This window comes from Bacillus rossius, chromosome 16, assembly GCF_032445375.1.
Source record: "Bacillus rossius redtenbacheri isolate Brsri chromosome 16, Brsri_v3, whole genome shotgun sequence".
NCBI lineage: Eukaryota > Metazoa > Arthropoda > Insecta > Phasmatodea > Bacillidae > Bacillus > Bacillus rossius.
The window spans coordinates 16,549,216-16,621,304 of NC_086343.1; positions in this window are offsets into that span (position 1 = coordinate 16,549,216).

Below are 72,089 nucleotides of genomic sequence, written 5' to 3' on the forward strand. Positions count from 1 at the left end.
TGCAGGTTCATCACGACAAAATAATTTGGAAACTTTTATACGACGTAAGGTCTAAAGTGCTTCTGTGAAGTTGGAGCTTAACAACAATTTTCTGAAAAAATAAAAGATAAATTATTTGAGATAGGGGGTATGTACGACCTTAATTTACAAACACATTTTTTTTTGACATGTTACCAGTTTTGTACGGTGTAGTTTGTGTTCAGTTTTACCTGCCCTCCTTTGTGAACGGGTACGAGACCAAAAACTAAAAGAGCGTTTTATTTCCTGGCAACAACAAAGTGACCCACATATTCCCGATTCCCTTAAAAAGAAAGAAAGAAAGAGAAAAAAACATTAGCCACGAGGCTGTCACTGAAGGAGGACTGTCATTTTCGTCGTAAAGTTTCCAGGTACGGGCATATAAAACCATTATGGGCAGTATAATTGAAATTGCTGTTCTAACCCAGAAGTGGTTTTTTTTGTGTCAAACAAGACAGTTGGTATTGTAATGTCATTCAAATATAATTACGTGAGCAATAAACAAGGAGACGAAATTACTCTTATTTTAACTTTATAGGTATTGGTTATGGCAGCCTTATATTTTATTGTCTGGAGTTTTTATTAATGTAGCTGTACCAAGATTTCAAAGGAATAATAAAACATAATTTGCATTGGCTGCGTTTAATTTGCAATAAAAAATGAGAGGCTGTTAAATTGCACGGATTTAGCGACCTCTAGGATAGGCACCAGAATCATCTGGAAACTACGGCAAACGTAACATTTTCATTGGCTGCTGATGCGTGTGACGTCTCACATGGGCTATCTGTGATTCGTCACTACCTTGGTCATCCAGGCCAAATCTCAGTCAGAATAGTGGAAGCAGCGCAAATGTATGAATATTTTAAAATTTTAATATCGTTGCGAAATGAAATAACGAATTTTTTTTCCAGTCTCTTCGCTGTTAGAAATTTCAGTGCATTTTCGGACATTTTGACTAATGATGCGCGTCATATAAACATAGGGTTAATAGTCGTTCCTCTCCCATAGAACAGGATCTTCGTACCAAACCGAAACTACCCCCTATTCCAACTTCCGAGTTCTGTGATTCAACGTAAACAGGGTAAACAGTCACGTGGAGGGGAGAAAGTGTGCTTGCTGTGGAATTTAAAAATCTTTTTGAAGGTTTGTTGATATACCTACTATACCTAGATTATCCTTGAGGGTTAAAAGTGGTTAAATAAACTTAGTAATAGCACATTTATGAAATTACTTGCACGTTTACGAAGATCTTTGGAAAATTTGTAATGAGTGCTTTTGTTTCAATTTAAAATAACGAATTTTAACAGCGCAGCCACTACATCTTTTTCGCCTATAGTAAAAAGCCAGAAATTAGAAAAAATAAAACAAATATATTAAAAACAAGAAAAGAAATAGGCCCTGTAAACACATACGTAGAGACCGAAAAAAATTCGTGGATTCATTTTGCGATAGGCAAAAATCCAATACTTTTCACCGCTTCTACGATTGGCCTACATTTTTTTCTGGATAACTGTGATCCAATGAGAAATCCTAAAGATCCGAATTACGGATAACCTTCAGTTGAGAAGTCACATAAGTCAGCAGCCAATGAACAGGATAGTACACTGTAAAAAAAAAGGTTTGTACTTTTTATAAGAAAATTCCTTGGAAACTAAGTTTCCAGCGATATCACACGCAAAACTGGAAGGCATAGCTTTGTAAAATTGAAAATAAAACAAAGCTCTGCCTTGCAATTTTACAAGCGATTTCGTTGGAAACTGAGTTTCCAAAGACTATCGTTTACAAGTACGAAAAAAGTTTACAGGAAACTGTGAAGTCTACCCTAGATAACAATGGACCCGCGATACTTTATGGAATAAAGAGAGAATTTGGGCAATACAAAGTAACAAGAGGAAAAACATTTTGAACGATTAATACATTTGGAGATACAACAAAGACAAAATAATTTTCTAGAGGCAAACAGCTTCAGACGACATAACGACCACTCAGGCTCACGTTCGAATTCCGTCCAATCCATAATGAGTAGAGACCTGCAAAATTCGCGGATTCATTTTGTGATATGCTACAATTCAAATAATTATACCTTAGCGCTGCTTCTGCAATTGGTTCACTGTTAATCTGGAGTAATGAGGGCCAATTAGATACCCTCGCTCAAAGAAGTGTCGAATCACAGACACTCGGTCGAGACGACTCACAAGTCAGCAGCCAATGAACAGGTGGTATTTGCCCGAGTGTGTAGAGTGTAGTAGAGTATATCCTGGAGGTAATTGAATCCGCGAATTTCGCAGGTCTCTAATAATGAGTTCGTTTTTCTCATGGTTTCCAGAAATATCTCTATATTATCGTCTCTAATGGCATTGCTTTCAACAAGACATTAAACCTAAATTTAAAAAAAAAGGTGAGCCCGTAACAGAAAAACTGTCGAAGGCTCTGCAAAGGTGCATGTTATAATTTCTCGCCTCAATAATTAACCCAATTGCAACAATACACATATCATAATATCACGACTCTGTTGAGCTCTATGGATTTCTGTGGAGTTCTTTGGAGCTCTGTGGAGCACTGTGAAGGACTTTTGAGCACTGTAGAACTCTGTGGAGCACTGTGGACCTCTGCGGAGCTCTGTGGAGCCCTGTGGAGTTCTATGAAGCTCTGTTGAGCTCTGTAAAGCTCTTTTTGTGCTTTGTTGAGGTAATTTTTGTATCTCACCTATAGCCTGACGAATAAACGTGAGCCATCTTAGATTGTTCCATCTTTTTGCTATAATTACCTATAATTTTTAACCATTTATCGCGATTTTTGGCATGTCAAGGCATAAATCACATCTCCCGAGGAAATAACTTATTATTTCACACGGGCGACTGCAACTGTCATGATCACGTCAGTTCACAAGTGTTGACTTCAACAAGTAGTAAAACCTACGTTCTATACCATTAAAACTATATATATAGGCATATATATATATATATATATATATATATATATATATATATATATATATATATATATATATACGGCACGGGAGCTTTATTGCAAGCGGTATCAAATTGTTTGAAATTGCAAGATGACGAGACCTAATACGCCTTAAAAACATTAAAAATTAAAACTTAGGAATTCGTTTTCAAGAGATAACTTGTCTTTCTTCATTGCATTTCTTCATTCTATAATGCCATAAAATTATATGCGCACATAACTTACAAATAAAATATTTAATTTATTTAAATATTAGTATTTTTCCTTGACGTTTTCCAGTAGTAAGTAGGTATCCTTGAAATGCTACCGTGAATATTTCAAGCAAGTTTATTTACGTATGACTGCATGCAAGCAATATAAATCTCTACCTTTACTCAAATCAAGATAAGTGGGTGACTATGCACATACAGGCTCCTGAGTTTCAAAACATACTCGAGGTCTTTTTTTTATTTAAAGCGAAATCGATCATCGCGACCTTCAACTGTCGAGTTAGCATTTAATTGCTTCTCCTGTTACGTGAAGAAACGAAGGATGTGCATTAAAAGCGAGCTCCTTTACATACATCCTGCAAGTGTGAAAAATGTCAAGGTTCGGAATGTCCGTGAAGTAGGTAATTATCTCACACGCCGCGTTCAACTAGCGGAAGCAGTAACTTCGGAAAATTTACTTATTCATATTTAAGTAAATATTTAAAGCCAGTAGCCAGCATGTCACGTAGTGCGACGCAAAGCTTTGAAGAACTTTGATGAGCTGTGGACTGAGAAAGACCCGAAAAAAAATTCGATTTGATTCAATTCGTGATGGGTTAGAATCCAAACTAGTTTGCCTCTTTGCTGCTTCTGTGATTGTAGAGACCTGCAAAATTCGCAGATTCATTCGGTGATAGGCTAGAATTCAAACACATATACCTCTTAGATAATTTTGCTTTTGGCTTACTGTTCATCTGGACGAATCTCAACCAGTTATAAACCCTCAACCAAAGAAGGATCGAATCACAGACAAACCAGCTGAGACGACTTACAAGTCGCCAGCCAATGAACTTGCGTTATTTGCCCGAGATTACAGGGGAATGTGCAGTCTATCCTGAAGGCCATCGAAACCGCGAATTTTGCAGGTCTCTACTGATTTTAACTACCACAGTTTACCTCAGAGGCTTCGAGCTAATGAAAATCCTTCAACAAAAGAAGTATCGAATCGCATAGCAATCCGAATGACATGTCTTTATAAGTTAGTAGCCAATGAGCACGTGGCGTTTGCCCGAGTAGTTATAGGATTTTGGAGTTCATACTAGAGGTCATTGAAACCAGTCCCTGACTACAGTGCACCGGACCTGGGGAGCCAGCTGGGAGCACCAGGCGACAGAATATCTCCCACAACCTCCAGTTTCTAAGTTAGCTACTTGCCGACTTAGTAGTTTTATTGAAGTTAAATAAGTTGTTGGCCGAACAAGTCTGCTGCCAAACGAACAGATGGCATTTTCCCGAGTATACATATGACTAGGGCCATGCATATTTCGCGGAAAGATTCCGAGATTAGTTATAAGTTAAAGCACTGTAGCATCGTCTGTGTTTCGTGATTGGGTGAATTTCTTTCAGGCGCATGTAGACTGCTACAACACCAATCACAGTAGTTCAGTGGGGAAGCAAACGTATTGAGTGGCTCGGTCAAACAAGGCAACGACTTGTCTCGCAGACGGCCGCCAATCACAAGGGAGAAACCTCTGGTGCGGGTATACATTTTTGCAGTCTAATACGCGTTCAGATTTATAGGCGAAAAATGCCTGCCCCTACTACAGTTGGCTGTGGAGTCTAATGCTAAATGTCAACCACGAATCTTTCTGGTCTCTAGCTATCGTGAGTAGGATGAATAAAGCTAGGAATTTGCGCACGCCTATTAGTTAAAATAGTCCATTTAAATGGAACTTTAGCGTTTGATTTTCGTTTTGAAAAGATACATTAATTTTTTACTATGAGTAAACTTGTCAGTTATTACATTAAATTATTTTTAATCCTCTAGAATAAAATAATACATTGGCAGGACTTAATATCACACTAGAGGCGCGAGGATTTTACGAATTAATTTGTTAGCAAAGTTGAATTGAAACGCTTATACATCTGCTTCACTTGTATTGAACATGTCCTGGACGAACCTGAGAAAACAATCATCTGAACTGTTGACCCAATCTTTGTGCAACCCAAACCAAAGAATGGATAGGCTCCGCCTTTGATATATGCTAATGATGATAATAAAATGTGCAATTTATGTAGGTATAGCATGATCAAGTCTAGCTTGACGGGAAAATAATTAGCGAAATAATCGTGCCTCTAGAGATGAGCGAAAGAAAGCATCGAAATACCACAAGAGAAATAAAATTAATGAAAAGAAAGTACTAGCTATACCTATACGTAGTACTTTCTATTTATAAAGTAATGCAAGAGAAAGTAGTGCATATGTAGTAATTTCTCTTCAAATTTGTTGTTTTCTCTTGTGGGGTTTCGATACTTTCTTTTGCTCATTCCTAGAGGTACTATATATATATATATATATATATATATATATATATATATATATATATATACATATATATACACACACAAGTAATAGAAAAATACGGTGAATAGATTTTTATAGCCGCCACTACTGACGCTAAATATATTTTAAGTAATAAACCCAATAACCTGATCCGTTGGAATAGTCAGTGTCAAGTTTGAACAAGTTGTGACTTGTCAGTCGGGTTCCAGAGCCGTAAGAGTGAGGTCGTGTTTACCGTGTCGGTCGCGCATCATGGATAGAGAAGAGGAAATTTCGCGGATTCTTCTGGCCTCAGGGTAGAATTCAAAGTCATAGGTAAGCTCAATACCATGTTTGTTTTCTCATTGCTTTATTTCTTAGCGAGAACATTTTCATAATTGTTAATCTGCACTACCTGGTTCACTTACATCTCCACCTAGCTGGGCATCTTTGGCTCGCGGTAGTAGAGGGGGCGTGTCCAAATAACTGAGGTCCAATCACGAACACAGCGCGAGAGTATGAAAGTTTGCAACCTAGCTTGCGACTAAATGAATGCGTGAAATATCCGTATACCTAGGGCCATGCATATTTCGCGAAACGATTCCGAGATTAGTTGTAAGTTAAAACACTGTAGCACCGTCTGTGTTTCATGATTGGGTGAGTCTTTCAGGCGCATGTCGATTGTTACAACACTAATCACAGTAATTCAGTGCGGAAGCAAACGCTTCCTGAGTGGCTCGGTCAAAAAAGGCAATGACTTATCTTGCAGACGACAGCCAATCACAAGGAAGAAACCCCTGTGGCGGGTATACCTTGTTGTAGTCTAATAGGTAGAGACCTGCAAAATTCGCGGGTTCAATGACCTCCAGGATAGACTCTACTACACTCTACATACTCGGGCAAATGCCACCTGTACATTGGCTGCTGACTTGTGAGTCGTCTCGACTGAGTGTCTGTGATTCGACACTTCTTTGAGCGAGGGTCTCTAATTGGCCCTAATTAATCCAGATTAACAGTGAACCAGTGCCACATAGGGGCATTTCAACGATCCAAGCGGCCAAAAGTCCAGTTATCAAAACAATACACATTTCTACGATAATGACTACCTGAGGTGCATGACACTTCCGAGAACTAAACCCAGCCCCTCCCGCTTCCCGCTCACGCTTTACGCACCGTACCGTCAGTCGGAATCTGATCGTATTGCTTCGTGTATGTTTTCTGTTCTCAGAGCTCTTATAAAAGCTACACTTCAAAAGTGAAATTTAATGTTTTTAAGTTGTTCAGTGGTGGGAAAAATCATGGATTCTCAAACAACAGGTTAGTAACTTATAATATATATATTTTAATTTCTATAATTTATTTGCTAAGGAGTTCATTTTTAATCTCTAAAAGTAGACCCTTCCCTAGACTATTTTTTTTTTCTTAAAAATATATTGTATAGGTACTTTTTCATACTATCGGGATAGATCGGGCTAAGATTTTGTTTGCAATTCATTGTTCAATGTATTTATTTTTAATAAACCCAGGATTTGGCCCCGGATAAGCCCGGATAAACAGAAATTTAGTGTTTTGAAAATTGTTCAGTAAATTGTATGAAAATAGTCTCCTTCATTTTTTGGCTTTAAATGAGGTGTTTATTTGTTTTAGGTTTTATGGGTACATCGACAATGAGGATCGTAGCTAGGAAATACTTGTTTCTCCGCATGAACAGTGAAAATTTACCTAATTTAGATGCAAAACTTAATTTTTTTGAAAAATCAACTCTTATTTTATGAAGGCTATAGCAATGACCAAATTGAAATTTTAAAAAGCAATTTTGCACATTTAAAATCATAAATAAAGAAAAGATTGACTAAAGCTCATAACAAAGAATATATTTTTCTTAAATACAATCACTCTTGGCTAGAAGGGACCTTTGCGATTCCCGTTGCCGACAGTCCGGGAAGTCGGCCAGGTCGACCGAGTAAATCTTTTGGGGAGCTGAGCGAGAGAAGCAAAAGAAGAAAAACTGAATATCTTCGCTCTAACTTTGACGAGGACATCATAGTGCATGCTGCTCAAGTAGAGTTAAGAAAAACTGGAAAGCGAGACGCTTCGAATGTACTCAAGGAAGTCATCCGTTTGCCAACTCGCGCAACAAAGTACAAAAAGGCATACCATCGCACAGTCATCAAAAGATAAAATTAGCCCTTTGACCGTCCAGGAAGCGAATCAAATGTTCATTGATGTAATATGATATTATAAGAAGCACAAATAAGAAAGGAATAAGAGGAAGCTAAATTCTTACCTACCTGAAACCCTAGAAATGCTGTTGCCTGCCGATTCAAAACCAAAGTGTTCTTCAGGAAGTGACTAAGAAAACTTGTTTTTGGATAATAGTGTTCGATTATTATTATTATTTGTATTAAGTATTACCTAGGGCTTATATTAACTGTATCTTTTTTATAATTTGTTTCTCATCCACCTACTTTGTGACTGCAGAACATGTTCATCTATCTATCTATTATTCATAGGGCCAAAACCACATTATATAGTGATTAAAAAAAGGAATATATGAATATAATTATTTATTTATTTTTTCTAAAAAATGTATGGTTTTATTTATAATAAAAATAATAAAAATATAAATAAAAATTATAATAAATATTATATATATATATAATAAAAATAATATATATAATATAAAAATTGAGGCAACACTTTCTTACTATGTTGAAGATCAAAATAATCCTGGAAATTGTATTTACTATCTCTCTTCAGAAAACTATTAAATCCAGGTTTCCGTTGTAAACAACAGTAAAAGAAGTCATGATTGCAACGGAACTTCACCCACGCTTCAAAAATATTTTGTTGCAAGATAATGAAAAACCAATTTTCATTTATTATTTATTTATTATTTAATATCTTTATATATTTTTCATTTATTATTTATTTATTTTATCTAACTATTACTTTAATCTTTTTATACGTGCATAAATTTAAGTGATCATTTGGCTTATATACCCTATATTGTTTTAATGATTTGTTATGTTTTTTTTCTATTAAAACTTTGGTTTTGTATAAAAAACATTTTTTAGTCATAAATACAATTGGTTTGACTTAGTAACATTTTTTAGAGTACATTAAAACAAAAAAATAATTTTGGCCGCGTAGATCGTTGAAATACCCGTATGTGAGTGGTAGAAGCAGTGCTAAGGTATAATTATTTGAATTGTAGCATATCACGAAATGAACACGCGAATTTTTCCGGTCCCTAAGTATTTGGAATGAGATTAGTTCAATTTGTATGTGAGCTAATTAATTTGTTCGTAATAAAAAAATTCACAGAATTTTTTTATCACACCTTTGTACACACACACACACACACACACACCTACACACACACATGCCTACGTGCGTGATAAACATTTGAGGAGTAAAGACAAATAAATCTACGGGAGAAGCCGCGAGTTAACATCTAGTCTCGAATTAAAATAACTTGCCAACTCTTCGAAGGAAAACTATTTTTTTTCACTAATCTGCTAATGCAGTCACTTAAATCCATAGAGGTTATAGGAATGGACAAAAACACTTAGTAAATTATATGTCTGTTTGATGGTTGCAGCGCGGTAAAAAAAAATCTCCGGCCTTTGACATGGATGCAGTTTAACAGTTTTAATTAAAAGCTTTTCCGAGAGTGGGGCTCTTAGGTTCCGTGAATTACGGCACTGAATACGCTAACGTTCACGCGTGCTAATAGGCCAACAATATACTGCGTATGGAGTCACGTATATTCCCTCAGAGTTTTTTTTGCACTTGAATTATAACTCCTTAGTTTACTACCGCTCCAAAGTGCATTTGCGTACATCCGAACTTTTTTCCCCCGCTCTTCAAACCCACTAACCATAAATTAATACTTGCAAAATTAGCACACTGGAATGAACTTCATATGCTGTGTACAAATAGGTTCGTGTCTATTGTACATTGGCTGCTCGTGTATTTGAATTACCTATGTAACTTTGTTGATATACCTGTTGTTTTCTTGTCATTCTGGGCGTTTTGAAACCGCCTATCGTCCAATGAGAACGCAGTTAAAGTATGTGATGATTAAAGACATGAAACATTCGCTGATCCATTTCGTGATAGGTTAGAATCCGAATTCGTTTACCTCTTTGCTGCTTCGGTGATTGGGCCACAGTTTTCCTTGAGAGCTCTGAGCTAATGAAAAACGTCCAACAAAAGAAGTATCCCATTACAAGCAACCCGGATAACAGTTTCTCACAATTTAGTGGTCAATGAGCACTTGGTATTTGTCCGAGTTTTTATGGGATTTTGGACTTCATCCTAGAGGTCACTGAAACCGCGAATTTTACCAGTCCCTAGTGATGATATACATTTCAGCTTCTCTCCAAGTAATAACTAGGGATTGGAAATATTAGCAGTTTCAATTACCTAGGTTGGAATCCACTATCCTATACAGTTACACCTGCTCATTGGCACCTGTTATTTGGGTGTTTTTGATTTGATACTTATTTTATTGAGGGTGTGACAAAGCGTAGGCCTACTGGGTAAATAAAATAGATCGGGTCGAGTAGACAATAGAGTAAATTTATAATGGCATAATGTAATGAACATAGGAAACATTAAAAATAAATTAAAGACTCTGCTACAAGCTTGTTCGTCGGCTAGGGGCAGGCATTTTTCGCGAATAAATCTGAACCCGTATTAGACTGCAAAAATGTATACCTGTACCAGAGGTTTCTTTCTTGTGATTGGCGGCCGTCTACGAGAGAAGTCGTTGTCTTTTTTGACCGAGCCACTCAGGACGCGTTTGCTTCCCCACTGAATTACTGTGATTGGTGTTGTAGCAGTCTACATGCGCCTGAAAGAAATTCACCCACTCACGAAACACAGACGATGCTACAGTGTTATAACTTATAACTAATCTCGGATTCTTTCCGCGAAATATGCATGAAATTAGGCATAAATATTGGGTATTGCAAAGATAATGTATCACAAATGATTCTACCTCTATAAAATTAAAGCCCATACTAAAACATTGAATGCCAAACTACTAATAACTTTAGTTAACATTGATAAGATTACTTGTATGCATTTGTACTCATTATTTGTACTAAAAAAGCAAAAAGCAGCTAGAAAAATGACAATAACATTTATTAAAAGGGCTGTTTAGAGATGATATGTATCAAGGCAATGTCTCTAGAACCAATTACAATATGAAGTGTCAAAAACAAATCAAAACATCATAATAAAACCTCATCTTCAAAATATACTGTGGTTAACAATTTCAATTAATACACAAGCAAAAGAGAGCTGGGAAAGTTAACGTGTATCTCTGCACCCGAAGTGCTGGTGCAATCGTCAAAATCAACCAACTCGCCTCAGAATTCGACTCCGTAGCAGATTCGAGGAGTTACCACACGACGACGCGAGCAGGTGACCCCAGGAATCGCAGCTCACAGCATTTTCGGCGAAGAGTGTTGCCTTCCTCAGAGAATCGCCCCAAGGCAAAATTCTGGTTCGGCGGCTCAGCATGAGTCCGCCTCCAGTAGCCTACAGCTCGTAGCAATTGGGAAACCAACCCCAGGTTTTTTCAACCCCTTGCAATAATAGTTTGTATTATCAAGAACTGTTAAGAGACAATATTTTTAGATAAAAATTGTAAGATTTAAAAACAATTTGAATGGATTTGATAGTGTGCCTACTGAGGAGCTATGATTTTTTTTTTGTCATTCAACCCCTGTTGTAGTCATTGTAGGTCATATAAAAATTATTTACCTATTTCAAACAAAATAACGAATTTGATAGTGTGCATTGTACGGAAATCATGCATTTTTTTAAAAAAAATCTACCCTTGTTTTTTTTTTTTCAACCACCTGCAGCAACCAATACGTTTGGTATGTACCCTAATGTTTAGAAAAGTGACAATACACGGTTTTATGTTGCTACACGACGTGGGGCCGCCCGATTTATGTCACATTTCCATTAATCAACTTCCTTTCCATTTTCCCGAAATTACTCCCACCGACGGCTAAGATGTTTACTCATCAAAAACCACGCGATTTAAAAAATTGCTCTTTAAATTCGAGTGGTGACTGTTTGCGAAAAGCATTTAAGAGTACTCTACGAGCGAATGAGTAGGGCCATGTTATTTCTAGCGAGAAAATCTGAGCACTAACTAGATTGCAATAAAGTATGCCCGCGCCAGCGGTTTCTTCCTTGTAATCGGCGACCACCTGCAAGAGAAGCCATTTCCTTATTCGACCGCGCCATTCAAGACGCTTTTGCATCCACGCAACATGGATTTGATTCGTGTGACAACAGTTAGCTAACATATGCAGGAGAGAAACGCAACCAATCCAAAACACAGATGATATTACAGTGTTCTAACTTTCAGCTAGTCTCGAAATATTTTCGCGTTTAATACATGCCCCAACGGATGAGTAATTCAGTTCCCGTATTTCGTTTCTATTTTTATTTTTATTTTTAGAACAGTGAAAAATGGCTAAAACGCCTGTTTTCTGAATACGTTTTAGGCATGAAAAACCTAGTAGAGAATCTATAAAGCACGCAAAGGACTTGCATTTCACCTTTCATCTCCATTTCATTGCCATATAATTAGGGACTGGAAAAATTCGCGTATTCAACGACCTCCAGGATAGACTCCACGATCCTGTGCAAACTCGGGCAAACGTCACCTGTTCATTGGTTACTGACTTGTGAGGCGTCTCAATTGGGAGACTCGTGATTCGATACTGCTTTGACTGAGGGTCTATAATTGGCCCATAGTCCTCCATGTTAACAGTGAACCAATATCAGAAGTTGCATAAAGGTACAATTATTTGCATTCCAGCATATCGCGAAATGAATCCGCGAATTTTTCCGGTCTCTACATATAATGTTATGGTTACAGCTAAAATCACGTAGTCTGTCTAGACACGACGAGAAGACTGAACGCCAGTCCACAGCCCTGCGTTTAGAGGCGACTCCGTGCTAGAAGCACTAGCGAGCATCGCACTTATCACCCCGCCTCAAAATGGAAAAAAAAAAAAAAAAAAAAAAAAAAATTGTACTCGTATAAAAGGATTCTTTTGGAAATTAGTCGCCAGGAAATAGTTTGTAATACTACAAGAAAACTATTTTAATTTGTACAACATATAGCTTTGGTTCTTTTTGCACATATGAAATATCGTTTCTGTAAACTTTACTGAATATTTCTTGGCGCATAATGGTAAATTTTGAAGACTGATATTTTGTGCAAACATAAATGTTTCATACCATGGGTAATAAAACCGAACATTCGACTAATAATGGACTTTTATATTTTAATTATGATTATAAATGTGCGCAGTTAATACCGGAAAAAAAAATGGGAACGGTTTACAAATAAATTTACCTAATGTAACTGGGACAACACAAATGCCTAGACATAAATTCCCAGGCAAGAATCCGAATCCAGTATTACCGCGAACATATTTTTATAGCGATACTAATTATTTAATGTAAGTGAACAAATTAAAAAAAATATCTGTAGTGTTACACGTGATTATTTTAGTTTCAGTTTAGTTGTCTGCGGTTCACCAACACAAATACACCCCTGAAAAGGCAGGTGCCTTAACCCCTGAGGCTCTGGCTGTTTATCAGCCGTCTGGACGTAAGCACTTATCGACACTGGCAATTTCACTTTGCCCATACGGTGAAAATTATCGTCCTGGCAAGGACTTTTGTGTACACCAGAGGCAACAGACAGAATAAAAAAGATCGCCTAATTTGCAATTTCGTTGGGATCGGGCCTTGCAACATTATGGAAGATAATTTCCCTGCGGTCCTCAGCTGCTGTCATGCAAACAATCTGTTAGTTTTTTTTTTCATAACATCATTCTTTTCTTTTTTTAAGATTGCTGCTGCACGAAGTTAACACAACGGAAAAAGTTTATTCAAGAAGACATAACACTGTTTCGTGGATTTGTAAAGCAGATAAATGTTCATTTATTGCTCTCTAAACGAAATACGTGTAAAAATAAATAAGCTGAAGGTAAAACACACCATGTCACAAAATTTCCATTTTAGAGCTTTTTTTTTTAAATTTTAGTCCACGTAGAGTTCTTTGCGTTAGAACGAAACTGCAAATGTTTTTTTTTCTATTAAAATATATTTTTTTTCTGAACGCCGTGCTGTATACAATTTTAAAAAAGAAGCGATACCTAAATGGTAATAATGTATGTGTTGCAACTCTTTTTCATAAAACATTGGACATGGTACAAATGGTTAGGTTACTGTAGAACGGTACGTACCTAAATACCATTTAGGAAATTGTGAGAAACAGCGTGAAGTTATTATTTCCAAGAAAACCGTTCCTTGATCTGGCTTATGTAGTCGTTAGCATAGTTGCAAAACTAAACTTTATTTATTGAATTTTAATTCATTTTTTATAATAGATTCGATTTGCAATGTAATTTACGATTGCTATTTGATTAAAAGTGTATATTTTGTTCTTTTATACCATTAACATACAAGTTAACAATTTAAGAAAAAACCTAAAGAATTTATTTGAAACTATACTACATTTTTTTTCTGTATAGAAATTTAGACGTTGCTCAGTTAGTTACGTTAAGAGGCCACTCCAGTGTTTCAGGGGCACTACGCAACCCGCGTTAACCTCATAAGATTCAATGTTATTTTCATTTTGCTTATAACTAATTAACTAACATAGATTTCGAAATGATGCTTGCTTGATATGTAAGACAACGATGCTCTTATCAAAGCCCCTTTCTTCAAAAAACGTGCATAAATTATGGTTTTATACTAATCTTTACTAATATGTATAAGTGTATTGTCTAGGTTTGAACCATAATTTATGCACGTTTTTGAAGAAAGGGGCTTTGGTGAGAGCATCGTTGTCGTACATATCAAGCAAGCATCATTTCGAAATCTATATTAGTTAATTGGTTATAAGCAAAATGAAAATAGCATTGAATCTTATGAGGTTAACGCGGGTTGCGTAGTGCCCCTGAAACACTGGAGTGGCCTCTTTAAATGTTGGTCATCCGTACAAAAAAAATTTAATTCATCATCTCTGTGACTTGTAAGTTAATTGTTCGCCACAAAATTAACTCATTACAGAAATCAATAAGTTCTTCACCCTGTAACAGCACAATCTCTCACAAACTTCAGTTTTCTGGTGAAGTAACAGCACAATCTCTCACAAACTTCAGTTTTCTAGTGAAAACAGCACAATCTCTCACAAACTTCAGTTTTCTGGTGAAGTAACCGCACAATCTCTCACAAACTTCATTTTTCTGGTGAAGACTGCCTGCTGGACATGCCTGAATGTTCGTTAGCATGACGTCGGATATTTTTTTTTTATAAAATGTATCTGAAGCCAGACAACTTGTTAATTATATGTCTTTTACAATTTCCTTCTTCTCCGAAGACCATAGATTCTTAGGCAGTACTGAAGAGGTATTTTGTCTCACGATTGTTTTTGTCTTCGTCTCTGGTGAATTTACAAGCCGTTTAACTATATGATACTGTATTACGAAAAGTACTACCAGCCATTTAGTATTAAAAAGTACCAAGTTCCAGGACTTGAGTTCCTTATTACACCAAATGAAGACTCTTGCTGTTTGTTCACACCGTGTTTTAATAGTTGAATAAGCTTCACTGTAGCATATAAATGTAGCTCAGCAATGTTAAAAATGTTATACTTAAATTTCCGAAGAATGCTGGTTAAAAATTATCCAGGGATGTTCGTAAATTTGAAGCTATATTTGTAAATTTACGGGTTCTGTGTTAATTTACTTTGAGCATGAATCATCATGAGCAATCTTGGCATACTCCCGAAACATTTAACAACTAATAAAAATACAACTCCTGTTTTTGCTAAGTGTGTGTTTATCTTGTTTGCTACGAAACACGAAACTCAGAATTCGGAATATGAAGATTCATATACCTACTTGAAATTATTACGAAGTAAGCTAATCTTCGTTTATTCGAGGTACTTCCTTCGTTGAAAAGCCCGTAAATTAAATGTAATTTGTAGCAATGCACCAATAAATTAAAAAAAAAAAAAAAAAGACAACTCAAAATGGTAATTTGTGGCTCTCCGGTTCCTTAGTACAATAAGTCATTTAAATATTTATGTTTATTTATTTTAATCATCAAAACATAATTTGATGTCTGGAATCACTCGTGACGTCACACTTAAATCCAGGTCAATTTCCGAGTCCTGGATAGCTGAGAAGCGTGTGTGCTCCAGTCATCTAAATGCAAAGCATGAATCGACCACAAATCTGGGCAAGATTTTACAGAATTGGCAATTAATGCGGAAGCTCTTTATTAGATCCATTAGGAGGACGGAGCAACATGAAAACCTATTTGGTCATGAAAAGAGCCCAGTAACCATTAGTCTACCCGTAATGGGTGCTGAAATGTACATTCAACAGTTGTTGATAAATTAAGGATCTCGAAATGACCTTTAATCGGAGCGAGGTGGCGTATTGGTGAAGACTCTGGGCTCGTACTCCAGAGGAAGGTACCCAGTGCGGCCATCATGATTCGGGTTTTCTCCGTGGCTTCCCGAAATAACCCCAGGCCAATACTAGAATGATACCTTACTATAGACCAATGGAAGATTATATTTCAAATATTTTTATCCCGTAGCGTTTTGTTTTGCAGTCTCTAATGACATCAGTTTCAACCAAAAATAAAGTACATAAATCCCAGAACAAAATATTTAAAAAAATACAGAAATGATATGTTGTATCGTAAACAAGACTCCATAAACTGCTTGCTGTGTAGACGATAAGATGAACCCTGTGGCTTCCAAACCCTCCTCCCCCTCCACTAAAACACACACTCACACACACACACACACACATACACAAGCACAATGACGAACAACCAATGAATGGTCCATGAACCATTTACGATCAGACACACGGTGTTGCAGAGTGTCAGACACAACCACGCTATTTCCAAAACTGCAAGATATATCCGAAGTCGGACGAGTGGTTGTATCTCCAGATTCAGTTTTTTAACTGTATTTGTTTGAATAGCGGGAAGGGGAAAAAAAATTAAAACGCGTGTTTTCAGAATAATAATATTTTAGGCATGAAAAATCCCGGTGCATGTTCTTCAAAGCACTCGAGGGACTTTTATTACACCTTTATCTTCATTTCTCCGGCATACAATGTGGCTACCATACAATTCTCATGCACGACGAGAAGACCCGCGTTCCGGTCCAGAGGCGACACCGCGCTGGAAGCACCAGCGAACTTCGCAACTCATCGTTAGGGACCGGAAAATTTCGTGGGTTCAATGACCTCTAGGATGAACCTTATAGTTCTACGTACACTCGGTCAAATGTCACCCTCTCATTGGCTGCTGTCGTGCGGAGGTGTCCCAACGTAGCGGCCTGTGATTCGATACAAGGTTCGGTTTGAGTGTTTCTCACCGGCCCAAGAGTCGTCCAGGTGAGTTGCGAGCCAAATAGCAAGAGGCAGCACTGAGGTATAATAACTATTTGAATATCAGGCTGTCGTGAAAATGAATCCCGCGAATTTTCCAGGTCTCTACTTATCGTCCCGCCTCAGCGACACAGATACACGCCAGTGAGTTGTTTTAAAAAAAAAAAAAAAAGATTACGTACCTATACCCACCGACCTTGAGCGAGCGACCCATGGTACACGAGGCCCGGATAATTGACTCTTCCCGGCGCGTTACGACGGCCGGACTCGAAGATGGCTTATGGAATGGTCTTCGCCGTCGTGGAACCGGGTAGGGGAGAGATGATAGTTTCCCATTTGGTAACCGCGATAAACATCGTCAACCGGGGCGGTGACGGGAGTGTGGATACCCACGGCGGAAAAAGGGGGAGGGGTGTGTGTTGGAGGAAGGGGAAGGCGGGGGCAGCCATCGGGATACGGCTGTGCCGCTCGCCAAGTACGAGCGCCTCTGGCGGGCATCTCGTTAACTATCGTGGGGCCGGGCGACGGCCGGCGGGCCCGAAGCGCCAGTAAACATCGGATGTAACGCGGCGAGACGTGATGCGAGCGGTTGCGAGATCGTGGTGTGATTGGTTGAGAAAAGGTAGAAAAAACGTTTGGAAAGGGGGAACGATATAAGGCAAGAGTCGTAGAAAAACCTTCCCGAAGAAGATAAAAAGAACGATCTTCGGAGAAGTACACACTTCGGCCGACGCGCGTTTTGAAATAAGGCTGCGTTGTTTTTTTTTTTTTTTTTACGAGGGACAGTCTTATTAAACAGCCAATCACACGGGGAATACCTACTTGGAAAGCCTGAACGACCAAGATGGGATGGGAGCCGACACAGAGGTATAGAAGCTGAGCAGAAGAAATCTTTTGTGGAGATTCCACAACCTTGAACGCGCTTCTTGAAGACTTCCTTCGTATGCCGTAAAAAGTACTCGGCCACGGGATATAAAGTTAGATTTTGAAGACGGCCAATTACTTTCGTCACGAAGAGGATTGTTAAAATTTCCAGGAGATAATATTCCCACTCAATGAAATCCATACACGTTACATAGCACGAAACCAAAATAGCACTGAAATAGAAGCCATTACACGGCTTAACACCGAAAAGGAAAGAAAAATCTGAAGTGCAACGCAAATAGCCTGAACCTTTAAATTTTGTGTGTTAAAACGTAAATTCAATTCCTAAATCTCTAGTTAAAAGTAAATAAATGCAGTCAATATCTGATTCAATATATGTCTAAAGACCTACAGAGAACCGTCATGAGTAAATCTATAAGGAAATCAGGCTTTCAGCAATGCATAGGGCCTATTATATAATATAGTACCATTACTCTAGAAATCTTTAAACGTTCTGTCCAATAGCGGAAGTACCTCAGTCGTTTACTGAGGTATTAATTTTACTAGTAGTTAAAGTAATATGAAGATGATGACAGAAGGTAAGATCTAAATTTTAAACTATGTAAGCAACAGAAATAAATTATTAAAACAAAGCAATCAATAAAATATGATTATTTTCTTTCTGCTTGTAGACCTGTATTCTGTATTATTAGTAGTTTCAATAACAATTATTTCTTGTTTTAATGCTTAAACTGTAATTAATGCCACAATTTGAGTAATTTTACTACTTTACGCATTATATTCGTGACAAACATAGCACACTCAAAAAATAATATAACGCAATAAAAATTACATAATAAGTTTCTGACAATGCAATTGATTAAAATATAAAATCAAAAACTTGGCATCGCTTATAATTTCTACTTCAAGAATAGTTTTCGTACAAGTACATACATACTTACCTATGATATGTTATTGTTCCAGCTTGGTTCGAGAAAATTTGGCAATGTCATATTTTTTAAATAAAATAAACAGTTAAAGACATTGGTGATATTTAAAACTTAAGTATGCTTCTGCATTTTAAACTCTGCTGGTGACTTTCTATGGTAAAAAATAATAGTTTTTGTCCTCTGGGATTTCTTTTTTACGAGAGAGACACTAAGGCGCATTAGTATTATCCTTTACGTTCCCCTAGTTTTATAGCTAACATGTATACCTTAATGCGGTCTGATACATTATATCCAAATATTAATGCAGACGTAATGCAAAGGAAGCGATGCGACAGCAAAATATCACATATTTGGGAACACCGCGCAACAAACGAAAAAATACAACTGAATCAAAAAATTTTCCTGCCATTATATTCGTACTCCATATACATACAGCAGCCATCAATATTTACAGGTTGGTTTTAATTTACCTGTTAGAGAAAAATTTGATTGATCCCAATTTAAAAGGTTGTTATTTTAAGTGAGCTTTTACTTTTTTTTTGTAAATGGAATAGAAATATTATTTTAAAAATACAGATATCTATATTTTTGTATTTTTACATTAAAACAACTGTATGCAAGGTTTAAGTTAGTTAGGTAGTAAAACCTTTATCGAACGAATGTATTTCATTCAAGCATAATTTATTTCAAACCATGAAAAAGATAATATATTTATTAATAATTACTAGACTTATTTTTTTGTTTTTATATGCTTATTAATGTGACCAGTTAATACTAAAAAGCAATTCAGAAAACTGTTTACAAATAACATTAACTATTGGAGGTACTCAAACCATAAATGGTCGGGTAAGAATCCGAACCCAGCATTACTGCGAAATTAATTTTTTTTTTTGTGATGATACATTTGTTTTTTCAAGTAAATGTACAAATTTACAAACAACTGTAATTTTACATGAATGATTCTTTTTCATTTACAACAACCCTATCAAAGCGGTGTTCTCTCCCCCCCCCCCCTTCTCTCTCTCTCTCTCTCTCTCTCTCTCTCTCTCTCTCTCTCTCTCTTTCGGTAGTACAGTATATAATAACCTAATGGGAATAAAACCGTCAGCGATGGACTTCGAGGATGAAACCAACAGAAAAGAAGTAAGAATGGTCTCCTGCTGTTGCTGGGGAATAACACAGTCAAAGACTGTCGCTGGATATTTTTTTTTTCCAACAAAGACGGCCTTCGAATAACCTCCCCCCCCCCCTCCAAAAACCCCCATTTACCGCGTTATCATTCTCTTCTTTTAAGGCGTGTAACGTCCCGGACGACCTTCCGAACGAAAGAAAAATTAAAAAAAAAAAAGGATCCGTTCCCCGAATAAAGAAGTGTGAGACGATGAGGGGTCACGTCCTCAGGGGGGAAGCGGCGGGCAGTAACATGGTCTCCTGATGGTCTCGCGTCCAGGGGCGCAATCAGCATGCTAATTGCATCTCTTTGCCCGGGGAGACGATCCAGTGACACGGGGGCGACGCTCGTTTGTTTTCATTTCTCCCGCTTCTCTGCTTGTCGTTGGGGGTTGGCGGTGGTGTATGATGGAAGAAGGGGGATGGAGGAGGGGGGTTTGTACCGCCAATAAGAACGGCTTCTTTACGACCGCGAGTCCTCCTAATACGCTGTCGGAGGTCGTCGGGAAACACTCTGCTTGGACCCACACCGTATCTCTCTCTCTCTCTGTCTCTCGTCGATATAGCCCTTTTTTTTTTACCCCCCTTCCCAGGATCCCACGCGTTTATTTTTTTTTTTTACAACATTCGTTCACGAGCCGCAGAACCAGGACCAGGTTTCCTTCGATAGCGTGTCTTCGTCCTTGAGCTGCACTCGAACAATGAATCCATCTCCTTTCGTCAACAACGCACAGAGAGAGATTTTTTTTTTCGACTATCTCGCACGCACGTCATAACTAGAGACCTGCAAAAATTCGCCGTGTCGATGGCCTTCAGGACAGACTGCACATTCTCCTGTACACTCGGGCAAATAACGCAAGTTCATCGGTTGTTGACTTGTGAGTCGTCTCAGCTGGGTTTGTCTGTGATTCGATCCTTCTTTGGTTGAGGGTTTATAACTGGTTGAGATTCGTCCAGATGAACAGTAAGCCAGTAAGCCAATAGCAAAATGATCTAAGAGGTATATGTGTTTGAATTCTAGCCTATCACCGAATGAATCCGCGAATTTTGCAGGTCTCTAGTCATAACATTTTTTTTTTCCTGCTGGTTTGCTGCTATCCAGGGGGGTCGAACTCTTTCAGTTTTAATTTTTTTCCCATCTTGCCAAGTTTTTTCTGTGTAAAAGTAATGGAAATCGTCGAGAAAGGGAACAATTTAATCGTAACCAGAATGTGATTTAAAGTGCTGGGCAATAATACGTTTCAGATTTCAATTGGGTTTCTCATGGTTGCGTGTTAGAAAGGGGAAGAAAAAAACTTTCAAAGATTCTCATGCCTCATTTAAATGACGCGATTTCAACAGAGCTTGATCGGCAGCATTTGTTTTTAAAAAAAATCCAACCCGAGTATGATTTACCAGGAAAGAATGTTTAGAATTTCTCCAGACAAATTAGCAAAACAATAATCGGAATTTAAGTTCCAGCTTGGATTGAAAGATATTTTTTGAGTAGTTTAGTTTTCAAATTTTGTAGGGTGGAGCCACCGAACGCCCTTTTCTCTGGGGACTATTCCTAAACCCCCCCCCCCCCTTTTTCTCATCCCCCCCCCCGTAATATATATCATTGGTATGATATTAGGGCCCCGAAAAGTAAATGTCCCAAGGCCCCGCAAAAGCTAGGGCCACCACTGCTGCCAACTAACAATACTGTAAAAAAATTTTGTACTTTATAAGGAAAATCCTTAGAAACCCTTTTGCCAATGATAATACTTGTAACTTTGTAAGGCAGAGCGTTGTAAACTTGCAAATGGTTCAAAACTCTGACTTGTAGTTTGACAAGTGATGTTGGCATCTGAGTTTCCAAGGACCATCCTTTTAAAATTTACAAAAATGATTATACAGTGTATCACGGCTTAAATTTTTGAGAAAAATTTATTTTGTAATAGTTTACCAGTCCAACGACCATGTATGTTAAGCACTTATAAATGATCAAACAAACTCTTAATTATTTATTTAAATATGTTTTCGAGTTACCGTGCATTATTAATAACTTTTGTGTCTCAGACAATTTTCGTATCAAATATCAAACTTAATACTTGTTAATGGATAACTTAAAAACACAATACTGAAGCATCTAAGCAGCAACGAGATAAAATAGTTTGAATTCTAACCTACCACAAAATGAATAAGCTAATTTTTCACGTGTCTAGCTATAGTCATTTGTATTATATATATATATATATATATATATATATATACATTTATAATTCTTTATTAACATATATGGTCACACCTGAATAAAAAGAAACTGGTTCTATGGAATCAATGTAAACGTCTTTTAAAAAATTCGCCACTTTCCAACATGTCTACACGCCATGTTGATAAATTTGTTTTCATTTTTCATCATTACTTTTATTTAAGGGCTATTCCTAATATTTTAACTTGACACCTCCCTAACATTTGTTGTTTTTTTTTCCAAATTATTTTAAAAGAAATTCTCCTTCATTGTCACCACTTGCCTATTGAAAATTTTTAAAAATTAAAATTGTAGAACATTTTGTACAGTTATTGAGTTTAAAAAAATATAACTCGTCCAAATTCACATAAAATTATTCATCTGATATGAAAAAAAGTTATAGTAGGGTTAGGAAATGATGATTGAATTAATAAACGTGGTAAAAATGAATTTTTTTAGAGAGACAATAGAATGAATAATAACCACCCATTAGTAAAAAAAGGAACTTATTTTAATCCACAACGCGATATAAAAAGGTCAATTATTGAAATTATTTCAATATTCAAATGTTTGAACTCATCCGCCAAATATGTATGTATATATATGTATGTATATATATGTATGTATGTATATATATATATATATATGTATATATATATATATATATATTTAAATCTGGCTAGAATATTAAATCTTGTAGAAAATCTAATCTAATGGTGTAACGAGTCCCACTGTAACGAGTAATTTGTTGAGAGTTGTTTATCTACATAACTATTTGAAAATTTTAAACTCAGTCGGTAAAATATTCCTATAGTTAAAGAGCAGGGTATTCGTGGGCAAATTTTAGAAGCTATGATCTGTATTTTAATAAATTCTTAAATTATTTAAGTTCGAGAAGTTAGGCTAATTTATAATTTGAACTCAATATTAACAAGACTCTAGACTTAAAATTAAATACTTACTCAGTTCATATATTTTCAATATTACTTCAGGATTACAAAAAAAAAAAATTATCTCTAGTTCAAGGATGTCCAACGTTCGCACAATCGTTGACGTTATAGTCTCTGTATCGGTCGTAGTTTCCTCTTGATATTCCCGGGGATAGAACCTCGAACCTGTTCCGTCTTCTGGTAGTTAGATTTTGCACTTACCGCATATCCATACCGAAGTCTGTATATTCGTTTCGGACAATCCAATCGCCGACGTCACCAAAAGTCAACGAAATTCGCGTCGTCTATCACAGTTTGATGATCTTTAACACGGATGATGCTCGAATCCTACTTCTATATGTTGGTGGTCGTAGTTTTCGAAGGACTGGTGCTGGTTCGGAGACTCTTCCTCTGATTCATAGAATGGTAAAGGTGCGGCTCTTGAAGTGATTACACGCACGCCATCAGTTCTCAAAGACTCTCATGTTAAGGTAGATCAAATTTTAATAGTGCGTCTCTTGGTATGTATAATCTCACGATTAATTCACTTGTAAAGTCGGTAGTTTCTTCTTTAGCGCGACAAATCAATCGTACCGACATGGATGAATCCATCCACGACAATAGTATATAGTAATCTTGAGAGTTCACTCAAAATACTGAAGTAATTTTATAGTATATTTCTATAATTCTACTAAATAATTTTATGATGTAACTTCAGTAACATACGAACTTTTAATATTGCTGACCTCAGACTTGACATTTATTCATAAAATCCATTTCACAAGCTAATGACTCTGCCAAACATTCTTATTCGTTCTCCATTCTTTTTTACAGAGATAAAATAAATATAGTACTAGACAACAGCATTGATTATAAATTTTAAACAACCATAGAGATCGATGATACTACACAAATTATAACTAACACATCAATGATATTAAACAATATTAAAATAAACATGACATACATATATTTAATTAAGGTTGCCCTTTATAATGGTAATTCAGACTTTACAATCAAACATGTTTTAACCTATATATATACACACACGTGTGTAATTTTTGGCGTTTGTATTCGGGAGGATAGAAAATAATTAAGGAAAACACATAATATGTAATATATCTTTTTAAAAATAAAAAAGTGCAATATTTTATGTTACAAAGTTCGTTTTATTTATTTTTTTGAACTGGGTAATTGATTCCCAGAGTTTGGCCATTAATATCTTGAACAACTGTACATAACAGGAACACAGAAACCATTATTTCTTTTTTTTTTAATTTATATTCATTTATTTCTCTCATATCTGTGCTTAACCCTGTGAGTGTAGCCCTGCAATCGAACTGTTGGAAAGAGGGGTTTGCGGTCGAGCTACCACGCCGTGTTTTACGACGGCGCGTGTCGATGAAAGGACGCCTAGTGTTGAACTACGTCTTCGTCTTCTTCTCTTCCTCCTCTCCTCTTTCTTCATTCTTCTTTGCCTCTTGATGAAGACGTCTCGGGCCGCCGTAAACACGTCAGTTTGGCCGAGGATGCTACACGCCTCCTTCCTTCTGTTCGCCGGGCGAACACTAGGCTGCTACGGGCAGAAGGCTGTCTGTCTGTCAGTACGCGAGGCCTGCGAGGCGCTGGTGTACACAGACGATCGCGTCTGTGCCAACATCAAAATGTCAATCAACATTCAAAGCTAATTTATGAATATTTGTTCAATAGTTAGAGACCGGAAAAATTTCGCGGGTTCACTTCGTGATAGTCTAGAATCCAAAAAACGTTTTGCCCTTTTACTGCATCAGTGATTGGGCCACATAGTTTATCTGAATGATACTCGGCCAATGAAAAACCTTTAACAAAATAAGTATCGAACCCCGAGCATCCCAGTTAACAGGTGTCACGAGTCAGAAGCCAATACGCAGGTGTAATTTTCTCGCGTGCATGGAGGATCATGGAGTCTATCCTATAGGTAATTGAAATCGCGAATATTTCCGGTCTCTATCAATAGTACGACTTGTAAAAAGAAACCCGTAATTTTAATTTACAAATGAGATTATTTTGACTCGCAAAACATCTTAGTTTTTACCAATTTAGGAAATGGAAACCATTTTAAAAGTTTTTGTGGGCAGGATAGTTACTGTAATTTTACACAAACTACTCTCAGATAAAAAAAAAAACGGAAGACCGATCTCTGTCGAGGCTAAATCAGACTAAGGGAGTAAAAACAAATACAGATCTACATTTGTGTAGATTTGTATATAGGTGTGTATATATAGGCCTATTTATCTACGATTTGTTTAGGTGATTATGGTTTCAGGCTTTAGGGACCATAAAACGAATAACAAGACAAAATTATTCCTGAAGTTGCATTGTGATGATGACTGCCATTGATTTTAAATTCTTTTAAATCCAACTGATACAAGTGATACGGAGACTTCCCATTAATCCACTGTATCTCTCATGTATGTACATACAGGATCTTTCAGCAAAAAACAGATTACGAGTGGCAGGTATTTACAAGCGATTAAATAAGGGAAAAAAACGTTCTTAGCATTCCCGTGAAGAGACTTTAGCGCTATTAAATATAGGATTTTAACACATTTTTAAAAAATTAGACATTGAGTAATAAAATTACAGATAATCAGCAGAACGCATAATAATGTTTGCAATAACAGATTTTCACCCGCAAAAAAATTGGTCGGCAGTAATATTGCCTGCCCTTCTTTAACAAAGTATGGTGAGTGGCTGGCCAACCTAATATTTTGCGTGTGGTTTGCAGCTCTTAGGAACAAGGCTGTACATATGTAGAGCTAACGTTATTAGCAAAGTAGACTTGAATCACACATACATCTGCTTCACGCTGATGATTGGCTCACAGTTGCTCTTGACACACCTTTGACGACCCTGAGCCAGTTGTAAACAAGGAGAAGTGGTTATGCAATCACGTGTAGCCCACCAAACTGATGTCATCTTGTTGTCGACCAATGAGCATTCTAAAAAGGCTTTATTTAATATGTACCTATATGCAGAGAACAGGAAATGTCGCGGATTCGTCTAGCCTCAGGGTAGAATTCAAAGTCATATGTGTGCTCAACCCATGTTTACTTTCCTATTGGGTGATATATTATATGAAATATATTTTTTTTTTTTTAATTGGCACTACCTGATTCGCTTACTTCTCTCCTAGCTGGGCATCGTTAGCTCACGGTTGCAGAGGGGGCGTGTCCAAATAACTGTGGTCCAATTATGAACACATTGCTAGTGTGTAATGGTTTGCATTCTAACTTGAGACTGGATGAATTTGCGAAATTTCCGTATATCTACCTATATGCCTGTTGAGTATAACCTGGAATGAAATTAATCAGCTAAATAATCGTGGTTCTGCTCGTAAATTTACCAAGATAGCCGTACATTTATGAATATCTCTGGACAGTTTGTCCTATCCGTATGTGTATATATAGTTAAAAATGTTTAACATGTGTTAAGGGGGAGGGGTACTAGTGAAAACTAGGACGCAAAAGACACGCCAGCGTTACGTCACGCCGCTTGCAAAAAAAAAAGACAACATGGCTGCAGAGTGTCGAGACACGTCTTGTCCTTCCGAACGTCTTGCGTTGGTCAACTTTCCCGTTACAACGGTTTGGGACGCGTAATTAATTCCGAATGGCACCCCATGTCCTCCTGGGTTTAACTACCCGGATTACGAAACAGACATCGCCAGCAGCTTTCACAAAGTACTGGAGGGGTGAAGATAAAAAGGGGGGGGGGGGGGGAGATAAAATGAAAATGTTCCCTCGCCAGGTGAGGTGATCCGTCTTTCTCGACAGGAAAATAAATGTAACTGTACTTTATTCAGATTTACTGTGTTTGAAAGAGCATTCAACTTGAAGAACATCTTTCACAAGTAACCCTACTAAATGTTAACTGGGAACCATGGTTAAAATAAAAATAAAAAAAAGCTCGAATGTGCACGGGTTGTGCTACATTATTCGCCTTTAATTTACGATGGAGACTGGTTTCAAATTATTCGTGGATCTGCGCGAATAAATTAACGAATGTATGTAAAAAAAATTCAGATACTTTAACATCGTTACTATATACATTAGTCTTAAAAAAAATCTTCAGTAAAATTGCTTAAATATATGTATGTAAAAAAATTTTTTTTCACTTCCCGCGTCATTTTTTTCCTGTTCAGTTAATAGCACTGTAAGCAAAAGTCAACATTTGGAGTAGCTCGTGAAAAGATACGCAGTTATATGGAACTGTAAAAATCCTTTGGTTTATTTTGAGGTGAACTCCTGGTTGAAAATTCCGTAAATTTACTACAATTTTAAGCAGTGAACTTAAGCAGGGGAAGGGAAGGAGATGGGAATCCATTATCGATACAGCCCGGTGCCTCATCACATGCCTCATCACTAGGGCCATGCATATTTCGCGAAAAGATTTCGAGACTAGTTACAAGTTAAAACACTGTAGCATCGTCTGTGTTTCGTGATTGGGTGAATTTCTTCCAGGTTCATGTTGATTGTCACAACACCAATCACAGTAATTGGGGCGACTGAATTGTTGCCCATTGTAAGGGCAGCCCTTCAGGATTTTTCTGACAGTGGTTTATTTGTATACAGAGACTGGAAGGGCAGCCCATCCAATTTCTGAAAACACGCTCCTTTAATAGTTTAAATAATCCTGAAAACTTGCACCTTGGATGGGCAGCCCATCAGGATTTTTCTAACATTAGTGTTTTTGAAAAGTTGTCTGAATCGTTGCCCCTTGGAAGGGCAGCCCATCAGGATTTTTTTGTTAGTGGTGTTTTTGAAAGGTTGTCTGAATTGTTGCCCCTTGGATGGGCAGCCCATCAGGATTTTTCTAACATTAGTGTTTTTGAAAGGTTGTCTGAATCGTTGCCCCTTGGAAGGGCAGCCCTTCAGGATTTTTCTGACAGGGGTTAGTTTGTAAAGTGACCTAACCTAACCTAACATAATCTAACCTAACCTAACCTAAACTAACCACTGTCAGAAAAATCCTGAAGGGCTGCCCATCCAAGGGGCAACAATTCAGACAACCTATCAAAAACACCACTGTCAGAAAAATCCTGAAGGGCTGCCCATCCAAGGGGCAACAATTCAGACAACCTTTCAAAAACACCACTGTCAGAAAAATCCTGATGGGCTGCCCATCCAAGGGGCAACAATTCAGACAACCTTTCAAAAACACTACTGTAAGAAAAATCCTGATGGGCTGCCCTTCCAAGGGACAAGTTTTCAGGATTATTTAAACACTTAAAGAAACATGTTTTCAGAAATTGGATGGGCTGCCCTTCCAGTCGCTGTACAAACAAACCATTGTCAGAAAAATCCTGAAGGGCTGCCCATCCAAGGGGCAACAATTCAGCTCCCCCCAGTAATTCAGTGCGGAAGCAAACGCGTCCTGAGTGGCTCGGTCAACCAAGGCAACGGCTTCTTTCGCAGATGGCCGCCAATCACAATGAAGAAACCACTGGTGAGGGTATACCTTGTTGCAGTTTAGTAGGCGTTCAGATTTATTTGCTAAAAATGCCTGCCCCTACTCATTGCTAGGGACACCTGTATTTCGCGAATACATTTCGTGTCAAGGTATTTCACAAAATACTGTAGCTTTTCTCCTGTGGTTATTGGCTGAGGTCGGTGAGAGGTGTCGTCCCGCTCTTGACGGAGCCAATGAGAATGTGGTCACCGTACTGCTGCACCCTCACAATTTGCCTTGACTCTTAGAAAAAGCTACAGTGTTTTGTGAAATACCTTGACATGAAATGAAATCGCGAAATACAGGTGTCCCTACTCATCACACACCGCCATTTCAGAAACCGCCTGGTATGTGTCGGTAAAGTTGCCTGGCTTCTGGGTTGTAGCCGCGTCCAAGACGTATATATCACCGACGTTTCGGTCGACGTTGCAGTCGCCATCATCAGGGCATAGTTACCTATGTACTCTGTTGCTGGCGAACTGCGACGGCAACCGAAACATCGCGGTTACAACCCAGAAGCCAAGCAACTTTAGACAACGGGCATACCTTACCGCAGTCTAATAAGCATTCAGATTTTTTTTTTCGAAAATATTTCCTTGACATTATGTTCAGAGACTGGAAAAGTTTCGCGGTTTCAGTAACTTTTAGGATGGACTCCAAACTCCTCAGCATTTTCGGAGGAATGTCAACCGTTAATTGGCTGCAGAGTTGTGAGACGTCTCAACTAGACAGTCTGGGATTTACTTTATCGCTTGTGGTTTTATCATTGACTCAGAGTCATTTCCGTTAAATGTGAACGAATAGTAAAAATGGCATGGAGGTAAAATTGTTTGAATTCCAGCCAATCACTAAATTATTCCGCGAATTTTTTCCGGTATCTACTTATGATGCATCATTTTTGAGTCGAGCCCTTCAAATAAAGGACTACTAGATTGTGAGAGTAGACTCCAAAGTGTTGTACATTTTACATGGAATTATTTTGGGAACTTTGTCTCAGTATTTTAACTATTTATGTGGAACTTACAAATTGTTTGCTGGAAATTCATGTTCGCAATGATTTTTAATACTAAACCACTTGCTTGTAAGTATAAACCATTTGCTTTATATAATTCCACGTGGATGTACTGTGTAATGTACGCCGTTATGTTTTTATATTTACATTAAAATGTAATGGCAGCTAGATTCTGAATAATTTTTTTTTGCAGATTTCCAAATATAATTCGCAAAGTGATTCCCTGTACATACTCAAATAGTAGTAACATGGCAATTGACGGATGCTTTATGAAAGTCTTCTTCCTTTTCCAGTGAAGTCTACATAGGATTCGCACGCACGAAATCCGAATGTGTCTCGGGCGCGTTGGTAGGCATACCGATAAACAATAAATCAAAAAAATAATAAGCGCACAGGTTCATGGAGGGAAGACTGGTGGTACCTACAATTTACTACGAAATAATGGGTCTATAATGATGCCTGTTCAGTATGCACTCGTTTTAGCCTTTCCATGGCTTGAACTTGAAAGGGTCGTGTGTTCGATTCCAACATTCGCCATGAATCATCGCACGAGCGCTCATTGGTCCCGAGACTCTCCATAATCGCGCGTTCCTTATCGTCTTAAGCCTTTTCGCATAGCCGTGAAACCCTGCCATATTTTTTTTTCTCACTCCAAGTCACATATGTCCAATTGTCTGTACAATTTACCAGTGTAACACGTGTCCAATTTTAAGCGGTCCGGAAGATTATGCAAATGAGAAAGAAAAAAAATCGTTGACGGTGAATTTTCAAAGTATGTGATTCCGCACCGCCGGGCCTGGCTCCGCAACGCGTATAAATAATCGTGACGTATGCGAGAAGGAAATTATCTCGCAGCAGGCGTCGCGTAAATCCCGGCCGTAGGCACGTCAGGGATCGTCTGAATGTGTCATTTCCTTGTCCGTTAAGGGAAATTTTTAAACCCGCGGAGGTTTATAGCTGATCGTTCGATCTTGCCGGTGAAGGAAGCGGGGAGGGAGTGTGGGGGGGGGGAGGGAAAATTCCTGCTCGGAAGAAACCGGTAAATGGTTTCCGTGTTTCCCCGGTGCAAACCACGGCGATAAATTACGTAAGTAGGAGGAGCGAATAGGTTCTGCGCCACAATCGCATTAAAAAAAAAACACTTTTATTTTATTTTTCCTCCCCCCACTCGCGTGAATAAAACGTATACTTTGCGAGGCACACACTTTCTGCTACCTGCACGGGAGGCCATCTCGCTACGTGCTTCCAGTAATGGCCGCCGAGACGTTTAACATTCAACACAGTCGGGCGAGCTAATGAGGCGTCTCAGAAGTGTAGAGGCCTGTCTCGAGTCGCGGGCGAGTCGTAAAAGGCCGAAGAATAAAACAGTCGCCCTTTCTTTCGGCGTATATTAAAAGTTCTGATACGAAAACTCTTACGAGTATCGTTAGTCCATGGTCATTCGTTCGACCAGAGGCCTCGTTGGGATCACGATGTGCGTAATTTTTAAAAGCGAATGATTTGAAGACAGTCGTAACCTGGTACTGAAATACCAAATACAACCCACTGACCAGATTATTTATTTAATTACAGATTTTTTTAAAATTCGTTTGATTAAAATTGGGTTGTAAAATATACCCATGATTCGGAGTTTCTAGTATCAATAATCAAGCCAAACTATGTATTGTAAGAATATATGTACGAGCAAACTTTTTCTCTTTTGATAAATAGGTATAGAGAAATATTTTGTAAGCGTGGCCATAAACACGTATCGTAATGCGACTTATTTTGGATTTAATGCATGAGATCATACGAAAATATCGTAGCATTTATTCCCCACCAGATATATGCAAGACATTGAATAAACTTTTAGTGCATACTTTAGATGTGGCACGCAGGTATGAAGGATATTTATTAACTAAATATGTGAAAGCAGGAAAATATCACCTGTTCACTGGCTACAGACTTGTGAGACGTCTCAACATGGTAGGAATACATTTGATACCTATTTTTTTAGGGTTTCTCAGTGGCTTAGTGTCCTTCCTCTATCGTGAACCAATAGCAAAAACAGCACAAAGGTAAAATTGATTGAACTTTAGCCAATCACGAAATGAATCCGTTAAAATCTTTGATCTCTATTAATTCTACAGACGATCATTCTGCTGTGGTAAAGAAAACGAAATTTCAGCTTTACTGCATCTTTATAACAATGAGTGTGTAAAATCACACATTGTGTTTAAAACAATTTGTCAAGGAATTCACAATACCTAAGGACCTTCAAAATTTGCTTTATTATTTGACAAAAATTTAGCTTGCAAACAGTGTTACATGAAAAAAAAAACAATATAAGTGGTTCACGGGCTATTAATAAATAAAGACTGGTAAAATTCGCTGTTTCAAAGACCTATTGGATAGTCTCCAAAATCATTCACACACTCGGGTAAATACCAACTGTTCATTGGCTAAAGATTAGTGAGAATATATTTTTTTACTGGGAAGAATTTGATTCGATAATTCTCGTGTAGTAGGTTTTTCATTGGCTCACAGTCCTCCAAGCAACTGTGGTCCAATCACTAAAGCGGCATGAAGGTAACCGTGTTTGGATTCTAACCCATCGCGAAACTAATCCATAGGGCCGTGCATATTTCGCGAAAAGATTCTGAAATTAGTTATAAGTTAAAACACTGTAGCATCGTCTGTGTTGTGTTATTGGGTGAATTTTTTTCAGGTGCACTCTATTGTCACCACACCAATCACAGTGATTCAGTGGGGAAGCAAACGCGTCCTGAGTGGCTCGGTCCAACAAGGCAATGACTAAAGACCTGCAAAATTCACGGATTCATTCGGTGATAGGCTAGAATTCAAACACATATACCTCTTAGATAATTTTGCTATTGGCTTACTATTCATCTGGACGAATCTGAACCAGTTATAAACCCTCAACCAAAGAAGGATCGAATCACAGACTAATCAGCTGAGACGAATTACAAGTCGGCAGCCAATGAACTTGCGTTATTTTCCCGAGTGTACAGGGGTATGTGCAGTCTATCCTGAAGGCCATCGAAACCGCGAATTTTGCAGGTCTCTAGCAATGACTTCTCTCGCGGACGGCCGCCAATCAAAAAGAAGAAAACGCTGATGCGGGTATACCTTGTTGCAGTATAACAGGTGTTCAGATTTATTCGCGAAAAATGCCTGCCCCTACTGATTCGCGAATTTTTCCGGTCTCTCGCTCGAAGACACGGCCTGAAAGTCTAGGAGCCAATAACAAGCCCCACAGAAGCACGTGGCGCGGTCACGTGTTACCAGTTTCAAAGGATACCACGTGGCAGCTGCCAATCAAAACAACCTGCTGCCGGAAAATTAACTCGAAATTATTTATGTTCAATAAATTTACATTTATCTTCGGTGTAAGACCACTTGATATCAAGTGACTACAATGTAAATTGTTGAAGGTTTGACATAAACGATGGTTTTGATTGGCGTTTTTGAAATTAAAAAAAAAACTGACGTTTCCAACGACGCAACAGCAACTGCAATTGCTGAAGTTATTTTTAGGTTGCGTCATCAACTGGTATTCCCACCATGCCCGCAAACGAGTATCAAGCTCTGGAATGCTTCCGGGGAACACCTGCCTACAGATACACCGTTTACTTACGAACTGCGTTATTATGCTACGTTAAAGCATCATTGAATGCTTGATGGGTAGGGGCATGCAGATTTCGCGAAAAGATTTCGAGACTAGCTGTAAGTTAAAACACTGTAGCATCGCCTGTGTTTCGTGATTGGGTGAGTTTCTCCCAGATACATATCGATTGTAAAAACACCAATCACAGTACTTCAGTGCGAAAGCAAACGCGTCCTGAATGGCTCGCTCAAATAAGGCAAGGACTTCTCTCGCATACGGACGCCAATCGCAATGAATAAACAACAGGTTCGGGTATACTTTGTTGCAGTCTATTAAGCATTCAGATATTTTCGCGAAACATGCCTGACCCTATTGATGGGGATTAGAACTCGTCATCCTAGTTTCTGATATTTTTTCTATGATTTCAGTTTCAAATTATAAAAATAATCTCAATCCATCTTTTTATTAACCTTGCCCCTTTAAGCTAACTGTATTAGTGGCTTTCAGCAATAATCATACAATTCAATTTTTTATATGTAACATCTTATCTCTCGGTATAAGGCATTTGGTAGAAGTAGTTTCGTAAATGGAACGGAAGTCGCACGGAAAATGAATTGTAACAAGACTGGAAGTATTTTAATAAAATTCTTTGTCGAAAGTCAGGTCCAAAGCCGGGGTTTATTATTTTTTCATGTATTTTTCGCTTTCGTTGGAGCAGTTTCATTATACATATACGTAGTTTAAAATTTCGGTCTGCTAATCAAATGATTCAGTATTCGACGTAGCTGATCCGGCGGCGAATTCTAGCGGCAGGTGCTGAAACTACCTGTGATTCGCTTCCAGAAATGTAGCTGAAAACAGAATTGTTATACTATCATGCTCGCCATTATTTTTAAAAATTCTGCGTAACATTTCGTGAGAGTTTCGTATTGTAAGTTTATTTGCAATATGAGAACGCATGAATTTGCTCGTTACCGAGGTTAGATATTAAACATCACAAGCTAGCACTGAAAGACTCGTTCACAATTTTTCATATAAAATTCATATTTTTATACAAGATCGTTTCAAATTGGTTAAAAATAATTATATTAATTACTAGCTGACCCGGCAGACTTCGTACTGCCTAATTTAATTGCAATAAAGTCCTGTCAAAATGATTTGTAATGTGAATTTTTTTTGTTCCTACATATTTTATAGTCGGGGCAAAAAATTCTCCTGAACATAACCGTCACCCTGGTGATAGGGTGTTGTGAATAAGAAATATAATTAAATAAAACATATAAATAAAAAGATAAATAAAAAAATAAGTAATCTTTTTATTGTTAATCATGTGAAACATAATAATTTTTATTTTCATTGTAGTGCATGATTAGATCGGTAATTAGCTTGGTTTGTAGCATTTCGGGTTCTTCTACCTAAATTGATTCGTCTAATAGGAGGCATATCTATATTATAGATTATTTTGTCACATGCAATAATTAACGATCATAGGTAAATAAACACTGCACAAAACACTATATAGGTAAGAATTTGTTTCGTGTATAAGTTGACAAAAGCAAACTCATTAGGGTAGGTAACCTAAAAAAAAAACACTGACATTGACAGTTTGTTGTTGTTTCAACTTTTTTTAAATATGATATGACTTGGAGTCAAATCCTTCAAGCTTAAACTTATGAAATACTTTTGGTAACGCTGGTTTTGTGTGACTGATGTAATGACTTGAAAACTGATGCATTTTAAAGCAAAACAAATGAATTAATATCGCGAAGCTGACCAAATTGAACTATTCGATTTCGGTTTATTTATTTATTTATTTTTTTGTTTATCTGTGCTCCAACGCACACTGTTTTGATAGATATGATTGAACTTTGTACAGAGGTAATAAATTGCAAATTGACTCTTTGACGTTAGGAACATACCTACATTGTTTAAACAACAATGAGTGTTCGTTTTAGTTAGAAAACGTTTGTATGGGAAAAAGAAAAGGGCTGGTTTTAGGGTTTTTCCGGCAATTATTCTAATTTTTCTCGCCGTAAAAACCATCTTTGATCTTCAACGAACATTTAAAAAAAAATTGGCCAAATTGGTCCAGGCGTTGTTGAGTTATGCGCTTACCAACACATTTTGCGATTCATTTTTATATTATAGATTTTATATTTCACAAAATAATGTGAACCCACTTTAGTGCTTAACTGTTCATTCCAGAATTGGGAAAACAAAACCAGGAGTTCACACAAGGCACAGTTCTTGACCTCTACCATTTCTCATTGACAGGACGTAAGAATTAACTTCCTAATATGATATGCATCGTTAAAGACTGATATTTGCTAGAAAATTACAGTCTCAACGAACTCCTAGGATACAGAAGTAAGGACATGCATATTTCGAAAACGATATCGAGGCCAGCTGAAAGTTAAAAACACTGTAGCATCGTCATTGGGTGTGTTTCTTCCAGGTACATGTCGATTGAAACAACACCAATCACAGTAGTTCATTGCGGAAGCAAACGCGTCCTGAGTGGCTCTGTCAAACAAGGCAATGGCTTCTCTTGCAGACAGCCGCCAATTGCAAGGAAGAAACCGCTGGCACAGACATACCATATTGCATTCTAATGGACGTTCAGATTATTTTGCGTTAAAAAAAATCATGCCCCTAGTAATTACATATGACCATAAGAAAATTTAGGGTTTCAAGTACCCTGTCCCAGAATACATTAATTGTATCACGGAAAATGAACAGCAAGTACACTTTCACTGTGGATATATAGGCAATGGTCATATTGCACGGCACTTTGAACTATTTATTTGGAATATGTTTAACTCACTCACTGAAGATGTTCCAATAAGGTCATTCCTCATCCAAACTAAGCAGGTTTCGCAAGTACTCCAAGAAGGCATATCTGCCATGCTTGCTTGTGATTGGCTGCTTTAACATGAACAAACCATGGCTAAAAATATGGCCGAATGCGCGAGTCGTGTATCAGCAGAAAAAAAAACAACTAAAGTAGCTTGGCTTTTGGGTTGTAGCTTTGTCCTTGGCGAAGAATTCACCGACGTTTCGGTCGATATTGCAGTCGCCATCATCAGGGAGCAGTTACCTACTCAGTAGATAACTGCCCCTGATGATGGCGACTGCAATTTCGACCGAAACGTCGGTGAATTTTTCGCCAAGGACACGGCTACAACCCAGAAGCCAAGCTACTTCAGACAATGGTCGTGAAAGCCTGCGAACATTAAAAACCCACTAGTAAACAAATTATGTGAACTGGTTTTGTTTTGAGTGAATGGCAATGCATAATAATTGTGTGGTATGGTAGTATTGAGCAGGTAATTAGATACCCATCCTGATAAAATTCGACACTGCGCTCGATTCGACCTGTAAATATAGGGATTTTTCATGTAACCTGACAAGCATTTTCTTCTGTATCAAGTAAATGTTTGTAAATATGGCTACGTAAACATGTAATGTAGTAGCAAGAGAACTAGATGTCTAAGTCATACATTTTATGTTTTGTTGTGTCAGAAATTATAAACTAGAACTGCTATCAAAAATTGAAAAAATTGTTGTGTGGTATATTATTGCCAATCATAGTTTTAAAATGTTCCTGAGGAAACTTTCATTTTTACATTGTGTTAACATTACGACATCAGAATTTGTTGGTTCCACATATTGGTGTTCTTACCATCGAGGAAACTGATTAATTGATGTATTCAATAAATTTTCCATAAATATTACATAAATTAACAATTGATATAATTTTCTTTTGACGCAGATCACAATACCCATGTAATTTCAATTTTAGTCGATAGTTAAGCAATAAAAATATGTATTAAAAAACTCAAAACTAATTCCTTTATTGCTGTAGATGATTTTATTGATTGCATTGGCCACAGACGGAACAGTATTTTACGCGAATGCGAAGCAATGAGATAAAATGTATTGCATGCCCTTATGAATGTAATGCGCCAATTGTTTGCTTTAACAGGTGAGTACTTTCGCGGTGAATAAAAATAATATAATAATACTGGCCAGCACAGCTGCAGAATAGTCCACATAGAAACGATGCTCGAGCCTTTTTTTATTATTATTATTTTTTTTCATTTCGTCGTGCGCGAAGATCGTAATCAAGACTCGCACACCTGTAGGTTCAGCGACTTTAATAATGAAAAGAAGAAAAAAAAATTTGAATTTCGTTGTACGAAAGGTTTGAAATCTCCCGGAAGATCTGGTTCGTAGTCGGCTGCATCCTGCGCTGCTCATTTCTCTCCCACCCCTCCCTTTTCCCACTCTAACACTACCCTCCTCCCCCCCCCCCCCCATCCTCGTCCACGATCTCCAATGAGCTTATTTCCCGACGAGACTAAACGCCTGCTCGAATTAGAGCACAACGCGAGAGATCGGCATCTTGATTTATTAGCCGGACATGCAATCATTTAGCGCCGGTAAATTATTTATCGCCAGGACGCTTCGCGCACCAATGCCTCCACAAACTACCGGGTAAAACGGATCTAATGCTTTATATCAAGTGTTTTTTTTTATGTGTAACATTTCAGCTCTGGGTACACGGCATTTGATGGGAGCAGTCACGTGAATGGAACGAACTAATAATACGTTAGTTAAAAAAGGGGGTTGTCTGTAAAGTCGGTTTACGGGCGATAATTTTACGTGATAACGTCATAATAAAACATTTTTGAAGAATTGCATACTGTTTAATTTTCAAATATTATTTACAGATTTTGCAAATTTATTTTAAATAATTTGTTTAAATATAATCACGAACAATTAGTTAAAAAGCCCGTCTTAACCTGTTTGATATTATAGAAAATTTTCTCGCACGGTGGTTGGCCGGTTCTTGCACGCTCGGCTCAGGCGGAACGTGACAATGAGTCATGCTTTTTCGTGCGTGCAGCCGGCGTTCATAGATTTATAAGACGTTATCACGTCAAAAAAGTTAAAACAAATCCCGTGATTGGAATATAAATTTGTTTTTATTTTCACTCTGTGGCAATATGATTACAATGAAGTTGCACTTCTATCACGTTAACTGCGTTACACGCGCTCTTTTTTCTTTCTTTAAAAGTATAGTATGTTTGATTTGTTTTATTGTTATCAATAATATGATTATTTATGGTTTCGTAGAAAATGTTTTTAGTCACAGTTTCTAATAATATGTGCAGGTGGATATTTGAATGTTAAAAAATGTTTTATAACTCTAAAACCAAGCCACTTTTTAAGTTTTGATTTTTGATTCAGAACGGTAATTTAATGACTTATCAGCTTCGCAGCTTGACGTTGAGTTCTTTATGTGTGTGTATATTTTTCGTTAAAATTTGAGACTGGAAAAATTCTGGGATTCGTTTCGCGATGGGCTAATTCCAAACAATTTTACCCTTGTACCGTATCTGTTATTGACCCACAATATATATTAAAAACTGTGGGCCAATGAGAGACCTTAACAAACAAAAAAGGGCCAAATTACGCACAACCCAGTTGAAATGTCTCACAAAACACTCGGGAATTTTTCCGGGTCCTAGTTAAAAGATTTAAAGGCTATAGTTTTGTGTTAGAACACTGTGGCATCGTCTGTGTTTGTTAATTTGTTGATTTTCTTTCAGTTAAGTGTCTGCTGTCGACACACGCATCGCAGCAACTCTGTGCGGAAGCAAACGCGTCCTAATTAGCCCGGGCCAAGCAAGACGAAAACTTTTCTTGCAGACGGTCGCTAATGACTAGAGACTGGAAAAAATCGCGTTTTCAATTACCTATATGATGGTTTCTCAATCCTTTACATACTTGGGTAAATGCCAACTGCTCATTGGCTAGTTATTTGTGAGATCCGTTTACTGTGATGAATGTGTTTCTATTAACTCCCCTGTACAAGGTTTTCAAATGGCTCACAGTCCTTCAGGTAACTGGTCCAATCACTGAAGTGGTATGACGGCAAACGTAGGCTATTTGTATTCTCACGTATCGCAAAATGAATCCGCTATTTTTTTTCCTGTGTCTATCAATGACGAGAAAGAAACCGCTGGTGGGGACATAACCTATTGCAGTCTAATGAGCTTTAAATATTTTTTTTCAGCGAAAAAAAATACCTGCAACTGCAGACGTAAATTTTTTTTTTAAAACTATTACAACGGAAGCGAAAATCGACACATCTCTCGCTATATCGAACTCCAAACCAAAGCAAATTGATCGAATCGAGTTAATCGAATTTATTCGTGATTAATCGAATCTCGGCTGTCAGGAGCTGTTGTGGGTGCGTGCTTGGGTATGTTGGTGGGGTGTGGAGGGGGGGGGGGGGGGGGGGGGAAATTCGTTGCGAAACGAACCCGCGAGCTTTTCTGGGAAAATTTAATTAAGTCTTCCTGTGATTTATCGCTGAAACAATACAAGCAAGAAAGGGCGGAACACCGAAACCATCTCTGGGAGCTGAACAGGAAGCGAATGCTGTTGTACCGTTGGGTCGCCTCTCTCTCTCTCTCTCTATCTCTATCTCTCTCTCTCTCTATATATATATATATATATATATATATCTGAGAAAATTAAGAATATAAATAAATAAATTTGCCTGCACGTTCAAATAATTAACTACCAGCCAGAAAGACGACGAGAGGTCAGTGACCTTGATAACAGGCAAATTCAATTAACGGCGGCATTAAGGCGCTGTAAGCTGACAGGAGAAAAACCAGCTCCGGGGGCCTGTAGTTCGTGTGCTTGCGTGCCGCCGCAAACGAGTGTTTTGAGAATGGCGTGATTCGTTATTTATAATAATTCGGAGCTGACTTGTAGCTCTAACGAAGTGGGTACAGCGGCGAACGCCTGTGTTGAAAACTCCGTTCTCGCGCACAAGCTAGGAAATGAAATCTCAACTTCAAATAAAAAAACTCGTTTTAAAACTCCTTCGGATGGTTGATTGCTAAAAGGGACTTTAACGGAATATTTATAAGGCCGTTCATCACCCTTGTCATGCGCTCGATTTTTCTCTACCTCTCGTACCTATACTCAATAGCGCTGTCAGTAGGAAGCTTGTTAAACTCCGTTTGAGGGCGCAGTTAACATTAATTTGCTTTACTCATCGGCGCGGGGTACACGCTGGATCATATTTCTTCGGGGATATTTAAAATAATGAGTGATTCGACCTATAGGAGCACCCGAATGTGTGAGCTTAAAAATGGGTTTTGCCTGCATCGTGGAATTGATTCGCCGAATTGCTAGAGGCTACTCCACAGCAGAACGGCTTTCAGCAGTGTGGCAGAACACAGAATTCAAAACTAGTCAAAAAAGCTTCTCAAACATCACAACTCTTATATTTTGTGAACTTCTTTGGTAATCATAACAATTTCATTGGTACTACAAAATGTTCGTTCTTTATTTTACAGTGTTATACAAATTATTTATGCACAGATGTTTAAAGGCTGGTCAACGTTTGAGTTCTTAAGAATTAATAGTATGAGTTAGCACTGTCTTTTAAACTAATTATCAAACATTCAGTCGTAAACTATCGCATAGGCGCCGGAATCCCACACTGTATTTTTTTTATGGACCTTATGGGCCATATAACGATGCAGGTGTTGGCATTGCCCCCTCCCCTTTCCTTCACCAAACAGCAAGGTAACAACTCACCAATCACTCACCAGTACGAGCATGGGCGCAAATCTGTAGGATTTCCAGGGGGGGCCCGTGAATTCTGTGGTTTAATTATTTTGCGCTAGAGGTCAACCGAAACAAGTCTTCTAGATGATAAGCTCGTATGTTATACACTTTATTCTTACGTAAGTGATATTAACAATAAAGCGGAGCAACATATGTTTTAGTAATTATTAATTAATGACTATAAGAAGTGATCTCTCAAACATGTTTAAATAATTTCCTAACCTAAATACATAAAATATTCATGAAAAAATCTATAAAAATAATATACGTGAATATAATGCAAATAGATAACACCCCACCCATACATTACCATTTTCCAAAAGTGTTTATTCTAATTTCAGATCTTGAAGCAAAATGTCAGCTTCACCGTAGAGACCGATTAAGTTGCTAAGAAAATCAGTAAAAATTTAATATTAGGGTAACAGATCTTATTAAAATCATCTCAATCTGACGAATTTTGAGATGTAAAGAGTGGGGTTACATTTTAAGGCTTCCGTACCCAAAGGGTAAAACGGGACCCTATTACTAAGACTCCGCTGTCCGTCCGTCTGTCTCTCTGTCTGTCCGTCTGCCACCAGGCTGTATCTCATGAACCGTGATAGTTAGACACAACAAATACTAAAAGCATAGTAAAATAAATATTTAAGGGTGCTCCCATACAACCAACGTGATTTTTTTGTTCGTTTTTGCTCGATATTGAAAACGGCAACATGTAGATGCTTGAAATATTCACAGAATATTTAGTTATGTATTCACTTTAAAAATAAATGATTAAAATAAAATAAAACAAATATTTAAGGGGGGCTCCCATACAACAAACGTGAAAACAGAATAAAATTTCACAAATAATGTATTTCTGTTGCCGCTATAACAAGAAATACTAAAACAGAATAAAATAAATATTTAAGTGGGGCTCCCATACAACAAACATGATTTTTTTTGCCGTTTTTATAGATAATGGTACGGAACCCTTCGTGCGCGAGTTCGACTCGCACTTTGTCGGTTTTTTTTATGCCACATCACATAATTACTGCGATTAAAATGCTGTTCGTGAAATTTTTTGTTCACAGTTTTTGATGCGCCCTAAAAATTCAAAGCGCCAAAGCTAATAAACAGATCAACATCAAATGAACGATCGAATCATATTAAAACCATTAAAAACTATTTTATTTAGTAAAGGCATCAACCAGGTAAAAAAGAAAAAAATAACTTAATGACACAAATGAAACATCTCGGAGATAGAACAATGAAATTTATTCTACAGCTAATTGAACCACATACATTTATCGGCTTATATTTAGTATAATCAGTATTTTGGCAGTGAATTATTTAATTAAAATATGCCGCTTGATAAGGTATTAAAGAGACGTGTTTGCTTCCTTATTAACTTAAATACGAATGTGTAACGTTTAAATACTTCTTTCTATTTCTTACTTCTGTTTACTCGTGCAGTGTTGCAGTTATCAAATAACAAATGTTATAAAGTGATTATCGGCCATGAATTGTGAAAATTATCGTTTGAGAATAAAAGGGGAGTGATTTTAAATTCCATATTGACGAGGGGAAAAAAAATTTCCCTGTATATTCACATGTAATGTACAGAGCAGCTAGCCTTACAGAATGGAGATGAGCTAAAAAAATTCCAGAAAATGGTATATAAGTTAAAGTTCGTAAATAAACTAAATTCTGCTATAATTACTGTTAAAGTATTAAGTTGTTTATTTACTGGAAAAAATAACGTTACATAATCACTTAAATAAAATATATTACCTAACTAATAGTCACTACTTATAAAACAATCAAGCTTACCAGGTGAGAATCAGATTCTGTTTTCCGTTTCTTCCGCGTCACGAACTTATCCATGTTGATGTTTGCCAAGAAAGCAGAAGACTGGCGCACACGAGAGCAAAACCACTTTAAAAACAGACTACCTGAAACCTATAATACTGTCGTGCTAACGGAACCCTACCCTAGCTTCGTCCTTTGGAATGAACGGTTTCTAGGAATTAAGGGTTTCAAAGTTCTCACTGGAAAACTCCATACCATGGCTTTCGCATAAGGGGTAAGGGAAAATAACTACGGAACTCGAAGGTAGGAATGTAAAACATGTCAAAGTGTCTGTCGTCGTTGTAAATAATAATCTGATATATATATGTTGTGTACACCATTAACTTTAAAATCACGAAGTGGGCCCCCCCAAGGAGGGGCCCATTAATTCCAGGGGGGCCCGGGCCCCCCTGGCCCCCCCGGGATCTACGCCCATGAGTACGAGCGTGCTCAGAAGACTGCCATAACACTTGTCGCTGGACGAGAGACTTAGGAAAATTACCAGACAAAAGTACTCCATTTGAGCCGGTAACCAAATTTCGGCAGAAGCGAGATCTGTAATTTGTAAAAATTTCTGCGTGTTGCTGTAACAGTTAAACGTAACCTTCAAACCCGGCTTACCGTCGGGAGGGTTTCTTGGGCAGGTGCGTACATAAATTTTTGGTTCCCTTGACCATATTTTCTTCTATTTTATACCTGTAAAAGGTTAATGAAAATGAAGTAGAACCCTTTTATAAAGTTTTTTATCATGGAGGCCATAAAGGGGGAAAAAACATAACAAGTAGGAAATATAAATTTAAAACTTTTTTCGGTGTTTGAACTTTTTACCGATTGATCTATTAAGCTACATGAACAAATTATTGTTAAAACCACTGACAGTTACATTCACTGCTCGAATTTTCGACGTGACGTCTAATAAATCTATGAACGCCAGCTGCACGCACGAAAAAGTGTCCCGTTACGCACATTATCCCGTTACGCTGTGTCCCGTTACGCTCATTGTACGCTTGCGCCGCATCTATCTCTTTTCTTCCACTCGATTGGAACAACCATCGATTTGACTTTTTCGAGGCACATTAAACTTGAAACACTCACATTCGTTTCCTACTTTTCCTATCATCGTCCTATCCTTAACAGAATAACACAGATTGGAAGAAGTTAAATAAATGTATAAAAGTTATATTTAAAATAATCTGTTCGTTAAAGTAATAAACATATTTGAATTAATGAGTGCAAATAAAAGTAAAATTTAACAATTAAATTGTAGATTTCATTTCACTCCTTCTTTGTATCCATACAAAATAGTGATAATTCAATAAAAATGATTCAATTTTATTCATAAAAGTATGCAATCATTTCATCAGTGTTTTGTTATGACGTTGTCACGTTAAACTATCGTCCGTAAACCGACTTTACAGACAACCAAATTTTTCCTTAAGTCAGGGTGTCCCTTCCCGTGGGTATGATTGGCAGCGACGGTCGCTGAGGTCGCCTGGTCAGGTGGGGGAAAGGGGGGCAAGATCGCCCACGACCAGACGTCAGAGACGCCCCTCGGAGGTCCTTCCGCTCGGCTGTGCGGGTTTGAGCGACGTGCTGGAGGATCGTGTTCATCACCGCGGTTCCGCGGCCTCCGGACCAGAGAACTAGCTCATCGGAACACGCCCCAGCGTCCAACTCGCATTTTGCCTTCGAAGAGACACAAAGAGAAAACATGTTTCTGTATGGAAAAAAATTCAGACCGAAAATTAAAATATATATATATATATATATATATATATTACGTTCTTCAAACGATTCTTGTTGCAGTGTGGAAGATTGATTTAAAAAAAAAATGGTTGTCTTTAAAGTCGGTTTACGGACGATAGTTTAACGTGACGTCATAACAAACCATTGATGAAATGATTGCATACTTTTATGAATAAAATTGAATCATTTTTATTGAATTGTCACTATTTAGTATGGATACAAAGAAGGAGTGAAACGAAATCTACAATTTAATTGATACATTTACTTTTATTTGCACTCATTAATTCAAATATGTTTATTACTTTAACGAAGAGATTATTTTAACTATAATTTTTATACATGTTTTCTATTTAACTTTTTCCAATCTGTGTTATTCTGTTAAGGATAGGATAATGATAGGAAAAGTAGGAAACGAATGGGAGTGTTTCAAGTTTAATGTGTCTCAAAAAAGTCAAATCGAGGGTTGTTCCAATCGAGTGGAAGAGAGATAGATGCCGCGCAAGAGTACAATGAGCGTAACGGTACAAGCGTAACTGGACAATGTGCGTAAAGGGACACTTTTTCGTGCGTGCAGCTGGCGTTCATTGATTTATTAGACATTGTCACGTCAAAAAATCAATATTTTGGACATGCATCCTTGCTGGTTTTACGCTGGATGTAATAAATTTTTACATAAAAAATTCTCAATAAACGGGACAATGTATAATGGACAAACTCACGGATGTCAAATATTAAAATGCCACGGTCATATAAGTAGGTCTTGCAACTTCCTATCTCGCAGCGGCCCGCGAACTAACGGCGCTAGTAGTAGTTCAGCCCGTTATTAACACTGTGTTAATTGAACATTTCGTATACAAAAATGATATTATTCCTAATTCCGTTGTGAATACAAATATATATTTTTTTCATTGTCTGTGTGCTTGGTAGGTAAATGCCTAATCTGTTACCAATGCCTTAAAATATTTACGAATCTGTCGGTTAAGTCAAAGTGGTGAGAGAGAGAGAGAGAGAGAGAGAGAGAAGGGGGGGGGGAGAGTCTTCCCCTTATACTGTGAACCATAGCAAAAAAAAATCTCGGAGAAAAAATTGTTTGAATTTATGCCTTTCTGAAATTAATCCGCTAATTTTTTCCGATATTTGCCAACGAACACACTAAAATGGGCTTGATCATGTATAGGCATGTTAAGGGAAATAAGGCCTCTTCATCTTACAATTTCCAATATTTTTATAAGGCTCGCAATAAATCTTACGTGCTAAAGTCTTTTGGCTACTTGTTAAAGTCAAACATTGTGAACTGGCGTTATTATTATGATAATTGCAGTCCCCCATGTTAGATAATAATAAGTTATTTCCTCGCGGCGCCTACAGTCTAGATCCTGTTAGTAAACATGTGGTTGCAACAAGATAGTGCAATTCTGGGAGATATGTTTATGCCTTTGCATGCCAAATATTGGGATTAACAGTTCAAAAACTGAAGTATAGCGAAAAGATAGAAATATTCAAGATGGCGGGGCCTTATCGCCCTTAAGCCTAGCCTACGGTAGACTATGAAATAATCGTGGATTTATTGACTGAGAGTCGTTCAAGGAGTGTCCAAAAAAAAAACTGAGGCCTAATCATTAAGAGTGAAGCAGGTGTAGGCTACGTGTGCTTCAAGTCTACGCTGCTTGCGTATGACTCCGCTTCATCACCATTGCTTCCTCTTAATGACGTGGCTTTTGCATGCCACCGCCTGAATTTTAATTCGCTGTATTTGGGTTGGAGGGGGGGGGGGTGGAATATTAAATATAGTTGTGACGCAGAGGTAGGCCTAGTACAGGTGGTGCTGTCTGTTATTATCTTGGCGGCAAATGCGATCATCTCTGTGACGTGTGAGAAGTTATCCACGCGCGCGCAACGCAGCAGTAACTTTCCCCACCTTCACCTTCGGCCACCCTCGAAAACCCACCCGTGGAATCAATTAAGGCCATCGTCCGCCCCCAGGGACTCACACGAAGGGGCGTAGCCTCTCTCAGAAAACTATTTCCCCTCTCCTACCCTCCTCTTAAACCCCTTTCAAGTCCGTGATGGATGACCGCCAATTAGACCTGGCCGTTTGATCGTATTAACCCCTCCCTTCCACACCTTACCTCCTCCTCACTAGCTCGTTAATTCCTTTTTGTAGTTATTCTTTGTTTTTTTTTTCTTTTCTTTTGTTTCCTGGATGGCCTTCCCGGCGAAATTCGTTTGTAAACGTTCCATTATCTCAAGCTTCGAGGAACGCGCCGACAGTGGGGGGTTTTTAACTACACAGTCCGTTCATGCTCATTTGAAAACTTCTGAAATCAACCGTTAGGGTTGGGAAAAAAAATATAATCACGACCCGTGAACATTGGCCGTGTTTGTTTGCAGGCGCAAGTCCGAGCATGTCGGAGGGTGTCTGTAAATCTGGGGGGAAAGCAGTTACTCGACTTTAGGTCTTATGAGAAGAGACCTGCAAAGTTTGCGTTATTTTCCGATACACTCAATTTTTTTTTGTAAATGAAACAGAAATAGTCACGTAAATTTGTACATTTACATGAAAACAACTGTATCACTACAAAATAGTGTTCGCAATAATATTGGTTTCGGATTCTCACCCGGGTATTTATTTATGCTTTGTGTTGTCCCAGTACCTCCGATAATTAAAGTTATTTGCAAACCGTTCCCTGAATAGCTTTAAGTATTAAATGTGCACATTAATAAGCATAACTTAATAAAACAAAATCATGTACAGTTATTGAAATTATATTATCTTTTTCATGTTAAGAAACAGAGTATGCTGGAGTGAAACATCAGTTAATATTTAAATTTTGCGCCAATTTTCGTAAGTAATATTCAGTACCTACTGTCCTGGAAAACGTATTTCATATATCCATGTATTTTAAAATTTACAATATATTTCATGTAGTATTATGAACTATTTCTTGGGAACTGGTTTCCAAAGGAATCTTTTGTAAAATTATTTAAAAATTATTTCTGTGTACCATAATGAACTCACATTTGTACACAGATGAGTCGGTATTTCTATTTCATTGGCTGCTGTCACATTAAACCATCTAGGCGGGTTGCTTTTTATCCGGTCATCAGAATTTTGTAATTTTTGCAGGGCTGACGAGAAAAGAGAGGCCCGCGAACAAGTGGGGAAGGGGGTCAGTTGAATAGATATTTTTTTAATGCCTCAGTTAATCCAATAGTAGATAGAAAATTACAAATTTATTGCCGATACAATTATTTGGAAATTTCTTCATGTTATGCGATACGTGCAAATCACATTTACAGTTATGGCCACGCCAATGTTTCTACTACCTTTTTATATAATATGTATAAAAAAGAAACATTTTAACTCAAAATGTAAATTACATAATTATGAGTAAGACATTTAATACCACGTTCAGACATTCGTACAGGTAAACAATTAAAAGACTAATGATTATGCTACCTTTGCTCGTTCGAGATACCGCAGCCATTAAATAAATCATTAGAAAAATACAAATATATGTATGATAATTGTTGGGTTTGAAAGGTTTTAATGTTAAGTACTCTATTGTGTTTAGACCCGAGGAGGGGGGGGGGGAGGTTAGCTGACAAAATTATTTTTCCCCGGGCCATTAGTTCCTATCGACTGATTTTTTTTTATTGGTTTCATATCATGATCAAATCATGAGAATGCAGTTAAAGTTAAAATATTCCAGCCTCTTTCCAATTGAGAGAATTGTAGGTCTCTAGTTATGACAAGTGTCATTTCCACTGAAAAAATATTTATTTTGCTGTTTAATTCTGTTATTCGTATCCTTTCGGTAGACGTGAGTCTGAGATAAACTCGACCAGTCACGAAATACCGACGATTTTACAGTGTTTAAACACACAGCTGGCCTTGAGATTTTTTTTTTTTTTCGCGTACAACACATGGTCCTGATAATCAGTTCTCAGGTTTTCATTTTCGTACTTTTCAGTGAGTGTTCGTGTCTTTATTTGCTGGCATGACTTCGTTCTTGCCTGTCCGCTTCCATCCCGTGACTAACCTATTTGTAGGGGCCGGAAAAACTAGACAAAAAGCCTTTGTCAGGAATAACCAGGAGCACGCAGAGAAAACCAATAGAAATTCTTTGTAACTATTTGCCAATATATTATCCTAAGCATGTATAATTAATATTATACGTATAGCCTATGCACAGAGACCGGAAAAATTCGCGGGTTCAATGAACTTCAGGATAGACTCCAATATCCTCTACACACTCGGGCAAATGCCAACTGTGCATTGGCTGCTGACTTGTGAGTCGTTTCGACTGGGTAACCTGTGATTCGACACTTCTATGAGTGAGGGTCTCTAATTGGCCCTCAGTCCTCCAGATTAACAGCACTAAGGTATAATTATTTACATTTTTGCATAACACGAAATGAACCCGCGAATTTTTCAGGTCTCTACGTATAGCCTATGCATAAAACTTATATAGGTATGCTAATCATATATAAAATAAAAATTTTAATGTGCACACTCATGCTAAGCATTAATTATGCATACGCATTCTTTAAGACATAATATGTATGCAAGAATACAAATAAATGTAATTACAGGCATGATTTACGTAGACGTCTGTTGGTTTACTCCGACTGTCGGTATTCCATTGTTTCCTGTCGATGACATCCCATCGTATAGGTACTGTCGATCTTAACGTCACGTCCCTACTGAAGGCAGTAGTTAGGGAGACTTGTAACAGGTCTTCCGTAAGCGTAAATCATGTTGCGTAACTCCGCACAGCTGGACTTCTGCTTCGGAGATTGTCGAGCCTGCATCGAGGACGCAGTTCTCCTTCCTGTCCGTGCGCCGGACCTGTTTCAGGTCAAGACTTGTCGCAACCTGTTGCTACCTTCTGTGCATCTACGCGGATGGCAAGAAAAAAACCGTTAAATGCCGCGCACAGCTCGTCTTTCGATCTGACAGCATTCCTGCGTCCGAAACATGTGTATTTGAAGCCAGCGTCGGAGATCATGTCCCATTAGTAGGGACCGGAAAAATTCGCGGATTCATTTCGCGATATCCTGAAATGCAAATAATTGTACCTTAATGCAACATCTGGTATTGGCTCACTGTTAACCTGGAGGACTGTGGGCCAATTATAGACCCTCAGTCAAAGCAGTATCGAATCACGAGTCTCCCAATTGAGACGCCTCACAAGTTAGTAGCCAATGAACAGGTGACGTTTGCCCGAGTATGCACAGGATCGTGAAGTCTATCCTGGAGGTCGTTGAATACGCGAATTTTTCCAGTTCCTACCCATTAGTAGAGACCTGCAAAATTCGCGGATTCATTCGGTGATAGGCTAGAATTCAAACACATATACCTCTTAGATAATTTTGCTTTTGGCTTACTGTTCATCTGGACGAATCTCAACCAGTTATAAACCCTCAACCAAAGAAGGATCGAATCACAGACAAACCAGCTGAGACGACTTACAAGTCGGCAGCCAATGAACTTGCGTTATTTGCCCGAGTGTACAGTGGTATGTGCAGTCTATCCTGAAGGTCATCGAAACCGCGAATTTTGCAGGTCTCTGCCCATTAGTAGAGACCGGAAAAATTCGCGGATTCATTTCGCGATATGCTGAAATGCAAATAGTTGTATCTTTATGCAACTTCTGCTATTGGTTCACTGTTAACCTGGAGGAGTGTGGGCCAATTATAGGCCCTCAGTCAAAGCAGTATCGAATCACGAGTTTCCCAATTGAGACGCCTCACGAGTCAGTAGCCAATGAACAGGTGACGTTTGCCCGAATATGCACAGGTTCGTGGAGTCTATCCTGGAGGTCATTGAATACGCGAATATTTCCAGCCCCTACCCATTAGTAGAGACCGGAAAAAATCGCGGATTCAATTACCCATAGGATAGCCTCCATTACCATTGCATTTCGCAAGCAAACACGTGTGTTCGTTGGGTGCTTACTTACGAGGCGTCTCCAACAGGTAGCTTGTGATTCGATGATTTTTTTTTGGTCGATAGTCTCTCATTGGCCCAGAAAAAAGGTCAAGTTAAACTGCGAACCAATAGCAAAACCAGCAGAATTGTACACGTGTTTTGGATTCCAGTCTATCACGAAATGAATCCGCGAATTTTTTTTCCGAGCTCTACCCATTATGCCACCGAATCAGGGTCCTGTCGCAGCTGTTGCAGCAGACGTAGTCACCTGTGTGTTGCCGAAGTATTCACCGCCGCGGGTGATGCCAAAACTGACCAATGGGAGACCTGCGCGCCTGCGCCTGGGGCCAGAGAACCAGAGACCTAAGTCGTCGAGTCAGTGACTGGAGTCGACGAGGCAGTCCGTGCTGCATCGAAGTCTCTTCTCATCAAAATATTAGGACTAAATGCCTTGAACTTATCTAAGAAAAATTTGCAAGTTTTTTTTTAATAAGTGTCCAAATGTGTGTCCTTTTCGTTTAATGTGCGTTCAAACGTGCTTCCCTTTATTTTTACGATTTTGTCCCCCACGTCGTGGAAAAATTAAAAAAAGCACACACATTAATTGACAGGTAAAACCATAGCAACAAGATTTCGTGGATTCAGCTGCATAATAGACATAACGCATACATACATGCACAGTTCACTTGATAGGCCCTAGACTATCATGAGCCAGTAACAAAAAAAATACGAGAATCGTTGACCCAGTCACCTGCAATTCAGTCAGAGATTGAAAAGCGATAGTATCGGCCAGTGAGGATACTTATGTTGCTTGATTATGTACGGAACCATTCAGTCTTAGCCTGAAGCCAAAAATAATCCGTGGAATAATCGACGATCTAGCTACAACTGCTACCACGCACGGAAAAATGACAAGGCGATGAACTCTAAATTTTCTTGTGCAACATATTGGTTTCATCCGGTCAAAATCCTTCCTCGAAGCCAGAATTTAACTGAAAACCATCAAATTCTCTCTGAAACTTAATTATACGGTCACTTAAAAGGGCTATTAAATGACTACATGGTATAACTTACACCTATTGTTGTACATGATTGCAGCAAGTACCACAAGGTAATCAATCTCTTAATGTTATAGAAATAGGTTCTGTTATATAAACTGTGTCGGGGCCTTTAACAAGCAAACTGTTTTTTTACGACCCACTCGCTCACTTTCGAAATAAGTTTATTCCCTTGCATAAGGAACTCGTCTCGTAAATAACTCGCCTCGTTGTGACCTCTGAAAAGGGCCGAACAAACACCGTAACTGCGCAATAAATTTTATCCCGTTTCAACACTCCCAACGCCATTTCATGACCAGTAAACGTGCTGCCAAAATAAAATCCGTTCTGCATGTTACAAGCCTTTGGCGAAGTACCACTTTGGCCGTGCCATTAGAGGCATTTTCAACTTTACTTGAAGCTGCACTTTGTTACTCGCGCTTCAAACATGATGTGGCACCAGTGGCTAATGCACTTCTACTCTTATCCTCCATTTCATTCGCAAATAACCTCTGACACACCACACGCGTTAAGTTATTTTGATCTTCCGCAATAACTACTAGCAACGCCACAATATATATATATATATATATATATATATATATATATATACGTAAAAGTGCTGGGTGAAGTATTTGTGATTTTTTGCTTGACAAATACCTAAGGCCATGTACTTTACGTGATTTTTTTTTTTCCTTCAAAACTTATACGTTAAAGCCTTGCAGCATCGTCTGTGTTTCGTGATTGGTTGAGCTTCCTTCAACTCCGTATCTATGCTGTCGGCTAACGAATCACAGCCACTCTATAAAGCCCGTTCTACAGCGGCACGGAAACGGAGACGGATCACGTAAACGGCGACGGATCTCACTGAACTCTTCACTATCGCTTCTGCTGCTTCCACAGTGCACGAAAACTTAACAGATGGCAACCAATTATATTGCATTTCAAGGTTACGAATAAAATTAATTTGATCTAAAAAATATGCTTTGAGATATTAGAACGGGCAGAATTTACATATGTAATAAAATTGAACAGTAAAATAATAATAGAATACTAGGTAGATGTTCTTGTATTTGAAACATTTTTTTTGTATTTATAACATAAACATACAAACATGGCCAAGTACTCGGCTTCTATTGGTCTCACGGAGAAAAATAATTGTAAGAGCTTTGCATTGCCGAGCTAATCCGTACTGGCCCGTCTCCGTCCACGTGCTGTTGTAGAAGCTCTGTTCCATGAGATCCGACACCGTTTACGTGATCCATCTCCGTTTACGTAATCCGTCTACGTTTACGTGATTGGTAGAGACCGGAAAAATTCGCGGGTTCAATGACCTGTAGGATGAACTCCATAGTTCTACGTACACTCGGTCAAATGCCACCCACTCATTGGCTGCTGTCTTGTGAGACGTTCCAGCGTAGCAGCCTGTGATTCGACAAAGCTTTGGTTGGGTGTTTCTCATTGGCCCAGAGTCATCCAGGTGAGTTGTGAGCCAATAGCAGAGGCAGCACTGAGGTATAACGATTTGTATTTTAGCCTATCGCGAAATGAATTCGCGATTTATTCCGGTCTCTAGTGTTTGGTCCCCGTTTACGTGATTCATCCCCGTTTCCGTGATCCGTCTCCATTTACGTGATCCGTCTCCGTTTACGTGATGTGGAACTGGCCTGAGCGTCCTGAGTGGCCCGGCCGAATAAAGCTTCTCTCGCCGACGCGACGGCTGCCAATCACAAGGAAGAAACCACTGGTGCGGGCATTCATTATTCCATTATTGCAGTATTTTCGCGAGAAATGCCTGTCCCTAAACAATACGTAGGAACTGAGTTCAATTACCTATAGGATAGACTCAACTATCCTGTGAATAATAGGTAGAGACCGGAAAAATTCGCGGGTTCAATGACCTTCAGGATAGACTCCAATAACCTCTAGACACTCGGGCGAATGTCAATTGTTCATTGGCTGCTGACCTGTGAGACGTCTCGACTGGGTGGTCTGCGATTCGACACTTTTATGAGTGAGGGTCTCTAATTGGCCCTCAGTCCTCCAGATTAACAGTAAACCAATTGCAGAAGCAGCACTAAGGTATAATTATTTGAATTTTAGCAAAACACGAAATGAACCCCCGAATTTTTCAGGTCTCTAATAATAGGACAACCATCGCCTGTGCGCTGTCTTTGTGAGGCGTCTCGACCGAGTAACTGGTTATTCTACGAGTATACTCCATTGGTTGGTGGTCCCTTATTAAGTGAGAGGTCTCCTGATTAACAGTGAACCAACAGCAGAAGCAGCATAAAGGTATAATTATTTGAATTCTAGCACATCACGAAATGAACCTGCGCATCTTTCCGGTTTCAAATGATTCGTAGAACTAAATTAAATATGGATAAGGCCGCGTACACGTTGTTCGTTTGAATTACTTTCAATATTCGATACAGGCTTTATTATATATATTTATAAATCAGACTTGTATCATCTGTAATATATATTGTAATACTGATTTTTTTACGTGATAACGTCTTATAATTATATGAACGCCGGCTGCACGCACGAAAAAGCATGACTCACTGTCACGTTCCGCCTGAGCCGAGCGTGCAATAACCGGCCAAGAACCGTGCGAGAAAATCTTCTATAATATCAAACAGGTTAAGGCGGGCTTTTTAACTAATTGTTCGTGATTATATTTAAACAATTAATTTAAATTAAATTTGCAAAAACTGTAAATAATATTTGAAAATTAAAAAGTATGCAATTTTTCATCCATGTTTTCTTATGACGTTATCACGTAAAATTATCGTCCGTAAACCGACTTTACAGACAACCCCCTTTTATTTCTCAGAGGCAGGCCAGTGAACGCATGAGCTGCGATCTTGTGGCAACCGCGTTAACCATCAGCTTTCCATTTCGCAGTCGATCATACCGACTTCATATCGTTCCAGCCCACCAATAAAAAATGCACCTAACACTTCTTGAACACTGCCGCAAAGTGAAACTGTGTGAAGATCGTTTTAAGCCCCAGTATGTTTTGGCGCAACGTTTAGTTGGTTCATCCTCTAGATCACTCTTGGGTTGAGATCATTGGATCGTTGATTAAAAAATTGGTTGTCTGTAAAATCGGTTTACGGACGATAGTTTAACGTGACAACGTCATAACAAGACACTGATGAAATGATTGCATACTTTTATGAATAAAATTGAATCATTTTTATTGAATTATCACTATTTTGTATGCATACAAAGAAGGAGTGAAATGAAATATACAATTTAATTGATAAATTTACTTTTATTTACACTCATTAATTAAAATATGTTTATTACTTTAACAAAAAGATTATTTTAACTATAACTTTTATGCATGTTTGCTATTTAACTTCTTCCAATCTGTGTTATTCTGTTAAGGATAGGACGATGATAGGAAAAGTAGGAAACGAATGGGAGTGTTTCAAGTTTAATGTGCCTCGAAAAAGTCAAATCGATGGTTGTTTCAATCGAGTGGAAGAGGGATATATGCGGCGCAAGCGTACAATGAGCGTAACGGAACACAGCGTAACGGGACAATGTGCTTAACGGGACACTTTTTCGTGCGTGCAGCCGGCGTTCATCGATTTATTAGACGTTGTCACGTCAAAAATAAAGTATAACGATGCAACCGACCATTGAGAAGGAGAAGAGGCGAGAATGTATGTATCTTGGATTTCATTTGAAACAGCAGCGGCGTGCTGCGAAATTATAACTTACAAGCTTAATAGTGTCCCGGAAGTTTTTTTTTTTTCGTGACGTGTATGCAACAGGCGGGGGATTAAAAATGTGTTCTCCATACGGCGTGGTATTCCGCTGTTTGCTGCCCCGTGATGGATAGCGCCCGGCTCTGCCGCGGACAGTTACGAATGCCTCCGCGGGGGGAATTAATTCCCTCCCGTCGACCGCGATCGGACACGCTGGGTCCGGCCGATGTCGGATGGTAAGGCCGTCCGCGGCGGCTTTAAGGCTGTCCGAATTTTTTTTATTATCATCCCCCTCTCCCTTCCTCATGCTATCTCTCTCTCTCTGGCTCATAAACTCCAGCGCGTCCGAACTACTAATTGCGACCGTGACGAATAAAACATGGTCCGCGCAAGACTTAAAATATTCCCTCGAACCTGGGGGACGAGAGAAAACTCCCCCGTGGGACGAGATTTGTTCCGTTAAAAAAAATATATATATCTCCGCCCCCTTCCCCGAAAACAACCACCCTCCCTCCCTCGAATTTACGGTAAAAGGTTTTATCGAAATGCAGCCTTGTAGTTAAGTTTAACGTAAACTTTTACCGTATAAGTTTTGTACCACCGCCCTTTTTTTATCTCGCAAAAGTTTTTTTGCAGGCAATATCAAAAAAACTTATAATTGGGAGCGTGTTTTTTTTTTATATATATATATTTTTTTTTTCGCGAGATGATTTAGAGACCACCTGGAAGTTCGAAGACGGTAGCATCAGCTGCGTTTCGTGATTTGGCTGAGTTCATTTTCAGGTTCGTGTCAACCGTCGGCACGTCAGTCACAGCGAGTCAGTGCGGAAATAAGCGCGTCCCGAGTGGCGTCCCTTTCCGCAAACAAAACCCAATGTTAACTCGCTGTTTGGAATCCACGGTTAATATATATGGAATATTTCGCGCATTTACTTAGTCGCAAAACAGAATGCAAATCTTTACATTCTCGCACTACGTCACTAAGTGGTTACCTACTTTAAAAGTCCTAGTAAACTATTCATTTTAAGAGTGAGGTTCCCCTATCTGCATGTAGTACGTAGTTTGTTTCTTTAAATTAATTCTACTCTACCCATCAGAACATTGTCCGTCCCCTTCGTTAGTTTAAAGAGATTATTTTTAGATTCAATTTTGAAGCAGAAAATTTTTTTTGATTAGATTGGAGTGATTTTCCCTATTAAGACTCGATCCTACACTCCGTGTTGGCTACTTCGTTTCCTTGTCGTCACTGATATGTAAGGGTTCTCGATAGCTATCTCCCATTTTGTTTTTTCGTCTCAGAATTTCCTAACCGGATATTTCCTAAATATCATTTCATTAATTAAAAATATCTGGTAAGAAAAATTGTGACCCATCAACAAATGCAAGAGAACTATGTGAATAAATTTACAGGGGGAGGGAAAAAAACAGTTTGATTGATAGTGTGGGACGGAGCCTTAATGAGTACTAATGCTCTCTTAAGGCGTTAAAGCAAACGATCTGGAAACTAGTTTGTTTTTCCACCGCGAGTCTCAGTCGGAATCTGCACGCGCGTCGGTTAGTAAACTAACCAGTTCACTGGTTACGGAGAGGGAAGGGGGGAGTGCGGAGAAGGGGGGGGGGGGGTTAGATTAAATTCTTCGGCTCCTCATTTGGTGGGACTGGTTTTTATCGGCTAACAGCCCAAAGCCAGCCGGCGGATGTGAAATATATATTCAGCCTCGAACTAGCTCGCGGCAGCTGCCCGCGGTGTTCCTAGGTGCACACCTGCGCTACAGTGGCTGCCGTGGCGTGGCCATTCGTCAACGCCTTTAGCGCCCTAATATGGCGCGTCGCAGCTAGAGATGTGAGCGGGAAAGTTATGTTGTAAAACATAAACAGAATTTTTCCTCAGAATTTTTTTTTTCCAATACTAACAAAGACGATTATTATTATTATTATTATTATTATTGTTGTTGTTAAAGTAGCTTGGCTTCTGGGTTGTAGCCGCGTCCTTGGCGAAAAATTCACCGACGTTTCGGTCGACATTGCAGTCGCCATCATCAGGGAGCAGTTACCTACTGAGTTTCTTACAAGTTATCCCTGCCTTTATATACTCTCGCCTGAGGGGAAGGTGCTTCCTGATTGGCTGCAGCTACTTCAGACAATGGGCCGCGAAAGCCTGTGTACATTATTATTATTATTATTATTATTCAGTACTCGCTACCAGGAGCGCTAGTGTCACGTAGTACACACATCACCTGCTAGAGTGCGCTGCCGCCGAATTACGACACCCACTACTGGAGGTCGTGGGCATCACGTGATGACAGCCGTGGCGTCCCTACGCTTGCCAAGGCAGGATGATTCCGCGGTGGTTTGCCAATTTTTTTTTCCCGCGGGATGAAGGCGAAAGGGACATCAAGAACACCCACTCCCGAACCCAGTAAAAAAAAGTTTTTTGAAAAAAAAAAACCCTCCACGACCAAACCCGAGCTCCTTGGCCTACCGGCCAGACACGCTAGTCAATAGGTACACCAAGTGGGCAAACATTACCAACATTTAATGTTGGCAAAAATAAAATATCGACACCAGGTGTGTATTAAACCACATTGGAATCGTCTGTGTTTTAATGACTGGTTGAGAATTTTTTTTTCAATCGCATGTATATCGTCTGCACATGAATTAACAACCATTCAGCGCCCTGAATGGCCTGGCCAAAATAGGGCAATTTCTTTTCTTGCAGATTCCTTGCAGCCAATTTCAAGGAAAGAATTTTTTTTTTTTCCACTCCAATGAGCTGTCGGATTTATTTGCGAAAAATGCCAGCCCCTATAGATAGGTCGATACGCTAAGATAATGTATAAAACAATATTTATATGCTGTATTTCCACACGCTAGTATGGTGTTTAGTATTTATAAACAATTACGAACATTTTATTACACTTGTAAATTTTTACGTTACCATTACGTATCTTATTATAGTACATGAAAAAGACTTTAAAAATTGAAAAGTAGGAATAGAACTGTGGAGTATGCCCATGTGTTTAGAACATTTTGTCTTCTTTTCCACCTAATGGCTCACTTATTTTATTATTTGGTAATGTTTGCATACAACGGTTTTTTTGTGTGTTTCTGTGATAGTATAATAAGAAAAATTTTCCGATTTTTCTGGATGTTTTTTGGCGAAATAAAGGAAAGTTTTCCCAAAACTATTTTTTTTTTTTTTTCGAAAAATTATCATATCTAGTTGTAGTTCGCTGCCACGTCACTAAGTACGTTACGTAAGTTATATTTTAAGTGAAGATTCATTACAGCTGTTGGGCTAAGACCAGGCGATAACTTAGTCAGAGTGTAACGAAAAGTACAATGCGCAGAAGTGAGTCGAACGATTGCGGTGAAGAAGGGTGGGAATGTTGAATATTTAGAAGACATCCTATCCTTGAATGGCCTTGATGTGATGCGGCAGCTCAGTTGCCATTGGTCTGTCACTGGTTTGGACTACATCTTTAGAGCGTGTCAAAACAACTGTAAAACATAAAAATAGAGCCTCGATTATCTGCCGGATTCATTGGGTAGCAAAGTAGACTTGAAGCACATACACATCTCCACGTTGACGATTGGACCACACTGCTCATGACACGCCCTCTAGACCGTGAGCCGGTTGCAAACAAAGAAAAAAAGAGGCAACCCAAGCACGCGTAACCCATTAAAGGATATGACTAGGGCCATGCATATTTCGCGAAACTGTTCCGAGATTAGTTGTAAGTTAAAACACTGTAGCAAAGTCTGTGTTTCGTGATTGAGTGAATTTCTTCCAGGTACGTATCGACTGTTACAACACCAATTCACAGTAATTCAGTGCGGAAGCGCACGCCTCCTGAGTGGCTTGGACAAAAAAGGCAATGCCTTCTCTCACAGACGGCCGCCAATCACAAGGAAGAAACCTCTGGTGCGGGTATACCTACCTTTTTGCAGTCTAATAGGCGTTCAGATTTATTCGCGAAAAATGCCTACCCCTAGATATGAACTTTCTATCGACCAACGGGCACCTTAAAAGGGCATGATTTCATACAGGCAAGTTGATTCTAGCCTGGAGTGACAAGATTCCGCGAAAATAATCTCGGCTATAGAGACCTGAACAATTAGCTGATTCATCTCGTGATAGGTTAGAATCCAAACTCGTTTACCTCTTTGCTGCTTCGGTGATTGGACCACAGTTTACCTAAAGAGCTCTGAGGTAGTGAAAAAAACCTTAAACAAAATTAAACATCGAATCACAAGCAACCCGGATAACAGGTCTCACAAGTTAGTACTAAATGAGCACGTGGCATTTGCCCGAGTAAGTATAGCTAGGGACCAGAAAAATTCGAGGGTTCGATGACTTTTAGGATGAACTCCATAGTTCTACGTACACTCGGTCAAATGCCATCCACTCATTGGCTGCTGTCTTGTGAGGCGTCCCAACGTAGCAGCCTGTGATTCGATAAAGCTTTGGTCAGGTATTTCTCATTGGCCCAGAGTCATCCAGGATAGTTGTGAGCCAATAGCAGAGGCAGCACTGAGGTATAACTATTTGTATTTTAGCCTGTCGCGAAATGAATTCGCGAATTTTTCCGGTCTCTATGTATAGGATATTGGAGTCCATCCTGGATGTCTTTGAAACCGTGAGTTTTCCCAGTCCCTGTTCATGGCTCTCTCCAAAAGTAAACGTCGCGGAAAGATGCAAACTGTTCGGAGTTTAACTTTCCGCTACACGTATCCGCGAAGTCGCTTGGTCTTTAAATCCGTGGTAAGCTAGCGGGCGTGTCAGGGCGCCTGAATTACTATGCCAGGTCATTTAACAGATGGCCTCTAGTTATATGCTGCGGCCTCTCTTCCAGCCGCTCAAAAAAAAATACAAAAAAAAAGCAAACAGAAGAAAACATTCAATTTAATCTCCGTCTTTAAAGAAGCCGTGTTTGAACTCGACTAACGTCAGACACGCGAATTCCTCGTTACCAAGAAGAGGCGGTGTTTGGCTCCAAGGTTGTTTGCAAGGCTGTCTTTGAAAGATCCCGCCTACCTGGGCACACACACGTGTATGCAGGTATTCATAAAAAAACGCCTGATTCAAACGCTCAAGATATCCGAGTGGGGTTCTGTTTACGAAAAGCATTTAAGAATACGTTGAGGGTGGATGAGTAGAGACACCTGTAATTCGCGATTTCATTTAATGTCAAGGTATTTCACAAAACACTGTAGCTCTTTCTAAGAGTCATGGCAAATTGTGAGGGTGCAGCAGTACGGTGACCACATTCTCATTGGCCCCGTCAAGAGCGGGACGACACCTCTCACCGACCTCAGCCAATAACCACAGGAGAAAAGCTACAGTATTTTGTGAAATACCTTGACACGAAATGTATTCGCGAAATACGGATGAGTAAATTTTTTACCGTGTTGAGTTTTTAACTTTATTTTTAGGAGAGTGATCATGGCTGAAACTCTTAATTCCAGAAGAAGAAAAAACAGTCGTGCATGAAACACTTGGTGCGGCTTTTTTTTAAAAGCACTTGAGGGACTTGCATTGCGCCTTTATCTTCATTCCTCTGGCATATCACCACGAGGAGAAAACTGCGCGCCAATTCACAGACATGCGCTTAGAGGCGACCCCGCGCTAGAAGTACCAGCGAGCGTCGCACTTATCATCCCGCTTCACAAACTCAAAATCACCCCCTGATTAGGCGGACCCCTTATGAGTTGCGCTGCCTGCGTCGCCGCACTTTGGTCAGTATCTGCTGGTTCGCCGATGGTTGAGATCCATCGAAAGTCATGCTTAGATTCTTATAAGTAGGGCCATGCATATTTCGCGAAAAGATCCCGAGACTAATTATAAATTAAAACACTGCAGCATCGTCTGTGTTTCGTGATTGGGTGAATTTCTTCCAGGTACATGTCGATTGTCACAACACCATATCCACAGTAATTCAGCGCGGAAGCAAACGCGTCCTGAGTGGCTCGGTCAAAAAAAAGGAAACGACTTATCTCTCAGACGACCGCCAATCACAAGGAAGAAACCTCTGGTGCGGGTATACCTTGTTGCAGTCTAATAGACGTTCAGATTTATTCGCGAAAAATGCCTGCCCCTACTTATAAGTAATAATCAGTTGTTTAAATTGTCTTCAGCTGAAGTGGTAATAGGTATCACAACTATGTCGGAGTGTGGTGCTGGTGCTGGGGTCTGCCATCTTGGATGACATAATTTCCGCCATCTTGGATGTCCTTGACTTTGACACCAGTCACGATCTTGGGTGACTTTGGCGTTAGCCCCTGCAGCAATCTTGGATTCCACTTATCTAGATCTGCAATAATGGATTCTTGAAAATTTACATGTGAACCATATTTAATACCATACTTTTGAATATTATATTTAAAAACTTAAATAAAATTACGAAAACTAAAAAAGTTATATTTTAATTAAAATTACGTTTCGTCATTGGCCTTGGAGTACCTACTTATTTAGAATCCGATGAGTGAAATAAAACGAATTAATTGTTAATAAAATTAACTTAAAATTAATTACAGTTGTGTAAACTTACTTAATGAAGTCATTTACGTCATGAACTGAACAGTTTCATGTTCCGATTCCTGCTTGATGTACTTGGGGGAAAAAAAATTATATCATTCTTCTTCTTTCATGTTCACCATCAATAAGACTGACCCTCCTTTACCAATACAAAAATTACTCACATTAATATGACGTCGTTTTATTGATTGTAGCCCCATTGTTAAAACTCTTATCTGAGAAAATATATAATTTAAGCTTTGAAAATTTTTAATGTATTTTATTAAAAATTTCTTTAATTGATGAAAATTTATTCTTACTGTAGACATCCGAAGTCTTATTTCCAACTGCGTCAGAAGACGCTGCTATAAAAATTAATTCACCGTATTTTGTTTATCACACCTCGTGCATCCTGTTGCGGAAGCAAACCCGTCCTGAATGGCCTGGGCCAATTAGGACAATGGCTTCTCTTGCGGATGGTGGCCAATTGCAAGAAAACAGTTTCCTGCGCGGGCCTACCATATTGCAGTCTAATGAGTAGAGACCGGAAAAATTCGCGAATTATTTTCGTGATGCGCTAAAATTCACATAACTATGCCTTTAAGCTGCTTTTGCTATTAACTCAGTGTTCGCCTCCACGGCTCTAGGCCAATGAGAAACCCTCAACCAAAGAAGTATCGAATCACAGGCAAACCAGCAGAGATGACTCGCAGGTCAGCAGCCAATGAACTGGCGTTATTTTTTTTTTGGTATATACAGGACTGTATAGTCTATCCTGAAGGTCATCGAAACCGCGAATTTTTCCGGTCCCTACTAATGAGCTATTTTTTTTTAGCGAAAAAAAAAAATCCGTGCTTCTTTTCATCGGCAAATGCCACATTTCACTTTTCCCACTCTGGTCGCACGTGATTCGGTGGTATGTTTTTAGGTGAATGTCATTGACTTCTAGTCCTTCAAGACGTGTCCTGTGCTCCAATGAAAAGGTGTCATTCAGTGCACGAAAATTTACAATCTAGACTGTCACCAAAATAATAAAGCGAATTTTGCAGGTTTCTACAGATGTCCAATTTTTTTTTTCCTCTTCAAATTAACGCACAGCCTTAATTTAGCTTCGGTTTGCACACGGGCGCGAACTACATTTTGATTGGTGTGTTCCCCTAAAAAAAAAAAACATATTTTGATGTCGCCGCCTTTCCTGTCGACTTCGCTACGAATCAGCCCCGTGCTCGTTAAAACGACAACCGGTTATAATTGCGCCGTAAACCACAAGGCAGGAGGTCATTTAAGTCGTATATTCCCGTATTCCCGCTTCACCCGAGTACATCGTAAACCAGGGGAAAAACTGTACGTGAATAGGCATGATCTAGAAATTATTATGCGGGGGGGGGGGGGGGGAATTAAACGCACCTGCTTGATATAAAATATAAAAAAATAAAAACAGCTTCTTAACAACTCTGCCATCAGCGATAAAATTAAACCGGAATAGCACAAAGGTATCTTCCGAGTGTCGACTGATGGCCAAAGAAGATAGTACAATTCCTTGCACCTAACTAGTTGCTAACAGACATCAAATATTAGGTTGATGAATCTGTAATAAACGAAGTGCATGCGAACTTTGTATCTATAACGAACACGATAGAAACTTAGTCACCAAACGTCATCGTTATATAATCTACGTCATTCACAGTGATCCTGAAATATGGCGAAATATTTTGATCACCAGTTAGACGGCAAACCTGAAAATTGCATTAATGGTACTTTCAGAATTGTTTCACCACGCCCCTGTACGACTTGTGGGCTTATCAACTACCAGATTGCAGTAGAGATACTCAAAAGAAGGAGAGACACTGAAGTATGAAATTAGAAGAGACCTGTAAAATTCGTGATTTCAAATCCCTAAATCCATGATCTTCTATGCACTCGTGCAAATTACATCTGCTGATTGGTTACCGACTCGTAACACCTGTTGACTGAAATGATCGTGATTCGTTAATTCTTCTGTTAAAGATTATTCATTGACCCAGAGTCCTTCAGATAAACTGTGGCCAAATCATTGAAGAAAAATAATGTCAAAAGTATTTGGACTCTGTCCTATCGCGAAATGAATCCGCGAATTTTACAGGTCTCTAGAAATTAGATAATAGGAAAGAAAATTTTGGTAGAGTATCCCAAGTAATGTGAGTTTTAGCCCCTCACCAAGCGAATCCACGAAATTTCCGGGCCGATAGTAATTAATAAAGAACGGGAAAAATTCGCGGATTAATTTCGCGATAGCCTAAAATTCCAATACTTAGTATTACTTCCAAAATATTTTTATTTTTGTAAGTATAAATTACAAAATGTATTTTTTTGCAGTTCCTTAGTAGTTGTAAATTTACTCTGACAGATATATTGTGTACTGTTACAATGATGTACGAGTACACCTACAAGTAGGGTGTATTGACAAAAAAATAGGACACTTATCTATTAAACACTTTATATACCTATGTGTTTTTTTCATCTTTACATCCAGATGTGTAAATCAACATTTTAGTTATTGTAATAAAAGTTTAACATACGTGTTTTTAATTGAAGCCTGCGGTACTTTTTTTTTGAAACATTTGTGTTATTTGACCAACTGCACCCGACAAAAATGTAAAATTACTAAACCTTTTAATATGCATATTTACTAAATTTGTTGTTAGAGTGTGGTAATTAGACATAACAGGACATTACTAAAATTTCTGCCTATAGAATGTGACAATACATGGATACTATATGAAACCTCTACTTGACCATTTGATGGTCAGCACCATTCTTGCTTGACACCCAAAACTTTTGTCGGAGTGTAGGTTTCGGATTGTGGAAACAGCTTAAGCTGTCTTTCGTGGAATTAACTGCGTTCAGCGACGGGAATTCTGATTAGTTCACTCTAACCATCAAGAGGCATGTTCAAGCTCCATTTCCGCATAGTTTTGGGTGAGGCAGAAAATTACTCCAACTACGTCGCAGCAAACCCCACTCGTGATAGTAGCTTGGCTTCTGGGTTGTAGCCGTGTCCTTGGCGGATAATTCACCGACTTTTCGGTCGATATTGCAGTCGCCATCATCAGGGAGCAGTTTAGTAGGTAACTGCTCTCCTGATGATGACGACTGCAGTGTCGACCGAAACGTCGGTGAATTATCCGCCAAGGACACGGCTACAACCCAGAAGCCAAGCTACTTCAGACAACGGCCGTGAAAGCCTGCGAACATTACCCACTCGTGATAATTTCCAAACCCACGTTTCCTATGCTTGGTAAAGGTTATGCTTGTTATTTTTTTTTACGTGACAACGTCTAATACATCGATGGACGCCAGCTGCACGCACGGAAAAGGATGACTCATTGTCCCGTTACGCACATTGTCCCGTTACGCTCATTGTACGCTTGCGCCGCATCTATCTCTCTTCCACTCGATTGGAACAACCATCGATTTGACTTTTTCGAGGAACATTAAACTTGAAACACTCCCATTCGTTTCCTACTTTTCCTATCATCGTCCTATCCTTAACAGAATAACACATATTTGAATAAGTTAAATAGCAAACATGTATAAAAGTTATAGTTAAAATAATCTGTTCGTTAAAGTAATAAACATATTTGAATTAACGAGTGCAAATAAAAGTAAATTTATCAATTAAATTGTAGATTTCATTTCACTCCTTCTTTGTACCTATCCATACAAAAGCGTGATAATTCAATAAAAATGATTCAATTTTATTCATAAAACTATGCAATCATTTCATCAATGTTTTTTTATGACGTTGTCACGTTAAACTATCGTCCGTATACCGACTTAACAGACAACCAATTTGTTTTTTTACCGGCACCCTATTACACCCACTGGTATTTAGCAGAGGCGTGAATAAACATCGTTAGAAATATTTTTCCGCGTTCAGTCACGTTGGGTGGAAGGTTAGTGGGTCGAAAAGTGGGCGGGTTTGGGGAAGGGGGACGGTAACTGCCTTCGGCGACCAGAAAGAAACGTCGCTCAGTTTTCATCGCGAGCAGCGATAAATACAGTAATTAGCTCCCCTCCCCTTTTTTTATCACCCACTCCGCCTTGTGGGCGGGCGTCCCTGTGGCTTCTCGCGCGCTGGTTGGTCGGGAGAGTTACTTCCCCCCCTCCTTCTATTTCTGTAACCAGCTCAGCTACGGGCCTCAGAGACCTTCTCCAGGACGCAGAATGGCTTATATTATAGAAGCAAACACTTGGAACAGTTTTCCTTCTACGTCGTCTCTTTTTATTTTTCTGTTGCCAGGCTGGAAAAAATTAGCTGTCTCAGTGACATCTAAGGTAGAATCCACAGTCCCTTGGTATCAGGGGCGCAACAACTAAATTTACAAAGGGGGAGGGGGCAATATACCTTTTCATAAAGAATCATCGATCCCCCCTATTGAAGCGGGGGGTCCGGGGGTCCTCCCCCGGGAAAATTTGAATTTCAAGGTGGAAAATGGTGCTATTTAAGCAGTTTTATTATCTAAAAATTGATTACACAGCACTTTGTTTGCCCCCGTTTGCCCCCACTTCAAGGTTTCAGAGGGGGGGCAAAATACCCTTGCCCCCCCCCCCTGTTGTTGCGCCCCTGCTTGGTATTATCGGGTGGAATTCACGTGTTTATTGGCCGCTGATCTGCGAGAAGTATAAACTGGGAAGTATGCCATCGGTTACTTATTTGGTTGAAGAGTTCGTCATTGGCACTGAGTCATCCCGATCAACTCCAAGCCAGTTGCAGACGCGGCAAAAAATTATACATGTTTTAATTTTAACGTATTTATAAATTAATACGCGCGTTCTCCCGGTCTCTACTGAAGCCACATTTCTCTTCTTTTTTTTCACTGGTTGCCATTTTTTTACGTTTCTGTGCACCGTGGAAGAAGCAACGCGATTGTGAGATGCTTCCGCGCCATTGCTGAACGGGCCTTGGGAAAACCTCCAGTAATTCGCGAATTCATTGGGTAGCGAAGCAGGCTTGAAGCACATACACATCTTTTATTTTTCAGGTTGATTATTAAACTGCTGAGCTGCTGACGTACCTCGACGACCCTGGGCCAGTTATCAACAAGGAAAAAAATTAGCGGTTGCCCAACCGGCTGAGACCCGCCAAAGGACGTGACCTCGTTAACCGCCAACGAGCACTCTAACAAGGGACTGATTGAACTCTGACAAGTTGAGTTTTAGTGAGTCCCGCGAGATGACCGCGGCTTCGTCGACAGGTTTTAATCCTGTTCCTGCTCGCTCTTTTTCTCTCTCTCTTCTTGCCAAACACGGGTGGGGATTGAATCAAAAGTAATCCAAGTATTGCGTTCCGAAAAAAAAAAATCTTCTGGTTTCTTAACGTTCCGTGCGATAAGTCGCAGCAGTTGCTTCCTGCCGAGACCGATGGGGGTTATTTTCTCCCACATTCTGGACTAAACCTCCAGCGACAAAGCACCATCTCCCTGGAGCCTCCAAGGAAAAGGGTACTCCCATTTCAACGTACCCTGGAAGCAGGGGCGCAACAACTAAATTTCCAAAGGAGGGGCAATATACCTTTTTATAAAGAATCATCGATCCCCCCTATTGAAGCGGGGTCCGGGGGTCCTCCCACGGGAAAATTTGTATTTCAAGGTGGAAAATGGTGCTATTTAATCAGTTTCATTATCTAAAAATTGATTACACAGCACTTTCTTTGCCCCCGTTTGCCCCCACTTCAAGGTTTCAGAGGGGTGTAGGCTTATGCGTGATTGATCGGCGTGAGACTGATTTACGGACAGAGATTGAACTGAGAGTGGTTCCTTATTTAATTTACGGTGTTGATATTAGTAATTAATAAAACTGTAAAAAATTAATTGGGCTATACTTTACGAACCCAGTTTTTCTCCCCAAATTACTCGTAACAATATTCAGCTACCAAAGCATCACAGTCACCACTCCTCCTCAACCATCATGCTAAACCCGTTCCAAGAGGACCTATCACAACGAGCTTGACCAGGCCTTCAAAATCTGAAGCCCCTCTCTTGGGAGACCAGCGCGATTATAAACACCTGTGCTGTATGGAAACGTATATTCATATATCGTCTGTCCCGTCTGTTGAAAAGTCTGCGCCTACGACAGATTATTCCGACCTTACGGCCGGCATTCTCACGTTTCCCTCCCACATAATGCGCCCTAATACGGGCAGTGAAATGTTCATTTTTTTTTCTCACTCTCGCATAATTTCCGAACACTGACGGGCGTAATACATAGTTCCCCCCCCCCCCCCGACGGCGTCGTAAATCTCTAATTCTCCGGGACCCCATCACACAACCCCGGAAGAGCCCGTGCTGTAGGTACGATCGTGAGATTAATGATTAGCAATTAATAACTTTGACGTTTCTGTCTGTGTGTGAGTGCGGCAGCTTTGCAGTCCATTAAATAAATACCCATTTTTTTAAAAAAAAAAAAAAACGACCAAGGGCACTGCCGCTCTCACTCATTAATTCCCGGCGCGGTCGGCGAAAAGCGTCCGCTAAGGTGTCCGTTTTGCGAGCGAATGACGCAAAACTTACCGCCGTCGGTGACTAGGGAGCTGTGCTCGTATTCCTGAAAGGAAAAAAAAATAAATAAAAATAATACTAATAACCACGCAAATTGCGGCCATTAATTTCTGCATCGCGGCCGTCCGTTCAATTTAAACGAAATCTGTCTCCCAACCCCTTCACCCCCCTCCACCTCTTCCCATCGTTCTACTCTCCAAATATGTCTACCCCCCACCATTCCATCTTTTTTTTTTTACTTCACTCTCCAAAATGGCGAAGACCGCTTGACCGATGGAGCAAACGGCCTATAAATTAGGTTGGATTTTTTTTTCTTTCCCTTTTTTTTAACACTGTTCTTGAATCGATCTCATCGGACACGCGGACAGCAACGCAAGAGTGATCGGGGAGTACGCGCAACCGATACCCACTGCGGTCTGGAACACGGAGAGAATTAGAGATTTACGGCGAGTGGGAAAACTACGTATTACGCCCGTCAGTGTACGGAATTATGCGGGGGGGGGGGGGGGGGGGGAGGGAAGGGGGGGCTAATAAATGAACATTTCACTGCCGTAGGCACAGACTTTTCAATGGACGAGACAGGCGATATCTAGACTTTTTTTCCATACAGCACAGGTGTTTATTTATAATCGCGCTGTCTCTCAAGATAGGGGCTTCAGATTTTGAAGGTCTTGCAACGTCCGATGTCACAATGGTGTACTATCCATACTACAAGAACCGTTACAGTAGATCCCTATCTTTAAAGACCGGGAAAAAAAAATTTCATTTACCTTAACTCAAAACTCCTCTGCATAACCGGAGAAATATTAACTGTTCATTGGCTGCAGACTTGTGAGACGTCCTAACGCGTTGGTCTCTGATTTGATACTTCCTTGGTTGAGGGTCTCTCACTGACCCTGATTCCTTCCAATTAAATGAAAAGGAAATAGCAAAAACAGCACAGAGGTAGAATTGTTTAAATTATAGCTTATCAAGAAACGAATACACGAATTCTTCCTGTTTCTAAACATGTGTGACCTGGGCTATTCAGTTAAGTTACGATTAGTATTCAAATCTATACAACCTAATATATGTATATTAATGAAAGGCATTGATTGCGTCCTTTAAATACAAGTCTAAGTAAGAGAAGAAAAAAATCCTTCGTAGGTCCGGGTTCATTAACTTTGCAAGAAGTACGAGTAGGCAAGGACGTGAAATTAAACAAACGCAAAAAACTACAGTGATTTATAAAACACGACTGTCACAAGATGCCATCAACCTTACAATTTGTAACTGTAAAAACAGCAGAAAAATATTTCACCCATGGAGTTTCTTTACGTAAAATAAAAATTCCTAAAACGTGAGAAATTCGTAGAAATCTAATTTAAAAGCATTTTTTTTTTTCACTGTGCGATAGTTTTATTAGTGAAAAAGAGATGCGTGTGGTAACGTCTTCAAAAAGTTTCCTCAGCACATCACTACAAATATGGAAGGAGTTAACGCAAGCTGAAACGCGAGAGAAGTCGAAAGTTTCCCCGAACGCTTGCGTTGCGTGTTCGCATATTTTTTTGCGTTCCTTACGTTTCTTCGCGTGATTATATTTAAAACCCGGCCTTAACCGCGATTCCGGACGGGATCTCGGGACTCCTTCCGTTGCGGTCCTTGTAACGGTTCTGTCAGCAAAACTCGCAGAGGAGTTGAGGCTAGGGTCCCCCCACGGTTGACTGGATATCTCCTGTCGACCGACTGTCTCCCGATGACGGATCAACCTGCTGCTCTGTCCTCTCCTGGGCGTGACCAGACGCAACAACTCCGCGACTAGGCATTTTTAAAATCAATTTACTCGTTATCTCCCGAAGCGTAGATTCTGGAGCTATGGGTACAGATTTGATGATTTCGCTTACTGCCGACAGCCATTTTACCGGCGACATGCGAACCTATCGCTCTATCTCTCCTGTGGAGTGAGAACCGACGCGCCGGGTTCGCGAGTAATTAACTCAATTTAACTTACGTTGAGTAGAGACCGGAAAAATTCGCGCTTTCGATGGCCTCTAGGATAGACTCCAAACTCCCCTACACACTCGGGCAAATGCAACCTGCTCATCGGCTATTGACTAGTTACACCTGTCAACTGGGACGCTCGCGATTCGATACTTTTTCTTGGTTGAAGGTTTTTCATTGGCTCATAGTCCTTCAGATAAACTGTGAGTCAATCACAGAAGCAATATGAAGATACAGTGGTTTGGATTCTAGCATATCGTGAAATAAATCAGCGAATTTTTCCGGTCTCTAACGATAAGTTTTATTGACGTGCGCTCTACACCGTCTTCCTTTCCGCAGTTTCAACCACCCGTGCTGACCGACATCCGAAGGGCGACGAATAAGGTCGTTCGCCGCCAGGGGTACCAATCCAGAGGCGCGCAACCACCAGTGCGGACAACTCTTCCTGGACCATCCTTCTTGTCCTGTACTGAACCTGGCCTGCTTAATGCTTGCAATAATTTCAACCCCGCATTAATGAGCCCAGAATCTTCCCCTGTGTCTTAGCAAGGTTTTTTTTTTTTACCTGGGCCCAACTTAACTAGTTATAGTCTGGATTTAAAGTTAGGGGAGTTATTCATGACATAAATTGCTGCCGTGGCTGGCCAATCCCCAAGCAAAGCACATGTGGCGGAAACCCAGCATGATTAGGCTTATGGTCTTTGGCCTGAGATGTACTTAAGAGTCTTCCCTAACCCAGACCGCTCCCAAACAAATACCTACACTTAGTTTTAGTTAGGTCAGGAAAAATTAAATTGTCAGCATGGCCATCTCTCTCTCCCCTCCACCCTCCCCCTCCGCGGGCCACGGACGAAAACTCCCGAAAGTGGCCCGCATGCCGTCGGAAACGTCAGACATCCCAACTGATCAGGACTCCATCCTGGTAATCACTTCGGCTCTAACTCGTCCCTCCTTTTAGGCCAACCAACATCCTTATCCGCCGATAAGGTAAATGGCCGAATTCCAGTCGCCGCAGACGTGGTCCATCTGAAACTCCCAGGTCACCTGGACATGATGTTGGCCCCCTTATTTTCAGCAGGGAGGGCATGTCAGCAGATGGCACATATGTACGAAAGGACCAAGGCTCAGAGTAAAGATTTCATTTAAAAGGGGGTTGTCTGTAAAGTCGGTTTACGGACGATAATTTTACGCTATAACGTCATAAGAAAACATTGATAAAAATTGCATACTTTTTAATTTACAAATATTATTTACAGTTTTTTGCAAATTTAATTTGAATAATTTGTTTAAATATAATCACGAACAATTAGTTTAAAAATCCAGCCTTAACCTGTTTGATATTATAGAAGATTTTCTCGCACGGTTCTTGGCCGGTTCTTGCACTCTCGGCTCAGGCGGAACGTGACAATGAGTCATGCTTTTTCGTGCGTGCAGCAGGCGTTCATCGAATTATAAGACGTTATCACGTCAAAAACAAATACATAATTTAACTATGCACACGCTGTGCTTGTCATGAAATTGGAAGTCACTTCTTCTGATGGGGAACTTATTATGGTTGGGCGGATCACGTGTGCTGTGGTGACCTGGGGTGATGAATAAAGAATTTGCATTAGCCACAGCATTGAATATATATATATATATATATATATATATATATATATATATTCAATGGCCACAGTCTTCAACACCAATCACATGAGCCGGCGAGCAATTAACCATTCAGAAAAATTATGATCGCTCGCTCGCGATAATCACCCTCTGGCTGCAAATATACACCTGGCGCTCGTTTACACGATGATTAGCTGCCGTACGATCACTAATGGGCGTAATGACGGGCGCACGCCCCGTTGCAATGAAACGGAAGTTGTATGGTCGAAAATTCGTGTTCTGACCTCTCGTGGGAACTGTATAACTGTTCTTTCAACGCAC